Source organism: Mixophyes fleayi, chromosome 2, assembly GCF_038048845.1.
Source record: "Mixophyes fleayi isolate aMixFle1 chromosome 2, aMixFle1.hap1, whole genome shotgun sequence".
In the NCBI taxonomy this organism is placed as follows: domain Eukaryota; kingdom Metazoa; phylum Chordata; class Amphibia; order Anura; family Limnodynastidae; genus Mixophyes; species Mixophyes fleayi.
Genome location: NC_134403.1, coordinates 82468081 through 82540169, shown reverse-complemented (window position 1 = coordinate 82540169; position 72089 = coordinate 82468081). Strand labels below are relative to the sequence as shown.

The 72089-nt window shown below is 39.5% G+C and overlaps 1 protein-coding gene and 1 long non-coding RNA gene across 4 annotated transcripts in view; one reads left to right on the top strand and one right to left on the bottom strand.

Annotated features, from left to right (window-relative positions):
- Window positions 1-14036: 14036 nt before the first annotated feature.
- SHMT2 (serine hydroxymethyltransferase 2) lies at window positions 14037-53110 on the top strand. Of its 2 annotated transcripts, none has more exons than XM_075199405.1 (12): window positions 14037-14193; window positions 21923-22093; window positions 22654-22733; window positions 25204-25404; window positions 26952-27033; window positions 35337-35459; window positions 39121-39260; window positions 44287-44452; window positions 47435-47534; window positions 48229-48384; window positions 51554-51661; window positions 52680-53110. In XM_075199405.1, the coding sequence occupies exons 1-12, from the start codon at window positions 14161-14163 to the stop codon at window positions 52805-52807; spliced, it is 1488 nt and encodes a 495-aa protein (XP_075055506.1). In that variant the 5' UTR covers window positions 14037-14160; the 3' UTR covers window positions 52808-53110. The 2 variants fall into 2 exon arrangements, with proteins under 2 accessions (XP_075055506.1, XP_075055507.1); XM_075199406.1 differs by lacking the exon at window positions 14037-14193 and adding an exon at window positions 17967-18055.
- Window positions 53111-70175: 17065 nt separating this feature from the next.
- LOC142140168 (uncharacterized) overlaps window positions 70176-72089 on the bottom strand; it is a 40682-nt gene continuing 38768 nt past the window's right edge. The window contains exon 4 of one of the 2 annotated variants that reach the window (XR_012688315.1): window positions 70176-71013. This is a non-coding gene — a long non-coding RNA (uncharacterized LOC142140168). The remainder of the gene's footprint in view (window positions 71014-72089) is intronic. The other variant, XR_012688314.1, reaches the window with a different exon arrangement.

The following is a 72089-nucleotide window of genomic DNA, read 5'->3' as shown; positions in this document are numbered from 1 at the left end:
GTCCCCCCTGTTCCCACATCCAGGTTCCAGTCCATCAGACCCAGATTCCATTCATTTATTCCAGTACAGAGTCCAGTCCTACATTCCTCCTTATAACATCCAGTATACGGAATTAGATCAAGCTCAATGAGCAAGACATTCATCCGGCCTCCCAGTTTCTTCTACACTCCAGCCACAGCTAGTCCCAAGGGTCCCGAGACAGATCCCAGAAACACTTACAATCTAGAGGGAGAGGTGGTGAGAGACAGTAGGACAGCCTAGGACAAAATGGACATGGCAGACGAAGGAGAGGAGGTGATGGATAAGATGGTCAGGAGGTGGTAGGATAGGCAAGCGTGAAAAGGTGAGCTTTGAGTGAGCATTTGAAGGACTGAAGGCTGGGGGAGAGTCGAGTGATGTGGGGTAGGGAGTTTCAAAGAATGGGGGCAGCACAGTAGTTAGTTAGGGATAGGTAGGTAGGTACTTAGGTAAGTTAGATAGCCACTGGGTGTTCAGATAGATTAGTTTAGGTAGATCAGATAGATTAGCTGGTATAGATTAGATAGGTATTAGATAGGGTCAGTTAGGTCTCTTCTCTGTCAGAATCTGTCCTCAATTCATGCTCTCATTTCTATATTATGCCTCACCTGGCCAGCCTGTTTCTCCTGGCTTCCTTATTATTACCTGCAGTCTATTGGTTCTGCTCTCCTTAAATAGCTGGCTAATCCTCTGCAGGATTGCCGGTAATACGACTACCTTAGTGATCTGCTTTCTTGTGTTTGCCCTGTTACCTGCTCCTGTTGTTTCCTGCCGGCTTAGTGTATTCCCGTGTACCAGAAGGTTTCCGTTCCTGACTACTCTTCATTGGATTTCCCTGTGTACCGACTCGGCTCTGCTTTGACTCTTCTCCTGTGTTGATATCCCGTGAACCAGACCTGATTCTGTTCCTGACGATTCCACTATTTAATCACCAGTTCCAGTCAGTTTTCTCCTGGACCCTGGTAAAGTCGTGCTCCCAGGCTTGGCTCCGGCATGATTTGCAGCTCCTCTGCTCATCCTACATTATACAGTAGCCCCTGCAGCATCTCTGCGCTAAGATTTCAGCAATCTTCCTTTGGCTCCGGACTCAATCTTGCCACAAGTACTATTGACTATTTACATATGTCACTGTGTGCCTATAATTGTAGTTACCCCTGGCAACCGGCAAGGAACTGTTTCCCTTCAAACTCCGGACTCTCACCGGTACTGTGGTTTGCAGTTACCCCTGGCAACCACCTAAGAACTGTTTCTCTCAAATCTCCGGACTCTCACCTGTACTGTGAGTTGTAGTTACCCCTGGCAACCGCCTAAGAACTGTTACCCCTAAATCTCCGGACTCTCACCGGTACTGTGGGTTGCAGTTACCCCTGGCAACCGCCTAAGAACTGTTTCTCTCAAATCTCCAGGCTCTCACCGGTACTGTCGGTTGTAGTTACCCTGGGCTACTGCCTACGTTCCGTGTCATCATCTTTACATATCACTGCAAGTTCCGTTCCTTTCCGGACAAGCACCGATACAGAGGTTGCTGTGTATCAGGGGACTTCTCTATCAACTGTTCCTTTATTTATTCCAATAGCCACGAGTGATATATCAGTTTTGACACCATCCACTCGGTGTCTCTCCTGGCTCCCCCCTGCACTTCCTACTCTACAGCCTCAATAACTCTATTCCTGGGTTCTCCCCAGCCAGTGCACATCTCGCGACCCTCTGTTTGTCTGCAGCCAAGCCTGTCCCCACCACTAGGGGCAACAGTGAACACCAGACGTTCGGAGCAGACTCCGGGGTTTGCTGTACTGGCTGAGGGGTTCCTAACACATGGGAGGAGGTAATGAGAGGTGAATTGAGGCAGAGGTCAGAGGCAGAGCAGAGTGGACAGGTAGGTATGTACCTCGAGACAAAGTCAGAGATGTAAGGGGGAGAAGTGTTGATAAGGGCTTTGTAAATGAGGGTAAGGAGCTTGAACTGAATTCTGAAATGGATAGGAGCCAATTAAGGGATTTACGCAGAGGATTAGCAGAAGTGGTGTGACAGGAGAGTAAGATGAGCCTAACTGCAGCATTCTGTATGGATTGAAGGTCAGAAAAATGAGAGTCAGGAAGGCTAGTGAGACAGGGGGATTGCAATAGTCGAGACGAGAAATGATGAGTACATGGACCAGGATTTTGGTTGCTTTCTGAGATCGGAATGGACAAATTTTTGTGATGTTACGGAGGAGGAAGTGGCAGAATTTGGCATGGGTCTGGATATGAGGGATAAAGCTGAGGCAGAGTCGAGGGTGGCTCCAATGCATCAGACTTGGGTGACAGGAGAGAGAGTTATGCTGTGAACCAAGAGGGAGATATTGGGAGGGACAGCAACATTGGTGGGAGGAAAGATGAAAAGCTCAGATTTGGAGTTGCTGAGTTTGAGGAAGCGCTGTGACATTCAGGTAGTTACACCCGAGAGACAGCTATATACTTGGGTTAGGAAGGCGGGAGAGAGGTCAGGGGTGGAAAGATAGATTTGTGTGTCTGCAGCATAGAGGTGGTATTGGAGGAAAAATTATTGAATAAGTTCACCGAGAGAGGTGGTGTAAAGAGAGAAGAGCAGAGGGCAAAGGACAGAGCCTTGAGGGACTCCAACAGAAATAAGAAGAGGGGTGAGAAAGAGTTGGAAACAGACACGCTAAAGAGTAGCTAGAGAGGTAGGAGGCAAACCAAGAGAAAGCTGGGTTACGAAGTCCTTTAATATAAAAAAAATGTATTTGCACATTTTTTTTATTCCTTTTTTTTTAAAAATATTTTTTTATTTTGGATAACAGACAAGGCAGGGTGGGGGATGTTCAATTTGGACAAGGGTGCTGGAACCTAGGGCAGGAGTGCGGGAATCCAGGGCAGTGGAGCTGGAAACTGGTGCTGGAGAGCTGGAGAGCTGGAACCCGGTGCTGGGGATCCAGAAACATGTCTGTCTCCTTGAGCTGACAAAAAAAGCAAAAAGATGTATTATATATTACTTTCATGGGTATATTTTGTTTACACATTTGCTGTGCTGAAGTGTTACATAACTTGAAACTCTCTGCAAAGGGTCATGTTATGCTAAACACAGTAGTACTAATACTAATACTTTTTTGTTGCACATGCAGATATCTATATATTTGTGGGGTGGCTGGGGACGGCTGTTGATTGACCACAAACACTTTTTATGCCCAACATGTCAGAAACCTGTGGAATGGCTAATGTTGCCTAGGTCTAGGGTAAATTCCATGTGTGAAATTAAGGTTTTCTGATGACTACACTTTAATAATCGTCTATTTGAATAAATTTGACACATTAGGTATTTTCAAAATTGTATCATTGCTTCACTCTTATATTGAGACAGCCAGATAATGTTTAATATCAAGCACATAGTGAAACAGAAAGATCATTAATACAGGATACCATTGACAGAATAATGGACAGGTGAGTATGTGTGTGTGTCTATATGTAATATATAAATGCTTAGTGGCGTCTGTCTGTCTGTGTGTGAAAAAAAAAACCTAAGTTGCAGCGCCACCTGCTGGGCAGAGTTATACACTGACCTACTAAATTCTTAGTGTGTGTGGGAAAAAAAATTCAAAAAGGGCTGAAATTTGGTAGGGCTCAAACTCATTTTTGTGAGGTAATTTTACCTCATGAACACACATGTGTAGAGGCGTGCGTTAGTGTGTGTGTGTGTGTGTGTGTGTGTGGAAAAACTATTTTCTCAGAAAGGGCTCATCCAATTGACCTGAAATCTGGTATACTGACATTATTTGACAAAAAAATTAGAATAGTCAAGTCAGTTAACTTCCATCATCCCCCCTTCCCCCCGTGGGAGGGGTAGTAAAGGCTAAATTTACGAGTTGAGGGGTCAAACTCATTTTTGTGAGGTAATTTTACCTCATGAACACACATTTAAAAAGGGCGCTTGCGTCGGGAACTAACGCTCTTCCCCTTAGGAGGCCTGGGCTAGGTCCAAATGCATGACAAGAACCTTTTTAAGACATTAAGTAGCTTGATTTGACTAGAATGCATGAGTATCATGCACGGGTTAACTTGTATATATATATATATATCTAATATATAAATGCTTAGTGGCGTCTGTGTGTGTGTGGAAAAAAACAACAAGTTGCAGCGCCACCTGCTGGGCAGAGTTATACACTGACCTACTAAATTCTTAGTGTGTGTGGGAAAAAAAATTCAAAAAGGGCTGAAATTTGGTAGGGCTCAAACTCATTTTCGTGAGGTAATTTTACCTCATGAACACACATGTGTAGAGGCGTGCGTTAGTGTGTGTGTGTGTGTGTGTGTGGAAAAAACTATTTTTTCAGAAAGGGCTCAATTGACCTGAAATTTGGTATACTGACATTATTTGACAAAAAAATTAGAATAGTCAAGTCAGTTAACTTCCATCATCCCCCCTTCCCCCTGTGGGAGGGGTAGTAAAGGCTAAATTTACGAGTTATGGGGTCAAACTCATTTTCGTGAGGTAATTTTACCTCATGAACACACATTAAAAAGGGCGCTTGCGTCGGGAAGTAACGATCTTCCCCTGAGGAGGCCTGGGCTAGGCCCAAATGCATGACAAGAACCTTTTTAAGACCTTAAGTATCTTGATTTGACTAGAATGCATGAGTATCATGCACGGGTTAACTTGTGTGTGTATATATATATATATATATATCACACACACACACACACTCCTTCATTAAGACAGCGCACTGCAGACTTTGGCCAAAATTGGTGAAAATTGGGGTTGCTGTGAAAGGATCATTAGAAAATAAGAAAATAGATTGGAAATTACTGGAAATAAAACCTATAAAAAGTAATATAGGAGAAAAAACAGCTCAAAATGACATTATTTTACCTATTTTTTACAATGTTTAATTAAATCCAGATCCAAAACCAAAACCTTTCACGTTTGTTTGACAAAACCAGTGACAAAGCCAAACAATGAAGTCCGTTTAGAACCGACACTGTTTTTGAAACCAAAACATAAGGGTCAGTTCACATCTCTACCATTTATACATTGTTTCAGAGAATTGCATGTTTTTGATTCTACAAAATAGCCCTCACCCCTATGTTACCAGGTTTATTGTTAAATTTCTAATATACATAACAAATCCTTGCCACTTCTCCTGCAACATAGTCATCCTAGTGTACATTCAGTCCACAGTGTTTAACATAAAGGATTATTTTCTTTAAAAATCATATCAAGGTCCAAATAATCGGAAATGTTAAACCCACAGCGATCTAAATTATGGGATCTGTGTCATCACTAGCAGGGGCGGATTGATAGCTTAAAGTGGCCCTGGAAAAAATTCTTGAAGTGGCCTCATGTGGGCAGGTCCAAATCAACAGAGGGTGGAGCCAACACAATAGTAGTCAGGATTTAGAACTACTGGAATTCGGTTGTAGTAACATTTAGGAAAACCTGGATGTGATGACTTAAGACACAGTGGATCATTTCTAAAGCAAAGCAGGGAAAAAGTTGCCAGTCCTGTGCTATAAAAATACATGAATCCTTTTACATTATCTGTGACTGGTTTATGCCTCTGTGCTCAAACTTGTTTAGTTGCCTACTAACACATCCTTCTAATATTCCCTTCATAGAAACATATCTGACTTTGTTTAATAAGTTTAACTATTACGAAACTTGTTGGCAGAATCCTATTTGATCAGTCTGCCACAGCAGCATATGAGCGAGCACCTCACCGCATTGTTGCATCTTTCCCTGACATCATGAGCTGTAAACTACCAGTCAAATCTCTCTTTAATATATAAAAATGTGTACTGTGTGTTTCAAAAAATTCAATAAAAAAAAATCCTTCTAATAAATGCCTATCCAGTGTGATTACCACAAAGGTAAAATGCTTCAAGCATCTGCAAGAAAACACTTATTTTATAACAATTGTGTATGAGTCCTAAATGTGATCGGTGGTGCTGGTGGTTTGACTTAACAACAGTGCAGGGAGGGTTGCCAGACAATGGTATATGTGAAGGAGAGAGCTATTCCAAGGGTTTGCTGGTGATCTACTAAGAGCAACGAAGGAAGGATTAATGATATTGTCAGTGCAATGGGGACTGGCCATATGTTCAACAAAGTGATCTGAGAATTGGACCAATGCAATGTAGAAGGCAGGCAATGGAATCAATGCAAGAACCATTAAAGTATAGCTAGAGCTGGAATAGGGCTCCGGGTGCCCAGGGCACTTAAGACAGGTGGGTTATCATTTATGACAAATACACAGGCAAAAACTGTGTGCACTACTGTTAGGTACACACAACTCTGCCTTCACGTGCAGCACCATGTGAAGCAGAACATACCTCCCAACTGTCCTTGTAGTCGGACCAAATCTTGACTAAGCAAGACAGTCACCCAAATTCTGGACTTCCCCAACAGATTCAGGACAGTTGGCAGACTGTCCTGCTCTCTCCTACCTGTTCTTGTCACTTTCACCACCTGTGGCTGTTGGATCAGTTGCTGCTTGTCTGGATCCTGGAATGTTGGAGGCCCTATTTGTAAAATAAAATGCGTACGTGAAATTTAGAAAACTCCATTCTTGGTATTTAATCAATAGCACACACATTTAATAATAATTCCTCACTCCAGCCCCAACACTAAATTAATAATATATAAATTTAATAAATATATATTTTCCCTTCAACCAACCCCAACATCAAAGTAATAGTATTCCCATTTAATAAATAAACCTATTTCCCTCCCTCCAAACAGCCCCAACAATAAATTAATAGCATTTACGTTTAATATGACCATTTTCCACAAACATCACGACATTAAATAATTAATATTCACATTTAATAAATAGCTCTACTCCCCAAACTCAGCCCCACATTCAATTAATAGCCCCAAACCACCCCTGCACCCCATATTAATTTAATAGGCCCCAGTATTAAATGAAATTGCCCCACCATCACCCCACAAATAATAGCACCCATTAATTAACCCCAACCTAAACTTCATCATTAAATTAATACCCAACCTCCCACCCATGAACTATTAAGACAGCGCCCCTCCCTTCCCTCATATCACACAATATATCAAGACCCTCCCATTCCACCCTTTAGCAGCCCCCCATCCTATTCTACATTCCCTTTAGCAGCCCCCCTCCTTTCCTACACACCCTTTAGCAGTCACCACTCCTATCCTACACTCCCTTTAGCACCCCCCTCCTATCCTACACACCCTTTAGCAGCCCCCACTCCTATCCTACACACCCTTTAGCAGCCCCCCCCACAGATACACACTTAGCAGAGACACATACATACACACTTTAGCAGTCATACACACACACTTTAGCAGAGACACACACACTTTAGCAGTCACACACACACACACTTTAGCAGTCACACACACACACACACACTTTAGCAATCACACACACACTTTAGCAGCCACACACAGGGCCATCTTTTCCATTGGGCACGATGGGCAGCTGCCCGGGGACCGCACGGGCAAGGGGGCCCCATAGGCACGGCTCTTAATGAGAATAAATAATCCTGCAAAAGAAATAAACCTGCAAAAAACACCTTCAAGGGTCACTGAGCAAGTACATCTATCTATCTCTATCTCTATATATCTATATCTATATCTGTATCTGTATACATCTATATATCTATATCTATATCTAGGGGCCCCGGTGCACTGCTTTGCCCGGGGGCCCATAATGTTGTTAAGATGGCCCTGGCCAAACACACACTTTAGCAGTCACACACTTACCTTGTTCCTGCTGCAGACTCCTCTCACTGCAAACATGGGACGGCAGCTGTCATGTGACACATCCCATGTGACCACTGTACGGAGACTGCAGCCACAGAGATAGGAGGAGCGAGAGACAGATCAGCAGAGGGATCCGCGGCCACATTAAGGTGGGTAGCTGGTCCTAGAGGAGGGGTCAGCCACCTAGCACCACACTGGGGGGGGGGACGGGGGACGCGCTACACATGTTTTTTTTCTTTTTTTCTCTTAAAAACCTCTAAAAAGATTCCAGGTGGCCTCTTGAGGACCCACTGTAACAGAATGGCCTTTCTCTCCCCATCTCCCCCGGTCACGATCCACCTCTGGTTCAACCCTGCTTTTGAACCTCGTCTTTCCTGTCAGATGCATTCTGTCTGGGCTGGAACCACATGACCAGAGCTACCCCTTTTCAGCAGTTCTCTTAGTTAAGTTTATTGGTTTTCTCAAGGGGAGAGTTCCACCAATATCTGCAGATCAGACACTTCAATCACACAGTAAAAATCCAAATGATGACCAGAACAACCACTGTATTTAAGTACCTATGCCTTTCCAGTCCTTCCTCTAAAGGTCTTATCTCTGCATTGTGCAATGCACTGCTCTCACGACAGAGGCAAAAGACAACTTTCAATTACAATGGGAAACAGACCTAGGGGAACCCTTAGACCAGGAAGAATGGTTAGACATCTTTGAGTGGACAACACATTGTCCCACAAATGTTCCCTTCAAAGAAAATGCATGTAAGCTACTTTACAGATGGTATTATGTCCCCTCCAGGCTCAATAGCATCTACCCACAGGTGAGCGATACCTGCTGGAGGAACTGTGATCACTCCGGCAATTTTCTGCATATGTGGTGGAGCTGTTCTGGACCGCTGTTCTCTCTTTCGCTTCTTGGAGTCTCCATACCCTCTGACCACAAGCATGTGCTCCTTCCTCTACCTGTCCCTGACTTTCCCTCCCACACCCACAGGCTGTTCAGACACATCAGTGCAGCAACCTGCCAAATAGCCACCTCTTGGAAGAACCCCACTCCACCAACAGGCCATTCAGTCTGCAATGGAGCACATCACATGCACCTTGAGTGGCTCCTCCGTATCCTTCCACAAAATCTGGGCCCCCGTCTTGCCTGGCTCTACTGCCAAAGGCAGACCTACTCTACGGAGGTCTTGCGCTCTCCTAACACATCTCCCCTCGCATGAACCTAACTTCCCACTTCTCCCCTGGATCACACACCCAATAATTGTTCACCTTTTTCTCTTATACACTTTAACCCTTGTAAAATCACAACAAACAATGGACTGGTTAAATTTGTTACTTCTCAACTGTATATCACTTAAATGCATGAACCTGTATAGGGCTTCCTTCATTTCTAAATTAAAAATAGAAACAAATAATCTGGAGTTTCCTAAGGCCATAAAATATACGTCATACAATCCATATTTTATTTTGGAAACCAAATCAAGTAAACCACTTATATGAATATACTTAGTCCTAAATTAAGTGCATCAAGAGTATGAAGTAGGAAAATAAGTATTGTGAGTGGAAATGTGATCGAAGAATTTGAATGAAAAAAGGGGATTGTCATAAAAGTGAAATTTGGGAGCCCTGTATCTGTAGGTTGTACAAATTAACAATCCAAAATCTGGAAAAGTAATACGTACCATGATATATATCGATTAAAACCACTGACAAGTGTAGTGAATAACATTGATTATGTCGTTACAATGGCATCTGTCAATGGATGGCATATATTAGGCAGCTAGTGAACAGTCAGTTATTGAAGTTGATGTGTTGGTGCAGTAAAAATGGGCAAGAATAAGGATCTGAGTGTTAAAATATAGGAGTTCTCCTGTTTTTTGATGTGTCCAATCACCTACCACATTCATGCAGCTAATCATCCTACAGTTCTGAATGGTGCTGTTGCCTTTATAACCCTCTTCCTGGCAGCATACCAATACTGGTGATAGTTCCTGATTGACCTAGTGTGCCTTGTATCCCGATCTGTTCTGCTATTAGTGTTTGACCCAGATTGTTTATAGGAATTGCTGTCTTCTCCATTCCTGACTCTTGACTTTGTTAAACAGATTTGCGCTCATATCTCCACCTGCCCTGAACTCTGGCTTGTTTTAAGAATGTCTTCTGTCTTTTCTACTCCTGATCCCTACCTGTCTAACTCTTGGTCATCTATGCAGGTCAATGCTCCAGAGGACTGAGGTCTATGGATGCCATGGCTCTACCACCTGTCACGCAGTGTTCTGTCAGTTTGTCCTTAACTCTTGCCACCTGTGTGAAATGTTCAAAGTGAAGAAAGTTGTAATGTATATTGACAAAAACAAGTTTACAATACTGTCACATACATACATATAGATATAAATGTAATATTTTATTGGGCCTAAAGGTAACCAACACAATATTCACAGACAGCTACACAGGTTGCAATGTATGCTGGCAAATATATAAATTGCTATATTTATAAATGGTTTTGATATTCCCATGCTTTGCACAATAGTTTTGTGTTTGACAATATTGAAATATGGTGCAGCCTACCTACCACCAGCTGAACAAGGATATCCACCTCTCATTGGGCAACGTTTGGTTGCCGATGCTTGGTGGAGGAGGATTGGCTTTGCCCATTCGTCTTTTCATAAGAAGACATCTTGTCAAAGCAGATATTATACCAAATAAATATATATATTCTAGGTACATACAAGTAGATACAGCCTGGATCACAAAATGGCAAGGCACTATGATTGCCTCTCCAGCTTTATATAGTGTCTCTAGAGGCATATTCACCCTGCATTAGTTGTGTGTGAACGCTCAGGAGTTCAAACGGCCCTAATTGTTTGGTTATGGCCCACTATTATGATTGAATGAAAGATACTCCATTAAGGACAGGTGAAAGGAAATCCGAAATTTTAGATATGGTATAGAAGGGATCTGCGACTTACTTGTCTATGCCCACACATAGCTTGAGAGCCAATCAGTGAAGAGAATGTTGAAAAGTCTCATTCACTTGCAAATATGAGGGCAAGCAGCTTCACAAGAGTTGAGCTCTGTGCCCTGACAAGTTGTCACTTTTTAATAAATGCATATATATACATATACCGTATATACTCGTGTATAAGCCGAGTTTTTCAGCATACTTTTGTATGCTGAAAAAGGGCACTCGGCTTATACACGGGTGAACTTACCTGGTGTCCGGTCCCTGGCTGTCAACTTCTGCATATGCGTTCCAACAACAGGAAGTTCGGCATTTGGAACGCAAACTTGCGTTCCAAATGCCGAACTTCCTGTTGTTGGAACGCATATGCGTTCCACTGCCGGGTAGGTAACAAAAAATCTCACCCTATGTCCGCTTCCACCTGTAGTCAGGAATAACGGCATAGTGGCATCTTTTGGACACTGCCTTCTCCATTCATCTGTCTTGATCTCAGCAGCGGCAGCTCACTATACTGATGTTCCCTCCCGGCGGCTGACAGGTAAGCAGACATAGGTTTGGAGACACTAGATATTGCTATCATAGAACAACTGTATGCTGGTAAGATATTCTATAAAAACGCACGCATCATATGCACAGTATTCTCTCTCTCTCTCTCTCTCTCTCTCTCTCTCTCTCTCTCTCTCTCTCTCTCTCTCTCTCTCTCTCTCTCTCTCTCTCTCTCTCTCTCTCTCTCTCTCTCTCTCTCTCTCTCTCTCTCTCTCCCTTTATTTAAGTTAGTTTGTACCCAATAATTTCATAATCATTTATGAATGTTCCTTGTCATCTAGCTAGAAATGATTTCATAGATTGAACCTATCATTTTCATTTAGGTTTTTAATTTAGCGCTCTTTTCCACCCTAGGCTTATACTCGAGTCAATAAGTTTTCCCAGTTTTATGTAGTAAAATTAGGTGCCTCGGCTTATATTCGGGTCGACTTATACTCGAGTATATACGGTACTTATTAGGCCCATGTAGGTAAAGAGAAAGCAAATGTGGCTTGTAAAAACCTTCAATGGACACAATACAAGGCCTGCTATGTAAAAGTGACATTTCAGTATGTAATTACATTCACTATAGAATACTGAAATTTTAATAAACCTAGGGAGCCAATCCCAGGCCCCTGAAGAAGAATGTAAGTATCTTGATTTTTAGAATCTATTTTTCTTTCTTCATTTTTTTTGCAGCATAAAAGTGTAGGCCTCAGAAATAATGTATTTAATAAATGTGTCTTTGTTTTCCAGGTGCAGAGGAAATACTGCCTGCACACAAACTAATTCAGGAAACAGAAAACAAAAAGGCGGAAAATCACAAAATAGATTCATTAAAAAAGCATTACAGTCAATATTTGGTTAAGTTGGTTAAACTTTTTGTTAGGTTAAAGTTTTTGTTATGTAAGTTAAATGATTGAATTTTTATTTTTATTATTGATATTTGATAAAAAAGAAAAGTTTGTTTTCTAAAACAACCTTTGTGTGTGTGTTTTATTTTTTCAAAGCAAATGTGTAATAATGTGATTAAGGTCAGTTCTAAAGAGTTTTTCAGTATCATGGAGTAGTGCAACAAAAAAAGAGAATAAGATAATACAAATGAGAATGGTCAGGCAGCTGTGCCAAGTTATAAAGCCACAAATATGCAATTTTCAACTGGATGATCAGGTATAATGGCAACTATCTCATACTTGCCAACTTTGGCCTCTGGGAGATCCGGAGGGAAGTGAGAGTGTGGGGGCTGGGCTTGGTGAATGGCATCATTTGGTCCCACCCCTAAACTGGCTTCACCATTTCTAGCCTATTATAGCATGATGCGGGGCCATGATGACATGTCCTAAGCCCCGTTCCCGCCACTTGACTAATGCAGTGGCCAGGAAATGGGAGGTTGCTCTGCTCTCCCGAGAGTCGGGGAGGAATCCCAGAAATCCGGGATTCTCCTGGACATTCCAAGAGAGTAAGCAACTATGAACTATCTTCCAGTCTGATGCTAGTACCCAGGTCTGCTATTAACACTCTAATGACGATATATTGTCAATCTTACATTCCACAAGTAAAATCCAAATATGCCATTGATAATAACCAGTGAGATTATTATGCTAGTTATAATTTACAGCGATTTGTAATGTACCAGTAAACTTTTAATATATCAGTGATAATTTCCTACATTTGTCCTACCCCGGGCGATTTTAGGGGGGCGATTTAGGCCCCGCCCCCTTTCTGTGTTCTAAGGCTGCCGGCGGCTGCACAGTATGTGCAGGTCCGTTCAGCAGTGAAAGTGTGCTGTCCCGCTGCTCTGATTGTGTTTAAAACACAAAAACACAATCACCCCCCCCCCCCGCCCCTGGATCCGCCACTGATATGAAATGCAACATACAAACCTCCCAATATGTCTGTCTCTAGTAGCGGGGCAGGGGTAGTGACAGGGAGGGCTGGCAAATTTTAGACCATGGGGCAATACTCGACAGAACAGCCTGTTAAGAACATTTTAAAAGAAAAAAATGCAGGTTTCCCAGTGACCCAGCCCAAGGTAGCCCACTGTGAGACTGGCCCGTGGGGCAGATGCCCACCTGTCCCTGGGTAGTGACCACAGCAATATGGGGGATTGGCCACTCCCCCAGAGGGCTGCCTAGTGCTGTAAATACAGATGTGTGTATGCACGAATTATGTACATTTTTAAACAGCGCACATTGTTAGATTTGCGTTTCTTAGTTAATCGGGCCCAATATGTCTGTATGTCTGGTGACCAATCAAACAATACGTGGAAAGCACACACCCTTATCCTTATCTTTATATTTGAATATTTGCCTTTTTAGAAAATAGTACACTTGCTTTCTGATTATAATGTATAAAAAATAAAGTTAATAATTTTTAATCACTTGTTGTTGTTTCCTAAGTGTACAAGTAGAAGATAAACTTTCTTTTCGTGTTTGGATACTGAAAAAAGAAAACATTTCAGGAATAAAAAATTCCAGTGACAAACCTTAAAAACTTACGACTGTCCCTGGAATTTAGGAGGGGGGGGGGGGGTGTTAGCAGCTATGCAGGTTGTCCTGCTATACTCTATTGAAGGAGAGAAGCTGCAGAAATATTGGCATCAAATTAACGTACTCCTGAGAGTATGAGACTGATAATACAATGTGATTGCGATTCACAAATCTTGTTTCTTACTTTACAGTGTACAGTATCAGTGTACAGTATCAGTGTACAGTATAAGTCTGCCAGACGTGAAATGGTTCAGGTAGGGTACTGCACTACATTTCCCAGCATACATTGCGGGGCCGCGCATGCGCGGAGTACACAGCTGATAGAAGCAGCGTGGCAGGACTGGAGTGCGCATCCTCTCTCACACGTGCTGCTCTGTGGGTGATCATTGCTGGACTGGAGGCCCGGGTCCTAGCTGCATTGTAGCCATAGGATATGTTGCCTTTTTCTTTAAGGCGTTTGGCCCAGGTAAGTGGCGGGGGAAAGGTCTATTCATAGTCGTCACACCGCTGAGACAGGCGGCTTCCTGGCTTGTAGCTTAGTGGATCATTAACTAGTTGCACGGACTTGTGAGTGGCACAGCTGTCATGAGTGCTGTCAGTCACAAAGTAGTCAGTGCACTGAGACATGGCTTTGTGGATCTAAATGAGACATCTCATTTTCTTAACTATATATGCTTGCTTTTATTTGTATAGTGTGCAAACCCATTTCTCTGAGGCTTAAATTGCAAATTATTTATCTGAGAGTGATTAATCCGCACCGCTTCTATGCAGAACTTTGCATATTAATTTTTAATCAGCATCACGTGCTCTGGATTTTCTGTTCCGGTAATAATTTGTATACATACAGTTGTATAAAACCTCCAGTAATAATTGCAGTATCTGAAGTGGCTGCTTTACTGCACGGCTTTTGTATTCTATAGTGGTATTGGCCTATCTAGTTGCTCTGTTATGTAGAGCAATACACACCAGTGCATTGTATTAAATCATGATACAAGCAGAAGTTTGCTAACTGAACTCTGAGTTACCATTTCAGTCTTGTAAATCATGATGCAGAAAGTATACGGCTCAGTGACTTCATGGAATTTAATTCACATGTAGGATGGTTACTTACAGCATTACCAATATTCTGTTAAAATACTTATTCTTCCATGAGGCCTATTTTCTCAGGATATGATTATTATTATAATTCTCTTTTTTTTTGTTTTGTTTCTATACATCTGCACCTTAAGATGTTTTCATTCAGATTGGTCCCTGCCCCAGCAATGTCGTTTCCCTACCACAAGCACACGAACATACACACACCAAGGTCAATTTCATAGGAAGCCAATTAACGGACAGAATGTTTTTGGACTGTGGGAGGAAACCGGACCACAATCAGAAAATGCTAATTTCATGGTCCGAATGTAACACAAGACTGCAGAGTAACAATGCTGTATGTTTATAGGTGTTCTGAATAATGCCATTAGCCAGACCTCCCTATGTTATATATTCACATTTGTTAACATTGAATAATATGACTTAAGCCCATTTTAATGTCTTATGCTTTACAATCCTGAAAGCATTATACACTGGAAATTTGTGTCTTCATCACCTTGTAGTTGCAAAGAAAAGCTGCATTATTAGTGTTACTATAAATATTTATTGCTCTGTAAATTAAAATTTTGCTAAGTAAAAATGTCAGTGTAAAAGTTGCCGCAGTCATGGTAATTGTTTCCATAGAGTCTGGTACACATGGATTTGTTAGAAGCATCCATGGTGTCTTGAATGAAACTTGGGTATTGCAAAGATCAATTCTTTCAAACACCTAGGGGTAACTTTATAAAGCTGCGAATTTCTGGCAGGTTTAAAAAGTGAAGATGTTGCCTATAGCAACCAATCAGATTCTAGCTATCATTTTGTAGAATGTACTAAATAAACTAGAATCTGATTGGTTGCTATAGGCAACATCTCCACTTTTCAAACCTGCCAGAAGCTTGCAGCTTGATAAATTTACCCCCCCTAGTCTGCTGCTGTGTTTATAGTAAATTCTAAATGAGTCCAGCATATCTTGCATCCATGGTACATCCAACGTTCACGGTGACATTACATGTTGAAATAGTGTATGTTCTACATAAGAAGTCATATAGTTCCTATAAAAAAATTTCCCCATGTCTAGCCCAGTAGAATTAATTACTGTCAGTATTGGCCACAGTCCTGGTTAAACATTGCCCAGTTTTATAAAATGTGTGTATTAAAGAAGGTATTTGTATTTTAGTATTTTTTATTTTACGTGCATATTCAATAATAGCCATGTATCATATACTGGAACTAAATAGAATACATTTTGACATGAATCTGTGTCGCTGTAGTGGCTCATAAGCACAATATCCTTTTCAATGAATAATAGAATTCATATGCTTGATCTTTTATACGTCTATCAATAAACAAAGTACTTAAATAGGAGCGTTTTAATGAACATATCCTACACATCGTACATATGTTGTATAGTGTGCTCTGCAGTTGCACATACCCCTTCCTTGACATAGGGGTTAATAATATTCATAATACATCAGTGGGATGCACAGCAGAATTGGTATAGTGTTGTGTGTTAAAGTAAATGGCTGGAAATAGGTTTATTATGATCTCTTAAGGGACATGCCATGCTCTGCTGACTTTATAGCCCAATTTTGTTGGCTTTTTACCTTGCAGCTGTGTGTGTGTGTCTGCACATCTCCTGCCTAAAGTCATTTTCTAGCAGCCACAGCTGGCTGGCCCCAGTGTAACTGGATTGAGTGTGTTTTTCTTATTATCTGGAAGCACTGGACCTTGATTGTAAGTACATGGTGTCTGTTTGGGAGGGGGGTAGCAGAGCAGACATTGAGCTGAGGAAGTAAACACAGGACTTGCCATTATTCTTTGGACTTGAACTCTGTTAAGGATCAAGTAAAAGTGCGCACAGATTGTGAAACGTGCTGTGTTTACAGAAACAGTCTGTCAATAAATAGCCATCAATACTACTGTCTGTAACATGCCTACAGCATGTGACTCAGTAACATCAGGATGTGTTGCATGTTTCATATGTTTGTTGCTATGTATTATTTTATGGCTGAACACTTAATTTAGTTGTGGTGGGCAAAGCAGAAAATATATCTTCCCTGGTACTGAAATACAGGAAAATCTTTCTTTAGGAAGTCATAGATACATATTGTTTCATCACATACAAAACCACAAATGTGAAAAAGTCCTATCGGCTCTTACTTTGCACTGCATGGATGGCCACATCCCGTTCATTATGGCAACTGCAAACACAATCTTCTGACTGGACCATGTGACCAGTGAATTATAGCCCCTTGCATTGTTCCTGCTGGGAACCATTGTAAGTGGTTCCTGGTGATCATAGGTCCCATGAACCACATTATAACATGCTGGGCTGTCCCATCCAAAACCTCATTGATGTCATGGACAGAGTTTCACTACAGGAGAGGGAGAACCATTTTCACTGCTGTTTTAATACTATGCATAGAAGCTTTTCATCATCATCATCGCCATTTATTTATATAGCGCCACTGATTCTGCAGCGTGGTACAGAGAACTCACTCACATCAGTCCCTGCCCCATTGGAGCTTAGTGGGTGGTGGTCCATGATTCACAATTACAGCCCATTGGGTATCACTAGTTATGATGCGGTGACCTGTCATGTGCATCTGCGCACTCCTACAAATCAGCAGCCACATTTATTAATATAGTACCAGGAAATTCTGTAGTACTTTACAATTGAGAACAAACAATGTAATTAAACAATACTGTTAATACAGAGAGGTAAAAATCAATTCTTGGAAATGTATTGCTCCCCTATTGTTTGCATATTTTAAAGCAGATGTAGTCTGCTCTAAATATTAAGTCAAATCTATCTATTCTATTCATTGTACTTTAAAATCCCCATTTATAAAAGACAGACAGGACCAGACATCTCAACATCTAGACATTTTATACCCTACCTAGTTTTGCTTGTTTCAGTAAAATAACTTGTTTTCCTCCATAGTTACAGCAGGCACACATTAGATCTTTTTTAATGTCTGTCTGCTCTTCTTGTGTTCCTGATTGCTAGTAATGATCGTATATAGAGAGGGCAATTTGAACACTGCTTCCTTCGCTCCCCCGCAAGCATAAGCACCGATGCAGTTAATCAGCTGGGACTTTGTCAGTGCTGTGTTGCTTCAAGGGGGCAGTAGAATTGGCATTCAAACTGCCTGGCACTTGTTATTAGCGGCCAGCAACGATAGGAGTCTTCCTAAAAGCTTTCTCTTCTCATCAGCTGCTGTAACCATGGAAGAGTAACAGACACGCAAGTAGTTATATTTTAGAATTAAACTTCTATTAATGTGACTTTGCTATTTATATTTTGATAAAACTGGACTTACTCTTAAACCAAAACGTGATAAATGCTTATTACATTTCATATTGTCATTCTTTATAGCAGTTCACGAAATTCTGAGAGTCAAGAAAGGCAATAGACTACAGCTCATTATCCTCTGCAATGCTGCATAATATTTAGTGGATGGGGTTATTTTTACTTTTTTTTTTTTTTTAAAAGAAGGAAAATATCTTTATTTTCACACTTTGTTCAACAGACAACATTGTAGAACAAGTACAATGAGAACGATATGACCTAAATATTGGTTCCACGTTATAGCTATCAAAGGGGTGTAAATATAATGAAGTGGGTTTTCCATTAATATTGTAAAAGAGAGAGAGACTAGAAGGAGAGCCTGGAAGAAAGGGAAAGGAAAGGGTACAACTGGAGGGGGGGGGTTGAGATGGGGAGAGCTAAGAGCTCTCATTTACATACTGGCCAGAACAGGCTATTTTTACTTTAAAGTACTAGACCTGTGGCCGTACACATTTTTGTTTTGTTACAAAATTCCTTGCCAAATTGGTTACTGATTGATCAACCTTTTTTTCTTTTACTGATACCTATTGTTTAAGTGGAAATAAGTTAATAGATGTCCCACTGAGCTGTGTGTGTCTATTGTATTTTGTTTCCCCATTAAACCAGCTTTGAAGTTGAACGGTCGAATAAGCATGTGACTAGACAGTGTCGTCAATATTTCATGGGTTAAGGACAGTTTGTGGCCCATCAGTGGCTGAAATCTCTTAACTTTTCAAACACGGTGTCTGACTTGATTTTTATTATAAGTACAAAGTATACAAACGCATGCAAAAATAAAACCCATTCATCTCGTTTGTTCTTGTGTTTTCATACATTGCTGTAGATTTAGATTTTTTTTGTTTTTTGGGGGGGGGGATGGTGCTTGCACCGTTTCCGTGCTGTCAAAGCATGTCATTGTACTTAGTCCATTGATCTGTATGGAGTGCACACCAGGGTTAATATGAGCTGTTTAACCAATTTTGTGGTTATTTTGTCCATCTGTGTGAACAACATTGTTAGAAGCATAATAGCTTTATAGAATCTCATTGAAACTTGTATTTGTGTATTAAAAAACAAAACACAAAGCACACAATGCCAGTGGGTAACTAGTCTAACAATGCCAACTTTCCACTGCAGTAAAACCCACAGCAAATGGTGTTAAATTCTCCTTTTATATGAAATGAAGTTCATACATACTGATTATATTTATTCCCATGATTCCTTAGATTAAAAAATATATACACACACATTATATATACTTTTATAAAATGCCACAGTAAGGATATGAATATAATCCTTCCTTTTCCCAGCCATTTCATCAGGAGTTGGATGGAACTATGTAGATATTAGTAAGAAATAGCTATGATGTGATTGGCTTGTTCTCTCACTTCTCACTTCAAAACTGAGGACATTCTTGATCTGCAGGAGATGAAAAGTGAATACAGTAAGGTGCTCAGGCCCCAGTCAAATGCAACTTAATATAAAGATGTAGGTATTATTGGAGCTTGAAACAGAAAAGTGACCCAAATTCCCGAATCTCTTCTCTTTAAAAATGCATCAAATTTGTGTTACAATTATGTACAGCTGACCCTACTTGTACTTTCTTGCTGATATGTTTGTGTGTTTCTAAGTGGGAACATTGCTTGCATGATGTTTTGATTGCTTTAACTTTTTTTTTAAAAAAAAATATTTAATGTTCAAAGTTTAATTATGTAATAATGTAGCAACTTCTATTTTGGGTATTGTTACTGTTAGAAATCAAATATTGGTGTAAAGTCCTTCTGGAGTTTAGTGAACCAGTTCTTTCTTATCAGTATATTTTCTGGTGCCTACATTTTTACTGATCAGCAAAAAGGTGACTGTACAAGAATTGCATTGGATACGTTTGTGAAACCAGTTTTAAGTGTTTTATTTTGTCATTCTATGGTGAGTTCGGCAAGGCTTCTTGTGCAGCTGAGGCAACATAGGAATGAGGATTTCATCATTTGAAAAGCTCCTTGGGCTGAACAAGGAAGCTGAAGCGATTGCTGAGCTGGCATAGCAGGAGTCAGGACCAAACTTGCTGCTAAATCCTCTGACAGCACGCCATGAATGGTTCCACTTTATAATGTATTCTCTTTTGGTTGAGCTTTCAGTAAATTCAAAGGCATTTCTAGGCAAATAAGTTTTATATATTTTCAGAGATTAATACTATAAATGTAATGTAGAATATATTTTTTGTTATATAGAGAGCAGGATTGCAAACAGTTAACTTTGTTTATGAATTTTGATAGATTATCTTCTCTTCTGTGTATGAGTTGTAGACTTATTTATGTAAACAGAGAAGACTATGGCTTCAATCCAGGTATTTCATTGAACAGATGCTCTGTTATTGGTTACATAAAGCACCTGCTTATACAACCTTACATTAACATGTGAAATATACATGAATAGTTCCTGTAACCCTTCATTGTCATTATGGTGATTATTGCATGTGGGTTTCTTTCTAGTTTAAGTGTGAAGAAAAAGTTTGACTTTTTCTGAGTATTGTCCTGTGCCAGTGGTTCCCAAACTTTTGCAATTCACAGCACCCTTAGTCTCCATAATTTTTTCAAGGCACCCCTCCAAAATAATTACTGAGCAGTCCTATTTTAGAAGTAGTTGGGTCAAAAATTTTTAATAAGTATTTAGGTCAGGACAGAAATACTTATTTAGTTGTATGCAAAAATGCCCCCTCTGCCTCCAGACACCCTGCCCCCTCTGCCTCCAGACACCCTGCCCCCTCTGCCGCGTGCCAGCCATAGAAAAAAACAGAACACAAAAACTTACCAATCTGCGTGGCGCCAGGACCCAGCATCCTCCTCTCTCACGCAGCTTGTCACTGATTTGACAAGCTGCGTGAGAGAGGAGGATGCTGGGTTCTGGCGCCGCATGGATTGGTAAGTTTTTGTGTTCTGTTTTTTTCTATGGCTTGCCCGCGGCACCCCTGTGACAGCTCCGCGGCACCCCAGGGAGCCGCGGCGCACAGTTTGGGAACCACCGTCCTGTGCCAAGGAGAGCTTGCCTACTTGCGGCGAGTTCTTAGCCCGTGTTTTCAGGGAATGAATTCACTGAAGCCACTGCCTAGAGTTGTCCTCATTAAAACAATCTGTGTCGTAGTAATAAGTTAAAATTTTTGTTGATCGTGTTCTCCCTGGTTCTCTGTACAGCAGTTTTACACTCACTTGCTTCTGTACTATGATTGGTGATGCAGCCCATTTGTACTTCCTGCAGTGAACAGACTCGGAGCACCAATAGTAATGCGGAGCTGAAGGACAGGTGATGGTTTATGGATTGGGGGCTTCTTTCTGCCTAGCCACTAGGTCTGGGAGTCTACAGTCTGAAATATATAAAGGTTTCAATCTATAAAAAAAAATATATATTTTTTTTTATGTGTTCTCATGCACAAAGTATATATGTCGGTCTGACTTGTGCGGCTTAATAATATGCTGTTGTATTTGAACATTTGTGGGTGAGTTACACAGACATGTCCCTGGTTTTGATTTGAAGACACTGGCTCCTTAGTGTACACATGCCTGTAACTTATAAGGTGTGCCATGTGTGATGATACCTTCCATACTGTGCTCCTCTGTTTCTTATATTGGGAACTTCTATATAACTTTCTGTGATAGGTTGAATGGCTGCATAGAATATATTTGTTAAAACAGTCACATGTGAATAGCTCATGAGTAGACCAGGGTGCAAGTGCAGTCACCTAACCACTGGTCATTACTAGATTTCCAATTGCCTGTGTAATTATCTATTCCAGCCTCTACGGAGATGCTGCCATGTTCGGGCCCAGCACACTCGGCCAGCATCCCAGGCTGGGAACCAGTGGAATGGACAAGAAAGCCTGGCAGAAAATGACCCTGAGATGTGGAATCTTGTACAGCAGGAGAAGGACAGGCAGTGTCGTGGTCTGGAGATGATTGCCTCTGAGGTGAGGGTTTTGACAGCACATCCTTTTATTTCACTTATCTGAAAGATGATATTCCACCTAACAAACTATATATTTCAGAACAAAACTTTAAAAAATAAATGATCTCTTAAATTTGGATAATCTTTGTATTGTGGGTCTGGTACCTGATTGCCCGCCTTTGGCACAGTGCAGTTTTCAGAGGCACTGCTGTGACTGTCGCTTTAAAGGTGGACCACAATATGTTCTCCCTGCTTATGCTTCATTTTTCAATTCCAAAAAAGGATGCTGCAGGTGACTTATTTTTGACAATTGTTTGGGTAATAAATTAAGTCATAATCTATTTTTTTTTTTTTCTTGATGGTTTTCCCATTTACATCCATGTCTATATAGCTGTTTCCTCTGCATGAGAGTCAAAACTGGAGTACAGTTGCTTGTAACAAATGATGGGACCAAGTGATTACAGATCTGTGTGTATTCTGTACTTACCCCTTCCTCAGTGCACCATGTGACACCTGCTCGATTGTGTCCAAATCAAAATGTGTGTAAGTTTTGTACAGAATGTTTCTTTTTGTTTTTAATAGAATTTCTGCAGTCGAGCAGCCCTGGAAGCCCTTGGTTCCTGTCTTAATAATAAATATTCTGAGGGTTATCCTGGAAAAAGGTGAGAATCAGCGCGCCGTGAATAGTTGACTGTTTTTTTTAATTGAACTATTTAATTTTCTTTCAGTAGTATTGGAATTAGGTGCTGCCAATCACTATATCTAGCTAGATCCTCTGCTGTTCACCTTTTGGCATTGTTTTGTCTCTTTGTAGTAGATGAGACCTGACATAGTGTTATAGGTGATCTAAATATGTACTGGCTATGTGCAGGGGCCGGGACCATGCAAAATAGAGCAAATGGTGGTGTTTTGGGGCTTAGAACCCTGTCAAAGTACTATTGTAAGGAATGGATTATTTTTAGTAAAATTCATATTGGTGTAAAATTCTTAAGAAGAATTTTTTTTTTTTTTTTTTTTTTTTTTTTTTTTTGGTGAGGGGGGGGGAAATATCATAGATTAGATTTAGCCACTATTTGGCATATAAATCGTTCTCCAGTTTTCAAATGATGCAGCTATAACTATATCAGTGTCCGATATACTGGGCCAAAAAAGTCTACACACCGTTATTGAAATGTCAGGTGTTTGTAATATAAATCATGTCTGACCTTGTTAATGTGACATTGCAACCAATAAAATTCAAGTGAAAAACAAATTGAACTTCTTTATTAGGAAACTGCAAACAAACTACAATCCCCATTTGTATAAGTGTGCACATCAATTCATAGTGGAGCTGTAACTGTGTTCAGAGTTTATCAATCGCATTTAAAATCATGTTCAAAAGTAATTGGCATACATCTTCCAGCAAAGACAGGGATTGTGTGTAACCCCAAGTAAAGATCAGCTGGTCCTGTAGGATTTCCTTGCAGTTATCTTGATTGCATCCTACTGAAATCGCCATGGTCAGCAAGGTGCTTTCAAAACCTCTTGTCCAGTGATGGTCAACCTGAAACACTTCAGAGGGGGCGCACGGTGCGGCCCTCTAACCTTCAAATGGGGCTCACATTACTCTTAATCTCAGTGTTAAGTTAAAAAAAAAAATATGAAAGACACCTATCTGTAATAACATCAACAGGCATTTTAAACAAGTGTTACAAGCTATGACAAAACAAATCTGACAATAAACACAGCAGGAGCTGGGGGCCACAGGTGAAGGCTTGGAGAGCTGCTTGTTGCTTATCACTACTCTACGGGATCTGGTTGTTAAAAGGTACCAATCGGGAGTGGGGAATAAACAAATTTTAGAGGTTTTTTTTGTACCATGGAACACTGTAAAACCATAATCAATAATTTGAGAAACTGCCACTCCCTTCAAAGATGATGGGATAAGGAGAAAGCTCCTCAGTGCAGTTACCAAGAATTTCTGGCAGGACCTGGTAACTCCCTGCATATGACAACAATCTTCCACATCCTGCACATATCTGGGCTATGATGTATGGTGGCAGGGTAGAAGCCATGTCTTACAAAAAAAGAACATTCAGGCCGGTGTATATTTTGCACAAAAACAATTACATTCAAGCACCCCAAATCAGTGGGAAATGTCATGGTATGTTAGATCAAGATGAACTGTTTGGTATTACTCAGCTAATCATCCAAAGAACACCGCACCTACTCTGAAACATGGTGGTGGCAGTATCATGTGTTGGGAATAATTAATACTTCCAATTGATATTTTGACACACAACCTTCTGCCTTGTCAGAAAGCTGAATAGGAACTTCACCCTCTGATATAATGATCCAAAGCAAACATCCAGGTCAAATAGTGATTGGCTTCAGCACAGAGAGAGCAAAGTCTTGGATTGGCCAAGTCAGAGCACACACCTCCTATCCATCAAAAACGCATGGAATGACGTCGAGAGAGGGCTGTGCACAGGGGATGCTCGCAGTATGAGGGAGCTTGAACTTTTTTATTTTTGTTTAGAGAAAAGTGGGATAGAATTTCAAAGTGCAGGTGTGCAAAATTGATAGGGACATATTCAAAAAGAGTCCCTGCTATAATAAAAGCAAAAGGTGCTATCACAAAGTATTTGTTTAGGAATGTGCACTTCCGCAAGCTTGTTTTGTTTTTTTTCCATAAAATTGTCCGTTTGTTTTTTTTTTTCCACTTGCATTGTGTTGGTTGCAAGGTCACATTAAATGTGGAAAAAGGTCTGACATTATTTATCTTTATTTCAGTCTTTACATCGCAAATACCTGCAATTTTTAAATATGGGTGTGAGGCCTTTTTATAACTACTGTTTATATCCATCCTACTTATAAAACCTGGGACCTGCAATCAGTGTGTGTAACTTATGACTACAGGTGATGTAGAGATTCTATAAAAACATTTTTTTTTCCATAGAATTTGAAAGCCCATGTCTGGTTACTATCAGTAACCGCACATGTTTAGCCAAATTGTCAGTGCACCATTTTTCATAAATGTCCCTTACTGTGTTGTCAAGTTTTAAACCTTATTTTCTGTAATGTATAGGTCTTAAGGATATGGTGGCTTTTCCGATGCTCATCAGGGCAACGTTTCTGATTCTTTCTGTTCAGGTATTATGGAGGGGCTGAGGTGGTGGATAAAATAGAGTTGCTCTGCGAGCAGAGAGCATTGGATGCATTCAGGTTGGACCCAGAAAAATGGGGTGTAAATGTTCAGCCCTATTCAGGCTCTCCTGCCAACTTTGCTGCGTACACAGCCCTGTTGCAACCACATGACCGTCTTATGGGGCTTGATCTTCCGGATGGAGGACAGTAAGTATGCACTAAGTCTGTTTGTTATCTGACTAATGATTAGACATAAGTGAGAAAGCATTGTATAATGTCTTATCTACATCTGATTCCTGAGGGTCCTCACATGCTGTCATTTGTAATATCTGTTGTTTGCATATTTCTGTATTCGAGCATCGAAAACCAACTTCATAATGTTGAAAAGACAGACTCCAGACACTTGTGTAGTAGAACCAGACTGTTATCAGCTGTTTCCCTGGATCAGTAGTAGTTGAATCCTATCAATACTGGTGTCTTGTTTGCTGCCAACATTGACTTTATACGCTAAGCTTAAATCCCGGATAAATTGTATGTTTTCCATCCAAAAGTTTCCTCTTATGTTACTAAGTTTGTATTTTATATAATTATTTATTGTAATTTAGTGAAGTGTTTACAAAAAAAGATGGTCACTGACCTTAAGTAGATGGCTATTTGTGTGTGGTTTTTAATTCAGTCCCACAATTATAGATTTCTCTTTTTAAATCGGGTGTTTTTTATTGAAATTATTTTTATTTTTTATTTCTATCAAACATAAACAGAGAGTACACCAAGCTTACAAACGGAGAGGTGTCTCCCAAATACTTAAATCTACACATTCTCAAAATAAAACCGTCCAGTAGGTATGGAATACAAACAAACAAAAAAATTACTCATTATAAAATTTAAATAATCCGCTTAATAAATGTGCTGTTTTATCAGCTATAATCAGGAGCAGCCCTAGACTATTTTATTTATTTATTTTTGTGGGAGGCCGGGGGCATTTAGTGCCCGCCCCCTTTATCTTTTCTAGTAGGTGCGCCTGTCCCCCCCTCTCCTTATTCGCCACTGACTATAATATGCATATCGCATGCTCCCAGGTAATACAAAGAAGGATCTACTGCTCAACTATTTAGCTTCCTCTTCCAAAGACCACATGGCAAATTTATAGTTATACCAGTGACTCCTAATTTTGTGATATTTATTAATGGCCTTCATATTTGTATACACCAATCTTTCATGATTCATGTTCTCATTTACCAGAGCCAACCACTTCTTAGTTATAGTGACCTTGGCTAGGAAAGTTAGAGAGAAAAATTTAAACTTATTTCAAGGAGGTCCCAAAAATGCACACATTGGGACATAGTGAGGGATCCCCGGCAAGGTCGATTGGATGCCGTTCCAGACCCGGAAAAAAAAATTGTTTATCCATCAGATACGACCTTATGCCTTCATGGCTTGAACGCCTACCCATGCTATATAGATCTGTTAGTGTAAGGTGAGTCCTTTAGGGAAATATAAAACTGTGTTTCCTGGTATCCGAAGCAGGCAGTGACTTTCCTCAATCCTTTTAGCATCAATATTCACTCTTCCTCCCTTAAAGCACCCAGATCCTCCACCAATGTATCTGAGACCCTCAAGTGCATCAGATTATTGTATTGCTATTTTTTGATGAGCGCTTTGGAGTGTATTTGTGACGCCCGCTCTTTCCTCCTCAGAGCCTAGTGCATTATAATCATTTTATTTTTAACTTCACAATGTCTTTCCTTTCTAAGCCTGACACACGGATACATGTCTGATGTGAAGCGAATATCAGCTACCTCCATTTACTTTGAATCCATGCCTTACAAGCTTAATGTAAGTACAAATAAAGGGATGTCTACTATGAACACCCATGTTTGAGTTCTATTCTTACAAAGAATGTCTTTCTGTTGTAAATGGAGAATTTGTTTTTACATTTTTTCCCTGTATGTAACTGCTATTGACATGAGAGGGATTTACTAGTAGTATATTATTCATACAAGAATCACACATGGCCCCAAATGTCTAATTCAACTTTATGCCATAATGTTGTTTATCCATTTCCGTGTCCTTTATTTATAAAATGGTGTGGTCCAGTGGTGTCCGGACTGCAGACAGCACCGCCCACAGGGTGAGAAAGTATGGCTGGATATTTGGGGATCATAGAGGGAAATGAGCAGAATAATTTTAAGTGAGCAAAGGAAAAAAGTGGATGAGGGTGGCAAGGCCAGGAAGAAGTACGGATTGTGGCAGCTGCCACAAGTTCTGTCTATAATGGGTATATGATCTGTTCTGTGTGACTATAGTTCCCATTATCCTCCAAAACATTCGAGGTGTAAAGTGTTGTAAGGTATAGGAGAAGTCGAATTAGATGGAAACAGAAGAGTTGTTGAACAGACTATACATTGGGTTTCTACTAAATGAAAGTCAGATATAAAACTTGTAGAGCAGATTAAAGAGCAAAAGTGTTCAAGTGTTTATCATCTGAGTTGTACTTTTGTTTACAGTGTGGATGTAATATGTGTATGACATGTGTATAATTATTCATTACATATGTGCTGTCGGAAGTGTGAAAAAACACTGTGTATCTGATATATAAATAAAATATATGCTTTGTGATGCCACTTGTTACCCAGTGATCACTTGTGTCCCTACTATGTGTTTTCTGAACACAATGTCCTCTTGTAACAGTATGCACTGTATAGCATATACCATGCTGTACAAGTCTTCCAGGGCTCAGATGGGCACTTTATATTATTCTGATATCATGCACTACTCTGAACTACAGTGTGAGATTTGTATAAGGCTGCTTTACACAGTAATCGCTTTAATGGATTGGTTTAGGATCTGGCAGGATGGGATTCAAATTTTTGTTATTAAGTTAACTACATCTTCTAGTAGTGCTACTGATTTGTGTATTTTTTTTATCGGAAATAACTTGAGTCTTTATTATATACACAATAGAGAGATTGTATTCTGCAGCATCCAGCGCTGTTTAACAGGACTGTCATTTAGATCATCAGTCTCAGTGGAGAATGCACTTTTGTACTCCTTTGATGGGTTTTATTTCAGGAAGAGCCAAAAGCTGTTTTTAAGCTGCATAACTTCTGGGGCTAGATTTACTAAACTGCGGGTTTGAAAAAGTGGACATGTTGCCTATAGCAACCATTCAGATTCTATTTATCATTCATTTAGTACATTCTACAAATTGACATTTAGAATCTGATTGGTTGCTATAGGCAACATCTCCACTTTTTCAAACCTGCCATTTAGTAAATATACCCCCTGGTGTGTTCTGACCTTTACAGTATGTAGTCCATTGTTGCTATAAAAGATGTGATAGTTGATAGTAGCAGCCACTTGTTGCCAGATACAAATGGGACAAATAGCATACAGCACACATTAAGGATGCGTACATATTTTTCACATCAGTGTTCTGAAATTTGCTGTTCTTAGAAAGCTGATTAGGAGGGCATTAAACACTAAACCAGAAAAATGGTAAAGTCTGAATGCTTATTTAGCAGAAATACTCTACTTACTGGCAGATGTACACACAGGACCGTTTGGAGGATAACTGATGTGCCTGCTATTGGGATTGTTGTCTATATACCAGCACCATTTTCAACAATGTCCCGAGTTGTGGATGTCTCTGTTTAGTAGGGAGCAAGATAAAGTAAATGGCACGTTTTTACCTTCGGGACTTGTATGAAAGTTTTACATTTTTGCGATTACTTGAAGTTAGTTTTTGAGGTTCTGTGGTTGAATGTTTTAAAGCTTGTGGCATCAATGCAAAGGAGAGAAGATGAAAAACCGAGAAGGGAAAGCGATGAGAATACTTTATAAAAGATAAGATGAAAGAAGAGTCAATAAAGCAGACATATGAAAAATGTGCCATAAAGCAGAGTAATTGTCTGAATAGGGAGGAACACTGTTGTGTGAAACAATATAATTTTCAATAAAAGCAGAGGATCTACACACTCTCAATGTAAGAAAGCAAAAACAAAGTAAACACATTCCCAGATCAATAAAAAATAAAACACCAGAAAGAGAGAAAATCATTTATAGTTGTGATTTCTATTTCTAGAACATACACAAGAATATAAGTTTCAACTTGTGGACTATAATGGAATATGAATAGGACAAGCCTGCAATAATGATGTTACATTGTTTACATTACGCAATCTGAATAACATAATAACAATAATAAATAACCTAAAAGACTTCTTACACATTATCACTGTTCTTCCATGTCTGCTTTACATGTTTTATTTGCTCTCTAGTTTTTCTCTGCTTTCCTTGCCCATGAACGCATCTGGGAAGTCATGTTAAAACGACTTTTATAGAGCACAAGCGACGCAAATATTTAATAATCAATTTCGTGTACGTGGGCTATTCAAACTGTATATCGGAGCTCCCTGTGTACCTTATTTACAGACCTCTCTCTTCCGTTCAGAGATCCAGATCACTAATAAGCAGTGTGAATGGGTCAGCTCCATGGCAGCATGGGAAATATTTTAGGGCACCTCCATTAAAAGAGAAAATTCTCTACTGATAAAAGGAAGGACGAGGATTCGTTGGGGACATTTATACTTGCTTTAGGTCTATTAAACTCGTTTCTAGCCAGAAGGGTTGTTGATAGGTTTTACATTTGGGATGATTGCCATAGTTCCCTCTCCCATATTAATGTTAAGAGGATAGTGATTTTTCTACCTCTTTTCTGCCCATCCTCTTTGTAACACTTCCTTTGTGCTCGTTGTGTCTTCTAATGTATTTGTTTTCTCTGATGTTTCCTTGTATTGATTTTTACTGATTCTATAGTTTTACCCTCACCTATCTGTATATTGTCTATATTTTGATTATGCGGCTCTGTGATGTCTTTAGGGATGATCGTGCGGGCTATAAAGCGTAGGTCAGAACGTAATGTAAAGTTAGAGGACTAGTAGGAAGATGTTTGAGTATATGAGATTCAAAGTGTGTGAGGTAAATTCTAGTAATTCTTCATGACGGAAACTATTGATAGGCGCTTGTCAGTTTGTAGGTGACAAACGGTGCAATTTTCAAATGTGTTCTTTAAGGAAATTGTTGTCCGTCCACCACATGCATTTATGGCCCCCTATAACAATAGTGGTAATTTATATATATTATTTATACTTCACTGCTGATCCGGTGCTGATTGAGATGTTGAACAGACGCTGCATAGCAATCTGGTCTTGCCATGCTTGGTGACAAATTTGGCAGGTGTGTAGGCCTGAGTTTCTATGCATCATCATTTATTTATATAGCGCCACTAATTCCGCAGCGTTGTACAGAGAGCTCATCCACATCTCTACTATCTCTGATACACTAATGTGCTTTATTTGATAACCTATTCTAGTGAAATCTTAGCATTTTGTAGCCCCTAAGCCTTCTATTGAAAGGAACCTTTGGCTGGTAGTACCTGGTGGATAGGCCAGGTTTCCATTTATATGGGTCATGTGACAAGGTTTGGAGCCTGGTGGCATCAAACTTAGTATAGATTATACTCGGATTGTATGGCTAATCTAGGACAGAACAGATAGTGTGGCCTATTCTAGTTGGCTTTAACCTAGGATTTTACTAGAACGTGTGTACAGAATGCCAAGCTGTTTCGGAATCTTAAAAGAATGTTGAAACCACTATAAGACACAGGTGAGATGCACGTTTAGTACATGTGCTTTTTGTTGAAATACAGAATTTACTATTTGAAGTGTGCAGATTTATGAAAAACAAATTTGCTGCATAAAAGCTGAATTGAATCTTTCCCAAAACCCAGTGTTTGCAGTATAACAGACAAATACACACAAAAAACTCCAGACAATAAAATAGGATTATGGAAGTAGTAGTAGTTCTAGTTGTTTAGATTAAATCCATTTGAAAAGTGTATTGTTGCTGTTTTGTCTTCACACTTTAATCTTTTCTCAGTGGTAAAATTGATTTCTAGCTCTGTAAACGCTGCTCATCATTCTTTCAGTTGTGGAATGCTGATCATTGAATTGGTCAGTACCTGGAATATGCCTGTCTTCGCTAGGCCAGTTTGTTAGCTAGTAGCTTTGTGGCTTGGAAACGATCTGTTACAAAGTCTTAAAATTCTGAATTGACCACTTGCCGTTTGCTAACTGTTTAAACAGGACCTGTCGAGTGACACGCTCACCTGGCAGGACTTGTATAAATATCCTGCCTAATCTATTGGCATGTAGCGTGTAAATACGTTGCTGCTGGAGCTAGGCTGTCACTGATGGCCTCTAGTTCAATCACCCTCTGTCTGAGCACTGTTTCTGTGTGGGGTTTTTATTGTCTTTTTGGGGTTTTTTTTTAACACACACTGGAATTCTGTTCCATCTTTTCTGCATTCTGATGCACTAATGTCACACCCAAACCTCCTGCAAAATATCCAGCCCAATCATATCTACCCTTTTGTCAAAGACATTTTAATTTAGTTTGGGGGGGTACATTTAAAGCTAAAATTAGTACTTCTGTTTTTGACCCTATAACTATATGAAACCATGAATAAAATATACATAATTGGCATTACTGTGTTCGGAAGTACATGTTACTTAGAGTGGGTAAATTTCAGGGCTGCACTGATAACAATAGCGTAAATAGGGAGCACAGTCATGTCATATTATGTGCCTGCTTTCTTCTAGAGAATGCTTCTGATTTTTTTCCTATTCACTATAAAAAGAAAGCAGTCAGTCCAGCGGAAAAAACCTGCACACATTTCCCAACAGCTTATTGTGTTTTTTTCCTTTTTCCCTTTTTCCCTTTTTCCCTTTTTCCCTTTTTCCCTTTTTCCCTTTTTCCCTTTTTCCCTTTTTCCCTTTTTCCCTTTTTCCCTTTTTCCCTTTTTCCCTTTTTCCCTTTTTCCCTTTTTCCCTTTTTCCCTTTTTCCTTTTCCTAAAAAAAAAAATCTTCATTGACACATTCTGAGTGTCGGTTATAGTACGAAGTTGCCACTCTCCCTGACTATCTCAGTATATTAGGAGCGCGAGCTCTACAGAAAATGCGCATGGGAAATTGGGCGTTAAACACGCCCACTGTTACATCTTGTATCTTCATTTACAATCTAAACTCTTTGGTACAATGTACTACTTTTCCCTTGTGGTACAGATAAATTTTTAACACTGGACTATACATGGCACATTATCTACTATATAAAAGCCTAGTGGCGTGTGTGTGGAAAAAAAACCACCAAGATGCAGCGCCACCTGCTGGGCGGAGTTATACACTGACCTACTAAATTCTTAGTGTGTGGGGGGAAAAAAAACTCAAAGGGCTAAAATTTGGTATACTAAGATGTTTTTAATTTGTTAATTGTTAAAAGTGTTTATAAAGATTTAAAAAAAATGTGTATATATATTTCTTGAAGGAAAAGTGACAGTTGGGAGTGGTTGGGGGTTGCCAGGGGTGACCGTGGGGAGTGGATGGTGGTTGCCGGGGGTGACAGAGCGAGAGGAGTGTGATACTCAGGACCGCTGAGAGAAATCCCTGTGTCTGGATAGACATCTGGATAGATGTGGCGATAAAGATGAAGGATGAGGTGATGGAGAAAAATGATGAGGTGGTGACATGTGGACAAAACCACATTAAAAAAGGGCGCTTGCGTCGGGAAGTAACGCTCTTCCCCTGAGGAGGCCTGGCCTAGTCCCAAATGCATGACAAGAACCTTTTTAACACCTTAAGTAGCTTGATTTGACTAGAATGCATGAGTATCATGCACGGGTTAACTTGTATTAATATAATGTGCCATCTTTTTAGTGACCTGAGAGTGCAGTACAAAACCGCCTGTTCTCTTGTACAGAAAATGCATCTGTTTGGCTGAAATGGTCTTTCTGGTTGTATGCATTTTATTGTAGCATATGCCATCCCAGGATTGAATCTGGTCCTCCTCACTATGCCACCTTTTATTGTTCTCTGTGCTACATACTCATCTCCTATATTCGTCTTTCTTTCTCTCTGACACAACAGCACATCTATTGCGCTCTCAAAGAAATACTTTATTTGTTATTGTAAGTAGGATTTTGTGTAGCTTTTATGTTCCTTTGGTTGTTATGAAGGTCGTCTTGTGTTTTAATCTACCTTGGGAAGTAGTTCCACCTTCCTTCTCGGCTTACACTCCATATGTAAGGCAATTAAACTATTCTACTCGTTCGTGCTGCAAGTTAAAAGAAAAGTAAGAAAAGCCGAGTAAATGGTTAAACACTTTTTTTCTTGTGTAGTGTGGCTGCTTCCCAAGAAAAAATGACAATGCAAGTCTTTTCTGTATCTACACCTTCTGATGCTTGACAAATGACTTCATCTTTCTGTGTCCCAAGCCAAGACTGTAAGCTCAACTGGAAACTCTTTACAATTATCTTTTTTAAACAAAGTAATGGTCGTTTGTGGAATTTGCCAAATTAACATGCCAAACTTATCTATGGCTTTAATTTTGTCTGCATGGTTTCAAAGGATTCTGTGTAAGAAAGACATATAGGGCCTGACTGGGCATACGCGCGTCCATAATCGACTGCAAGTGGATCTAAATAAATCTCTCTTGCTGAATCCGGGTCTAGGTACGCTCTGCACTACTTCTGCAGAAACAATACAAAGTAGGATGCATAAAATAGATATGTGGGATGTAAAGTCCCAGGTGAACAAACAAGAAAAAAAACATTAAATTATTGACAAAACATAAATTAAAAAAATTACCCAACCCCTCCCATGAAGTACATGATTGCAAACATGTTCTAGCATGCATACCCAGCCGTCATCCCCATCACTCTACACAGACTCCTGACCTGTAGCTGGCTCTACTTCCATGTAAGTGTAGACTGTCAGAAGTGTCCTTTGCAATCGAAGATGAATTGCGTTCACTTGTGTTCGCTGGCGTTTAGTTAGTTTCTCCAAGCACAGTGCAATTTAGTGAAATATACGGGATGTATCTGCATTTACATTCCTTAATGAATCGGACCCATAATGTGTAAATATTCTAGCTCTAATACTTCATTTATTCAGTATATCCAATACTTTCAACTTGTTTCCTTTTATCTGTCTTCTCTAGCTGCTAGGGTCATAGGCTAGATTAAGCCTGAAGAGAAATAAAGGTACATGAAAACAGAGTAAAAATAAACTACGTTATACATAAATGGTTCCACAATTAGATCACCTGCTCACTAGCTATAGAGAATGATATCCTGACCCCATGTAATACCGATTGTGATTATCTCTGAATCTCTGTTGCTACATGTTGCAGGATGCCCTTTGTTACATTGATACAAAATGGAATATTTGTGTACCCATCTGTAACCTTTTTCTCGCCTCTAATTATATGACCGTGTAATTTATTTTGTAGTGTGCAGAGGATCTATTGTATGTCATGTGTTTAAGTGTAATCCTTACATGCTTATTGTATGTATTTATTCAATCATACCTAATAAATGTTTTGCTGCATTATTAGTTTTGCTTTGCACCCTTTTCCCCTCACAATTTGTTCCATAATTGTCTGGAATATTCTTTATACTGGTTTAAAAAAGGCAAAAACACACAAGACAAAGTGTTGGTTTGTATTCCCAGGTGGAGAATATAATGTCAAGTGTAAGCCCATTAAATCAATTTTGTTACATGATGTCATTCACGGGTAGTTCTGATATTATGTGCGACTTACAACATTCCAGCCACGATGTTTACCTCTCTGCTTGATTTGTGCCTCTGTAAAATAAAAGCCGTTTTTCTTGCTTGTAGCTGACACATGGCACCTGTCCCTGGGTTAATTAGCTCAGTTGAACTGCTGGAGATGGGCCGCTGGGGGCCAGCACAGCACTATCTTGTAACTTAATAATGCAGCCTAGATACGCTATTTGCCTCACCTGTCTTGCCCAATGTTGATCATATTCTTGTTTGTTGTCATGTCCAGTCCAACGTTTATAACGACTGGTTAGGCAGTGTAAGTATCCCAGCTGCGGATCTCGGCCTTCACTGTGAAATGTTTCTAGGGGGAAAACTTTGCCAAGAAGATATTTTGATGGATCCTAAACACTCAATTCTACCAGGCTACTTTCATAAGCTTATATTCCGTATGTGAGACCTGTATGATGAGCAAGAATGTGAACTGTACCGTTTTGAACCTGTCTTATTATTTTTTTAAGCCAGCGACTGGGTTAATCGACTACGACCAGCTGGAGGTGACTGCCCGCCTCTTCCGTCCCAAGCTCATCATTGCCGGGACTAGTGCCTACGCACGATTGATTGATTATGCCAGGATGAGGAAGGTATGCAGAATCTTTCTACTATATTCCATTTTTACTATCTTACAATGTCCTTTTTGACCAAAGTACTATTATGCTTGTTGTCTTCTATTGTAGGCCATTTTATATTTTAATGTATAGCATTGTATTAACCCATCCGCATCTCTGACTGGCCCACCAGGAATTGTCTCATTGTTTTTATAACCCGCACACCACATATGTGTCAGGCTTTTCTTCCGCATATGTTTTATGCATTGTATGACCTTTCCAATATCTCCATTCTGCTAACATTTTATTAAAGTTTTCTGTGGTGGAAATTATTAATATCCTGAGACCTAAAACAAACACTGATATATATCACTCAGGTCAACACAACCAAAATATGTTGCTCTGCCCAGAATGCATAAATAGATGTAAAAGATAATGTAGATGTCTCTATCTTCTGTTTTTATATATGGGATTATGATATTTTTTTGGAATCAATACTTCAACTGTGACTTCTAGGGCTCATATCTCTTGCCATTTTAAATGTGTTTTTTAATGCATGTTAAGTGTGTGTGTGTGTGTGTGTGTGTGTGTGTGTGTGTGTGTGTGTGTGTGTGTGTGTGTGGATATACAGCGTATACATAGATATATATGTGAATAATATGTAATTCTCAAAACTTTTGGCCATGGCTGTACACCGCTGTAAGCATGTCTAGACCATGTATTGGAATCTGCTCAAAACGTCTTTGAAGCTGGGATGTTTAACCTTTCAAAAGGTTAAGGGGGGTATTCAATTGTCCGCGGGTTCGAGCACGGAAAAACGAATACCGTTAATACGGTAATCTCTCGCTGGATTTCAGCTCGCAGCTACCTGAGCTGCGAGCTGAAATCCAGCGAGTAAATTACCGTATTAACGTTTTTTTCCGGAGAGGATTACCGTAATAACGGTAATCCTATGCGGACCGCGGGATTTTCGGCAATCCCGCGGACAATTGAATATGCCCCTAAATATCCTTTGGGTTATGCAACTCCTTTAATTAAAATAGCATTGCATTTTGAGTATCTTAAATTTTGATGTCCTTTTTTTTCATTTTAGTATTTAGTTTTAAATGATGAGTAAAGTTATTGACAATATGGAGTGTTCTGTTATTGTTTACTGCTACCTTCATACACGGGGGGTGTCTGTGTGTGGTGTCAGGTAGGATCTTTTGACGGTGTCTATGATGAAACGCTTTGATATAAACCATTTTCCCCCTTTCTACACCATGCCCCTTGTCAAAACAAAAGATGGTATGGAGGAGATTTGGGTTGAAGGACCCCTCTGCACATAACCACAGGAATACCATTTCTAATTTCTTCTATAATCTAGCTTTCTAGAACACCCAGAAATCCAGACTATATTTAAATTGTGAATGCATTATATTTTTCACTATGTGATTTTAAGCAAAATTTTATTTATTTTTATTTCCTGGTTAAATTTATTATAGAATATACCACATCTCGTGTGTGTGTTTTTTTTTTTTTTTTTTTTTTTTTTTTAACTAAATCTGATTTTAGCATAGCGGTAAAATGTGCACAGTGCTAATGGTAGAGTGTTTGTCTGCCTTGAGTACCTGAGGGACCTGATCCATGCTTGAATACTGTTGCACAGTCTATGCAGAATTTCTGCTCTGAATAAGACAACAGACGGTGCAGCTTCTTGGCTGGGTTAGCCTCTCACTGTCTTGTGACCCTTTGGGTATAAATCATAGACTGAAATAAGGATGTTTAGCTATTTTAAGCAAAATATTGCCAGTCTGAGCACAAAACACAGGGGTTTTACTAGGAACACCAGATAAGTCTAAAATCTTTCTAGGCTGAATAAGGACTAAATTTACAGCTGATGTATAGAAGTAGAATTGATCTGAACTCTGTTCTTTAGTAGAAACAAATGTTCTCATTTACGATTTCAAATTGCTTTTACATGATTGAACACTTATACCACTTTCACATTGCCACCCCTGCAATTTCCCGGGTTTTTCAAGCTGGGTTTTTGCCGTATCACAGAGCACCCCAGCTCAGAGACCCTGTTCACGCTGCACCTTGGGCCCAGGAATTGCCCTGGTCGACCCTATTCATACTGAACTCTGGTCTGCCTGGGTCTCCCTGGCAACATCAAAGAGGAGCTCTGATTGGCTCCTCTGGTGGTTTTTACTTTTCAAAGGTGTTCTGTGAGACTTGGGTTGTTAACACGGAAATAACACTGGAAAAGTCCCACTTCTATGTCATCAGACCCTGGATTTTGCACTCGCCCACTTTCACACTGAGCCTTGACCCAGGTTGTCTGAGCTTGCCCCTGCAAAAACCCTGTTTTTTTTAGTCTGTGTGAATGGAGTATAAGTAATGTTCAGAAAAACATAGCGCAATGTTTCAAGTTTTGTGCTCGTAATAAACTGCAAATATCTACAGTTCATTCAAACTGCTGTTGATACATTATTGGTTAATCATTGGCTTTGTGTCCACAGTGTGAAAGTGTATTACAACTAAAGGGGTACATCCCTCACGGTTGGTGGTAAAAGTTTGAAAGACGGAGCCTTGATAGGTGGCATATAATTGTTAGTTGCTGGTTCCTGTCTTGTATATAGTAGAAGAGTAGTTGGTAACTTACAGTAAACTGCATAACTAAGAGAGTTATGAGAATAGTGTTCTAAGAGCGTTCTGCACAAGGAAGGAGTGGGAGTCCTATAGTCTGTTGCATACTCATGAACGTTAAAGAAGATCTGCTAGAGTGAGGAAACCATACAATAGGTACAAAAAAATAGAAGCAGTAAATCTTTTATTTTAGATTTTGCACTTATCAAACTATTTTAGTTTAAATATAAATATAGTGTTGTCTTCTAACCATGTTATACGCACCAAGAAAATGCAGAACTTTCACTGTGATATTTTTTTAAAACCCAGAATGCTCAGCACAGTTGATGGGTCATCATTTATTTATTTATTTTTTCATTCTTATTTCTCTGTCCCTAGCTAACTGTTGGGGAAGAACACTGCGGATGTAAATAAAAATGCATTGCTTACAGATGTGCCCTCTAACGATTCTTTAACTTAACAAAAGCAATTTGTGTCAAACGTCATGTGGTGCTTATGTAAAACTGCATTGCACATATGTACCATTTTTATATACATATCTCTATATAGTATGAATGATATACTGTAATAATAAAATATTTTTAAAATGGGCAGTGTAGCCCAAATCCTTAACCAGCCAAGGTACTGGACAGCCTGGGGGTGGTTTGCACTATAACATGACTACAAACATAGGGGCATATTCAATTGTTTGATTGTCCCGCGGCGTTAAAAGTATTACCATTATTACTGTAATAAGCCGGATTTCAGCTCGCAGCTCCCTGAACTGCGAGCTGATATCCAACGTTAAAGATACCGTAATAACTGTATTTACGCGCAGTATTACCGTAATGACGGTAATAGTGCACATGTAACGCCAACAATTGAATATGCCCCATAGGGTCCCCTGTTATAGTGGAAAATTCCCCCATGCTGGTCAGTGCAGCGCCGCTGAGTATTAAACAAGATTGAGACCCCTGGAGTGGCATCTTTAAAAGAGGGATCAGTTTGTGTCCTCATGGCAGCCACAAGTTGGCTTCGATATGCATTTAGTCCAAATGTTTGATGGTCTCTCTCTCTCTCTCTCCTGTAGGTGTGTGATGATGTGAAGGCCTACCTACTGGCCGATATGGCTCACATCAGCGGTCTTGTAGCTGCGGGTGTTATCCCATCTCCTTTTGATTATTCTGATGTTGTAACCACCACAACTCATAAGACTTTACGGGGAGCCAGGTAAATCTGTTGCCGTTTCCAGTGCCTAAAATGTTTTATGTGTAAAATCATGATACAGAGCAAGTATGCTTATGTGTCTGGAATAAAACATGGTTATTTTTACTAATGAAATAAAAACCACACGAAAATTGATGTGATCACTATAAGGCAATTGAATTTTATGGGAACGCAGTGCTCTGATCTAGATTTTGGAATTTACTCCCCATCCTAAAAGGTTAATAACCTGTGGTGTTCACAAGGTCTGGCTGGTCCACCGACATCTGGCGCCTCTACTGCTGGCTCCTTCTTGCTCCCACTGGCAACTTGTCGCCTTTCTGAAAGAAGACATTGGTATGCAGGGACAAGGAGTGTGGCAGTTCTGGGTGCAGTTATCCTTTTAATGACATATTTATACATTTTACTGGGGGTTAGCTAAGCACAGGAAGCAGCCTGTTTTACTACAGAATTTTGTACATTATTAGCAAGAGAACTGGTTTCTTGAGGTTCTGTTCTATTCCAACATAGCAGTAGAGTTTATCCAAAATTCGGGATGAGGACTAGGAAATTTTACTTAATGGAAAATGCTCCCAAAATAATTCCCCCAAAATCCTGTATAGAAATTGATTCCTAATTCTACACACACAGAGGAAACATTTTGTTGTCATATCTAATTCTGATTGCTAAAACCTTGCTGAGGAAGGGAATGCCCCGGGGTATAGTGTCGTAAAAATGGGGGTCCTTTTTTTAATAAAATAAAAAATGCTTTAGACTTCAAGGTTTTTTCGGATAATAGATCCTATTCCTGGTTAGCTGTAGATCAAGTTTAAATGATTACCAAGATAATACTGGCTTGGATTAATTTATACTGATTAAAAACATCTCATGACACAGAGCACATGACCAGTTATTCTGCTGGGAGTATTACTGTAGCAGTCATTTTGGAACCTTGCATATTTTAACATTAAACTAAAATCTCTAACAACTAAACACATAGTAGCCTTGGTCCCTTGAACAGTACTCTTTTGCAATCCATTCAGATATTTTTCTTCAATAGTAAACAGTAAATCTTTTCTCTGCTAGATTATGCCAGATGTAGGTTCTAATAATAAAACCTAGCAGTATTTGTCCTTTAGCTGTATGCTGCTCTGTGGTTTCTTATGTTATCCTGACGGAGTGGTGATAACTCTGCAGCATTTTTATGTACCACTCTCTTCTCCTTCCAATCAAGGCAATTAGCAAACCGGTCTCAGCACACCCATGCTTCTGCCCTCACCTCCCCTGTTTTTACCTGATCTCTGGAGTGTTTTTTGCGCCTTTCTTGCTTCCGTCGGCTTCACACCCTGGAGTGGAGCGTGAAGTAGGAAACTGTGTGAAACTGAGCAGCAGGACTCCTCAGTCCTCATGCTGGGTTTAATTCACCCTTTCCCTGCTCTACAGATCTGCAAGATGAAAGCCACTGTTCTTAAAACGTGTTTCGTTTTTTTTTTTCTGTGCATTATGGCAAAAAAAGAACAGTCCGATCCTACTATACAGTTCTGTCGCTGTTCTGTTTACAGGCTCTAATCAAAGTATACATTGTTCTACATTGTAACGCTTCCAGTAAAGTCACTTAATGGTAAACTGGCCCTCTCCCCTACATGAAACTTCCCATTAAAGAGCTACCTGAACAGACAACACATATCTAAACCTATGTTGCAGTAACTGCGTGATACAGCAGCTTAGTTTCTTTTATATTCACCTTTTTACATGTCTTCTTAAAGTTAGCCATTTTTTTTTTTTGAGCTCTAAATATGTAGCATGTGAACATCCTATGTACTCTCCGGAGCATGCTGAGTACATCCTGTAACCTCTACAAACTGCCAGCTTTCAGTACATTGGCTGTGAATGATCACATGAGCTCGGTGTTTCAAGAACTTATGCGCTCACCAACCTCTAACATAGATAATGTGTAAGGCACGGATAGGGAGGTGCACAGTTTTATAGCTGATTTTTTTTTTTTTTTTTTTTTTTTTTTTTCTCCTTTTTTAGTCCTCAGTAATGTTAAGCATTATAATAGTTTGACATTAGGCTTTCTGTGTTAACGGCAAGGGAACACGCATGGTAGGTTAAGATTTTCCCCTAGGTAGGTGGGCCACAAAAAGGTAACCAGTACTATTCCAGCAATGGATAATAGGGAAAACAGCACATGCATAAAACAGGCACATAAAGGGTAAACAAAAGCCAAATGGTAGGAAGGCCTGTACTCGTGAGAGCTTACCACATGCTCTGGCTCTATTTCAAAGGTGTAGGTGACAAGACTGGGAAACGGAGCGGAATCAATTATGACTGCAATTGTGGCGGTGTTGACAGTGTAATATTGCTGCCAGAACGGCCTGGTGGTGGTATGCGTCTGCGCCTCAAGAATGGGGACTGGAAAGTGGTAGTACCAGATGGGTTGCAATAAATCTGGAGCGTCTGTTGCCTTTTGGGAGTTCCAAAAGGCAATATGTCGCACCTAAGCTTATAGAGTTCCATATCTCAATGTTGCAGGACTGCACCCTGGGGTCTGGATCCAAACCTGTTGGAGACATATTTGGCTCAGAGGACAAAGCTCTGGAAGTCAGTTTGAGCTGGGGGACCTTCTCACTAGATTTACTACCCAAACTGACACCAGTGCCGAAAGTGTACAGAGTCCTACTGTTTTTCTGTCCCCAACAGATTAAAGTGCACACTTTTTTTTTTTTTCCATCCCCCTCTGCCAGTTTCCCAGCATTCCTGATGTATAGCAAGCGTCGGGAAGGATTTCTCCAGAATAACAAAGCAGAGGTGCTGCAGCAGCTACATTTTAGCAAAGAAGCGTAAGCTGTTGCAATAAAAGAACCTGGTGATATCCTAATCCTGAGGTCCTCACATTTTATGTGCTGGTTTATTGAAGTGAACAAAGTAGGAGTATTAGGAAACTAATTGCTGAACACGAGCATCTTGTCTGTTCTTTGTATTTCAAAGATTATGGAGCTTGTGGAAGTGTTAGTGACCATTTGGACATACAGAATATTTTTTGGACTCCATCATAACCTCTTTTTTAATCTGTCTTGGAAGACCTAGGGAACAGAAGTACTTTTAAATTTACTATTCAAAGGGTGCTGGGTGTTGCTGTTATCTAATCTGTGATGGAACTTCAAACGGGTCAGGACTTATGCGCCAAGTTTTTCTGGAGCCCTTCCCACTTATAGATTTATCGGCCCTCAACAAATTCCTGCCAAAGGAACAATGCAAGTTAGAGTTGCTTCAGTCGGTGACTCAGGCCATTAGGAAAGGAACATTTCTGGTGTCCCTGGATATGATACTGCTTCCTCTGTGCTTTTCCAGAAACTCTTTCAGTTTCATTTGGTCCCTGGGCCTTCACCAAGGTCAGCCTCAATGGTGGCGTTTCTGCATCATCACCAGTGTCTTATTTGTTCCATATGTAGACAGTCCAGGGAGATGGATCTTCTACTTCTCCAGCTTATGATCCACTACTGGTAATTGCACTTCTGGATCATTGACAGGCTTGAGTAATCCCTGACCATTAATGTTTGTGGTGTTCCCAGGTTTCTTGAGAAACACATGAGGCAATCTCCCAAGTTGCTTTCCTCCCTAAAGGTGGTGAATGGACATATCGCATCTGACTGCAGGGAAACCCTTTTTGGTTCCCGTGTGGCAAGTAAGTCACGTGCTACCAGCTTAGGATAATGATGGATTGGTTTTCCTTCACCAACATGCTGAGGTTAAATGGGCAGCTCAGGAGTCCATCTTGCTAGTCAATATTTTGGTTTTCAGAGCTATTTACCAGGTCCTGAGCACCTTGACATTACTTGTCTTTAAGGATTGAGCAGACATTCTAGGCAGACCGTTTCACAGTGATGGTTTATCTGAACCATCAGTAGGGCATTTGCAGCACCAGTCCATGAATGAAACCTCTTGTACCCTGCAATGTATTGAGATGATAATGCATAGTCCAAGCAGCAATGACTTTGATGCATTACAAAGTTTCACAATGTTTTGTGGGACCTTGTACAGAGCTGGGGGTCCATGGAAGCTGTTAGCAATTTTGCCAATTGAATATTAAAAAGCAGATCCTACAGGCAGCTGCTCCCCTCCTTCTCTATGGCTTTGGGACATACAGCCTTCTGCGTTCCCTACTTCTATTTTTATACTTGCCACTTAAATCCCAATATCCTAAATCGGGCCTGTCCAACCTGCGGACCTCCAGATGTTGTGAAACTACAAGCCCCAGCATGCTTTGCCAGTAGACAACCTGTTGATAGCTGGAAGGGTATGCTGGGACTTGTAGTTTCACAACATCTGGAGGGCCGCAGGTTGGACAGGCCTGTCCTAAATGGTACTAATCCATAGCAGGAATAAGTAGGGTCTGTTCATCTCTGCTCCTTTTTCTTGTCTTAAGTGGGCTTCTTGTAAACAAAGGTGGAGTAGTAGGATTAAGGGGCGAGTCATCTGTTTTTCCAGTGCTCTGCGTCCGTGGGATGAAACCTAACCCTACGTTGTGTCCCATTACAACCTCGGAGAAAGTGATTTTAATATTGGGTACATAATCCCCTTTTACTTAAGATGTACTGTTAATATTGAATTCTAGGGAACTGCATGTCAATGTGTCCTTTTTATAGCGAGGTTGACACTAGGTTCTCTAAGCAATTTTATTTCTTTCCTACATGGATATATTGACCTGCATCATAAGTAACCTGACTCAGCCCCTGTGTCCAGCCACATACTGTTAGTTCATTCCTGGGCGGCATACTTTGCACAGCTGTGAATTAAAGGGGTGCGAATAACATTGTATGAGGCCTGACTCTGAAGCCAAATGTCTACATACGCCAACTGATGGCATGCTTTGCTCTCTCCCCAGTATATGAACTTTTTACTGTCTTTTGTTGTTGCGTGTAGTTGGTTTGTTTTTTTTCTTATGCTTACTACATTTACATGGAGGTGACAAGTTATCTTCTGTGTGGAACTTCAGTTTTAGGTTTTGGTCTCTTAACTTTTTTTTTTTTTTTCTTGTTTTCTAAATCAGGTCTGGGCTTATATTTTACCGGAAAGGAGTAAAATCAGTGGATAAGAAAACTGGGAAAGAAATTCATTATAACTTTGAAGATAAAATTAATTTCTCAGTATTTCCTTCAATCCAAGGAGGACCTCACAATCATGCAATTGCAGCCGTGGCAGTTGCATTAAAACAGGTAAGTTCTGACTGTTACATTGTATGTACAGCCTGTTGGTCACTCTCCTGCTCTTCACCAGCATTTTAAACGTTTTCTCATTCAACGCTCCCATAACTTTATATTTATTAAATCCTTTTTTATAATTTTTCACAATGATACAACTGATATAACCCACAGAGTGTTTGACTTTGTGCAATCTGTCCAGCCAACCTGTAATGAATCAGTCTGCTTAAGAGAGTCCATGCTTTAGAATGGTAAAGGTGCTAGTTGCATACAATGGGGCTGCTTTTACAAAACGCCAAAAACTGAAAGTTTCTTAATTCTCTTTAAAACTCTGAAGTCTTTTTAGATAATCAGTTTTCCAAGCATGACAAGACATGCTGTGATTTGTAGTTTGCCAGTTGGAGATCCATGAGAGGGTGGTCATCTGATCATGCCCCACATGTGTTTGAAATGCCCATTTTGTCATTTGAGCTGGGTGCCAGCATTCAGTGCCCATGTGTGGTTACCATTAGTGTTCAGATTTAACATGTAAAACCAATATAGCCAGATGTTAAAAGCAGCGTGACTCAATTTTGACCCACCTGATAGAATACAAAGGTCTCATTTTTTTATTTTTTATCATTTACTTGAGTAACATAATTTTATCTGAATTTGCTTGGGTTTTCTTTCCCCATTAAATTGATGGAATAGTTTGAAGGTTACTGAGTTGTGTTTTTTTTTATTTTTTTATTTTTTATTTTTTTAATTGAAGCCTGAAGTGCGTGCTCCAAATCACCCAGTGCTGTCTGCGACTGTGCTAGAGGCTTGGATATTTGTACCCTTCCCAAAAGGAAAAGGGCCCTGTTCCTCCCCATTCCTCAGGAAGCAAAAGGCCCAGGAAAATGAAAAGGAGATCTTTGGGCCCTCCCGCCCTCCAGAGCCAAAAGGCCTCTTAGGTGGCTAGAGTCTTCAGGACCACCTCCGCCTGCAAGGCTCGGGTGGGGCCCCTTTACCCCAAGGTCAGCCGAAGATTCCCCCAGTGGACTGGTTGCTTTAGCGCTCCTGAAGAAGGGAGCCTCAGATGACTTGGTGAGAGAGGATCGCTCATAAGGGTCTGTGCCCAGACCCCATCCAAAACGCTGAAGGTCACTGATATAAGATCAGTGGTTCCACTCACTCTGTTTCTGTTGGAATAATATGAAGTTAATCAAGAGGGTGGGGTGGGGTAGTCTCCAGCAGACAAAGTGACAGAGGAAGACCAGCCAATAGAATGTGAGGGGTAGAAGAGCTGTGCCTGCACTCTTGTACCATGATACAGGGATTGATCGCAGTGCAAAGTTCCCTATTTTTTTGTATTCTGTCCTTACAATGCATTAAATTCAGAAATTGCTAGTAACTTATCACTAGTGTCCAGCTTTTACTCCTAGTATGCTGTTGAAGATTCCTCTGCCCTCCTATGGTATAAGAATTTTTTTGAAACGGCCTCTTTTGTGTACATACTCGCTCAATTACAGCTTTACGATGTAGAGACAGACGGTGGTAATCGGTATACCGTACCCAAACCAAGACAGAAGTATCATTATTTTTTTATTTATTTTTATAAACTTTTTGTATGTGAAATGGTTAGTTTTGTTGTGTATGGAACACGTGCTGACCAATAACTGTAGAGCAGTGATTTTTATATAATGTCAATTAAATTGTGACTGCTCAGCAATATAGTTGCAAATCAACCACCGTACCCAATGAATCTATTAACATTACTAGAAATCTCTTGTATTGCTTGCATATAGTCTAATTCTCTCATCTCCCGCCCTGTCTAATGCAACATCCTATTCCTCACACCAATCTGTCCTTGCTTCAGTCTGTCGCAAGACATAAATTCCTGTCTTTTCATCCACTGCACCACTCTCTCCCCCGTATTTTTGAGCGCCAAATTCAAATTGTTCTCCCTCAATGCTCCTTCATACATCTTAAGCCTCATAAGAAAACAAACAAAAGAAAGAACACCTTCTTCCTTTAAAGCTACCTCTGACCTGCACCTCTATCTCCCGCCTGCAAAACTGCTCCCATGCTGATGTCCGCCTATGGAATTGGGTGGGGTACGGCATATCTATGCCGACAAGACTTAGCCCGACATCAGGATTCCGAAGGGCTGCTTCCCCCACCTTCACCGATGATGACTCCTCTTCACACAGACCAGCCAATGACGATGAAGTAAGAAGGCGGCTGCACTTGGCGTCATTGACCATGCCGACGGGATTATTGCTGTAAAGGAAGTATGCAGCCATGTACAATGTAGTTTACAATGGCTTCTACATGGCTGCATACTTCCATTACCCCCTTAACAGTGATAATCGCATCGGCATGGTCAGTGACGTCAAGTGCAGCCGCCTTCTTACTTCGTCATTGGCTGAAGTCTGTGTGAAGAGTAGTCGTCATCGGTGAAGGTTGAGAAGCAGCCCTTCGGAATCCTGATGTCGGGGTAGTCAGCATCAATACGCTGACTACCACCAATGGAATTCACAACCTAATCAGTCTTCCGCAACCTTCAAAACTTTTTAAATGCTCACTGAGAATTGATTGGAACTTGCCCTACTCCATCCTCTATAGCTTGCACTGGTACATTCTTGATTGATGTCCCAAATCTCCACTGTGAGTCACATTTGCCCCTCTTCCACTAGATTGTAAGCTCTCATGAATATAGCTCTCTCTACCCTTTTTGTCTTCAATTTGGCATTTATTTATTTTTATTCATTGGTGGACAAAATAATGTAGAATTCGGGAACCAGGATACTGTGCAACAATTTAAATCAAATTAAGTGTAGTAATTACTCTGTTTTTTACAGGTACATTAGCAACCTGGCTTCTAGGATCAGTCTAGCCTCAATCTATGATATATATGTATATCTGTTCATTCACAATGCATTGGTCTGGGTACTCCGTACCTAAAAATCTACTTACATACACTTAAATAATAAGGATAACAGAGATGTACTAAAATATCTTCTGATTCCACAGGCCAATACTTCAATGTTCCATGAATATGCTGTGCAGGTCCTAAAAAATGCCAAGTCTATGGCAAGCGCCTTACTGAAGAAGGGCTACACACTTGTATCAGGTATTGTAATCATATAAGTTAGATCCCCACCCCCCCCCCCCCCCAGTCATGTCTAACATTTCAAAAAAAGAGCAAATTGCTGCATGTTTATTACGCTCTGTAACAGCTCAACATTACCACTTGTAGGATACTGTGTGTATTTTTTTTGTTTGTTTTTCCTCTTATCTCCTACAGTTGGGTTTGTATGATGGTTTAGAATATTGGGCCAATATAATTGATTCTTGACAAATTAATATGTAAATCATTTACTAATTCAACCAAAACAGTAATGGTAAAAAAATATTTTAAAAAGGTAGTTTATAATATATATACATATAGTGTGTGTGTGTGTGTGTGTGTGTATATGTGTATATATGTATATATGTATGTATGTATATGTATGTATATATATATATATATATATATATATATATATATATATATATATATATATATATATCTATATATATATCTATATATATATATATCTTCTATCTGCAATTTTTGTTCTATTGCCTGAAGTTCATAGAAACCTGATATTTGATGAAATGTTTCATTCACCTCCGAAAGATTGTTAAAAATATTCAGTAACTATATAAAGAGGGGACCCCCCCAAAAAAAAAAAAAAAAATTATTTCCTGTAATGACCATATATAGTGTTAACTAATAATTGTTTCGTTTAGTTTGAATCATGCATGAAGTCTTCTTCTTTCAGGTGGAACTGATAACCACCTGGTGTTAGTAGACCTGAGACCCAAGGGTATAGATGGAGCACGAGCTGAGAGGGTGCTAGAACTTGTGTCTATTACCGCCAACAAGAACACATGTCCTGGAGATAAGAGTGCCCTGACGCCTGGAGGCCTGCGGCTGGGTAAGTCCTGGTTTTACTTATCCTTGGGTCCTTTGATCATTCCTATAAACCACATAGAAAGCACAACCTATTGTAAGGTGATATGAGCATTGTTCATTTTTTTTACTGTTCTGGTTGGAGATGACATTTAAGCAAATTATCTTTTCTGTGGCACTAAGAGTTAACTTTGTAAATAAGAAACATTGTTTTGACAAGGTAAAAAGCTGAAATCTCCTGCTCAAGTAAGTTGTTCGACTTATCTTAATGTACATAGTTTTTCCACAAAAACGCTATTGAAACATTAATTGCAGATCGTCCTATAAATCTAAAAGTGTTGTAAGGTCTGTTTAATGTATGTCCTGTTCCTTTTATTTTCTGGCAGCACTATTCTTCTATGGGGTTCACTAGATTGTATATGGCTGTTGTCTTGTCTGAGCTCAAGTGCAGAGAATTTTTTAAGAACATCAAAAAGTACGAGCTTAACTTGAATGTAGAGTAGACAAAATCCAGGAACTGGACAAGGTGTCATGGGACAGGTAGTTCTTTGAGAGCGGATTTAAAAACATGCCCACCCTGTTTCTGTTTAATAAAAACAAAATTAATAAATGTCACCACTAATAATATGGAATACAGATCCCTGTAAAAGCGGTTAGGGAATGAAAACACACCAATAATTTTCTTGAATTTGTTTCTTTAAGGAGAGTTTACACACAAAATGGATTAAAAAATACAGTATATAGATCTGGCTGAATTCTGTTGTGTATAACTAATGGCTGGAAATTAGAAGGAACTTTGAGTTGCCTCTGTGGATTTATGTGAAATAAGCATATTCTTAAAATAGTTGTAATTGTTCCCAGGACCGGATTAAGGGAATTGGAGGCCCCTGGTCTAAGGGGGCCCCCATTCCCCCGTGAGCATCTCCCCCACACCCCCGGGTAAGCCACCCACCTCCCCTTCCTCCCAGTGCTTGCCTCCTTCTCATGTCACTGTAGTCCTTCCACGGCACGCTGTAAGCTCCTTACTGAGGAGATCTCGTACAGTGCGCCGCGGATGGACTACAGTGACAGGCTCAGCAGCATTGATAGGGCCGGGAACGCCCCCGCACTGATCCATAATGCTGCTGAGAACTTTCAAGGGCCCCGTGGATGTCCGAGGCCCCTAGGCTGTAGCCCAGTTAGACCTCTGGTTAATCTGGCCCTGATTGTTCCGTAAGGTATTGTTGAGTTCATCCAAATAGCATTTACAGTCTCCCACAGCTAACCGGTAGATTGGTCTTTAAATTTAAAGCATGTACAGTCACCAACAGAATGTGGACACTGAGTCAGGCATTCTGGATGTAGTAAACGGTGCATCAAGCACCAGTTTACTTTCGTTTTATATATTGTGTTGTCTTTAGACGATCTATACATATTAAAGCACCTGGAGATCGCTGTGGACAGACTCCATAGAGACAGAGACCATATGAAAAGGTGACTTAATAAGCTGGTGAACTTGATACCAGGTTTTTGGTAGGGATGTCATACCCTTTGCATTTTGTTATACAATGGACTCATCAGGGTCATTGTTACTGTAAGGGTGTGTTACATCTCTTACCTTTTATAGGCATGTTGTTTTAGATGAGCTAATGCTTATTTACTACAAGCAGAAACATGAAGATGTAAACAAACTTCATAGTTAAATAATTTGATATGTAGAGTAAACGCTCACATTTCACAAGTGGGGAGCAATGGTTGTGCATGCAACATATTCACTCTAAGTATATTAGTATTGTACACTAATTGCTATGTAAGCTTAATGCAGATGTGATTTCTATGGGCTTTTTAAGCCCTACATTGCTTTGGACAACTGTTTCAATTAAATGGATCTTTGTTATCCATTCACATCCACTTGTTCTCCACTTAATGTAGGCCAACAAACAGGGCACTGATCTTTATTTTTTCCCTTGGAGACTTCCTAAAGTGTGTGAAGTCTCTTGCTTGGCTGATTTATCCAATGTCCTCTTCCACCCATCTAATTGAGTGACTCTGTCTAGACCCAAAGTTTTCAATCTGCAGTGTGATTACTGCAAAGGGTACCTCTGCCTATTAAATAGAGCTCCAAAATGTAATTTAATTTATTAGCAAATAAAACGAACACAGTGAATCGGACGGGAGAATTTTAAAGCTTTTAAATGCATAAGGGATAGCTTGGTGTACATTTACTCAGATTTGGGAGCAGGGGGTAATTTAAATATATGTGCATATATTAGTCATCTTCCGTCTGCTGAATTAGTGAGTAGGTGATAAACCTATACTATCACGTGGGTACATTTTAAAAAAAAGAAGTCGTGAAACTCTGGACATATTTGCACTGTTTTCTCATTTCTCCCGAAAGGTGGCAACTCATCCTCTGGGTTGGGAAAAACATTTTGTGGATTCTATTTGTATTCCATTCTAGAATGGTTAGCAAACTGCAAATGCATGTATCAAGAATGTATCAAGTTTGTTCCCCTAGACTTGGATATTTGCCTATTGTTTTGTTTAACTTTATGTTGTAAACAAATTGTATTAGTGATAGAAGCTAAACAAAGTGCATATAGTAAGGGAATATTGTTTTTAAAGATGAAACATATTATGGCACTATATCAAAATGTAAAAAATATCTTGTGATGTTGACCTTGAAAATGAAGTGAAGATCAGGTCAGTAGAAGAATTGATCTAGCATTAGGTTGTGTAGATGCAGGAAGCATCCACAAGGGCCTTGTTCAATCAATAAACAATGAAAGAAAGTCCTGCAGCGAATTGGTATAATGTTCCAGCAGTATCGTTCAGAGCCCGCGATGGATGAGGGCAGCAGTCTGGACCTCTCAAAGTCTTTCCAAATTCTGTTTTCATTTCCATATATTCATTTTTAACAGAGCGAAGAGATTAGAAAGTCAGTCACAAGGTTCAGAAACGACAGCAAGTCCCACACAAAAGTAAAAGTGTGATATTTCATTATGCTTTTTATTACAGATTATAGATGCACATTTATTCTTCTGGTGGCGCAAATATAGCAAATGCGGTGTACCAGATAGTTGACATTTTAAGTTATGTAGGACATCCCTTCTCTATTTATGCCAGTATTTTTATTTTTATCTGTGTAAAATTGTCATGTTGTTTTTTGTTTTTTTTTTTTTTGTTTATTTCTTTTTTTTGTTTTTTTCTTGCAGGTGCCCCTGCTCTCACATCCCGCAATTTCAGAGAGGCGGACTTTGAAAAAGTGGTTGATTTTATTGATGAAGGTATCCAAATTGGGCTTGATGTGAAGAACAAGACAGGTGAGTGCGGATCCCAGATCTGTAAACTACGTTTTAGTGAATCCAGTTTAGCAATAAGGGGAAACTTGTTGGTTAGATTCTGATCTCTTTATGGAAATACGTGGCTCTCTAGATCAACCTACCAACAAACTTTGGCTACACATAACCCCAGTCTACAGATTTTGATTAAAACTTACAAAAAGGAGATTCTTTAAAAGCTCGGTGCATTTTATAAAAACAGTTCAGGGTCCCATTTAAGTTGCCACAAAAATGTTGTAAAAAAAAAAATCCCATTCTAAAGATGTTGCCAAAATATAATGCAGAACTCTTTGTTGGGGCTATAGAGATTGTACATTGATAGTCGGAACTTGCATTGTGCAGTAACTTGCTCTTCCCATGATTCTGATTGCAAAATCAATCATTCAGAATTGTCCGAGGCCGGTGTCCTCATACAGCCCTGATGGTCCCAGTATTCATACTCTCCGCCCTTACTGGTTTGCGAGCAACAACTTCCCATTCCCTATGTATTTTTAAATTTGTTTAGCGCTTTTGCTATCGGTTTTATTTGTATATGTTCTGGGGTTGCCTGGGGCTTGTCTGAGAATGATTTTTAAAATGTACAATGTAAATGGATGCTTCTCGAGGCAAACTAAACAAATCTGTGCAGCCAGTGGTCTGTGTTTCTGCATTTCACTGGAAGCTACTTCCTCATATAAAATAACATTCTTCTGTGGGAAGCAAAACCTTCATTGACGCAGAGTCTGAATCCAGTTTCACGTGTGATCTGGAGATTATTAAAATGGTTTAAATGTTCTTAATCCCATTAATTTAATAATGCAAAAGAAAATTCCACAATATATATTTTTTTTTTTTTTTTTTTTTTTCCCCCTGACGCTTTAACCCTGAAAATATATGTAGTTAATGTGTGTAATGGACTAGTTTAGTTTGATGTTTAATTAAAGTAAGCTATGAATCTTTCTGTACATACGACACATTTTGTACGGTTGGAAATCATTTTTTTTTTATTTATTTTGTTTAGCCAAGCTCCAAGACTTCAAGAATTTCCTCCTAGAAGACCAGGACACAGTGCAGCGAATTGCAGCTCTCCGTCAGCGTGTAGAGAAATTTGCCCGTGTCTTCCCTATGCCAGGATTCGAGGAACGTTAGATACTTGTCTAGCTCATGAGAAGAAGTCTGCTCCATACTGCACTCTGTCATCTCCTGTCCTTTCTCTTTACTTTAAACATGCTTTCCATTTAGTTACTAATTCTTCAGAAGACTTTCCATTCATTAGACTTTCCACTCCTTTATGCTCTGTGGTGCAGCCTCTTCCACCATGATTGTAGACTGTCGCTTTGCCATATGAGAGCCAGGTTAAGGAATCTGAGGACTGTATATATAGCATCAGCAGTCAATGTGTTGGTGATATCTGTAGACTCTAGTGACTGTCAATAAAAGCAATAACATCCAGTGCGTTGCTGCGTTCCCATCTTCCCTTCTACTGTTCAATTACAACATGATAAAATGTGCCAAATTTTGGATACAACCAAACTTTTTGCTACCTTTTCGTTGGCGAAAGTGGCAAGGCATCTTTGCTTATTTTTCACGTTTTCTATTCAAGAACAATTATTGAACGTACGTTTTGTGTATTGTGTAAATATACTGTATCAGATCTGCGCTGTTCAATTTTGTTGAGGCGCATAGGACATGATATTCAGGTTTGATATCTACTATCTGTAATGTGTTGGGCTTGGAGTATTCTGAATAATAGATTTCTCCTCAATTTGCAGCACTGTGTTTAAAATCTGCTAAGTTACACTTCAAAAATCCCCTCTGTGTTTTCTCACATTTCCTCCAAAATTGTCTTTCCTCGTTACCTTGTATGATAGCAGTGCTCCTCACAGTGACCTGTAGGTGGAGACACTTGGTGATTGTCTGTGTTTTACATTATTGCTAAGCAGCAGAAATTGTTTATTTTTTTTGGTTGTCTGTAATTTCTAAGTGGTAGGTTTCCGTGTAGGGGATCCCATACCTGCAGTTATATAATCGGCCTTGAAGACTGATACAAAAAGAATAAATGTAATGGATCTTAGTGAAGTTGGAGAAATAACTGCTGCATTCCAGATTATATGCAAGGCTTATATCATGAAGACTGACTATATAGACTCAATATGCACATACTGTGTATTGTAATGCAATCTAGGGTATTTACATGTTTTCAAATGCAATTTGGTGCAGACTGCCTGCAATGCCCATCTTCTGTAAAATCAGAATGAACATTCTTTAAAACGCCATAGACCTCGCTAACAAATCAGTTGATTCACACTACACAGTGGTGCTGTTTTGCATCAGTTGTAATTAATGGTTCTCGCAGCACATTTGAAGACGAATGTCTACTCTGTACACCTAGACGTACTTCTATTTTACAGAGGCTATTCTCAAGATCACAGACTGGCAAAAATAAGAAAGGCGCACTGTCCAAAGGTGTAAATGTCACATCAAAGTCCAGTCACCTTCCCCTTCAGAATCACCCGTGTCCTTATGTTAAACTTTCATTTTTTATTTTATTTTTATTTGAGTAAAGTGCATCTATTAATGCACTTCTCCACCAAGTGCAGCTGGAAAGTGCAAAATGTGAAATGCAGTAGTCCATACAGCATTCAATTTCCAAAAGCCGTTACAAACGTCTGCTCCTTTGCAAACCCATGTGCTTTGGCACCACAAAAGATGAATTTGCACTTCATAGAGTATTTATCACAGACTGGGCAGCATGCGCTTTGGAAGGTGTGTTTTAGGTGGTGGTTCTGTTTGGTGTCACAGCTTGTGACAATGTCTGTCTCCCTCACACAGGGCTCACAGCCTTAACTTCCCATCACAGCCAGAGAACTATTATCACAAAGCAAATTCAATTTGTTAGATGAAATTGTATTTGCCCTGCGGCAGTGGCTGTGTTTCGTCCATGGAAGGAGCAGGCAACAGCTTGGGAACTAGACTCCTCGCGTTTTTGTTTTTTTAAACGATCCCGGCGGTCAAATTAGAATCGATTAACAAACAAACGGAGTAAATGTAATGAAATGAGACTGGGTATTGGCGTAATATTCCCATCTGCTCACTGCCTGGGGTGACATACACAATTCTGTGTTTATTAACCCCTTTTGCTGAAGGAGTACGGCAGTATTTTGCTTGGCCCAGCTTAATGGGTGTTTGCCCAAGGAAAGATTAGTCCACATTGTAATGTTGAACTGTGGTATCTCCTTGCTTCCAGTGGGAAATAATACTCTTATGACGATATGAATTTATATTTGTTAATTTAGTCCAAGGTTTTGTTTTCCTTCCTGTCGTGTTGCACAGCTGTGTCTGAGCTACAATTTCTTAATTACATGCTGGGTCTCTTAATTCTGACTGAAGTCTTCCTGTATAGTTCAGGTATATTAACAGAAGCTGTGTGTAATTTCCAGACCTCACTGGAGCAGCTCTATTAGATCCTAGATCTTAGTGTTGGATGAGTTCTCTTTAACCCATTAAAACCATTTCCAATACAAATGCAGGGAGTCAATGAATCCTGTCCTCCCCTTTTTACATATTTTTGTGTAGTATGTGAATGAAATAATACTGTTCGTAGACTGTAGTGTAAGTATTGATATTTCTGTTGTGTTCTTGTATTAAATTATTACGGTCTACGAATCGGTGATGTCACAGGAGGCATTCAGTGGATAACGGCGTATGGAATGAGGAGCTTGTCCGTGGAAATAGAGGTTTTCAGGGTGCTCTGCGAGTGAAGGGGTCCAGGCTGATGCCTGTCTTCATAGAAGGCAGTGTTCAGTGGTTTGCTGCTAAAGCCTATACATTAAGGGCAAATTTTACACCTGTGTGCACCATGTTGTAATGCATGTTTTGCATATAGGAAAAGCTGCTTTATAGTGTGCAAATATTGTGCAGCTTTACTTTAACACTGAAAGGGTCTCCTTTTGTTAAAAAAAAAAAAAAAAAAATGTTTGAAATGTTTTTGTTGAAACATACAAAGGAAACCCAAAGTACAAAATCTTACATATGGTAACTAAAAGAAACATGACAGAAATGTATCTCTGAGTCAGAACATCCTAATATAGAATCCAATATAAACAGATAGATATAGATATAGATAGATATATAGATATAGATAGATATATATATTCCAAATCATCGATAGAACAATTTTCAGAAAGGTAAAATATGGGTATTGAAGGTGTTTTCTTATACGCGCCCTCTTATTAATCTATTCGACATCTTCCATCTCCTCTCGCCCACTGTGTACAAGGCAGCATAATTTTGCCCCGGTAAAAAAGAATCGCACCATCTTGCTAGATTTACTACTATGTCTAAAAGAGGACCTATAGCCGTAATGATTTTACTTGTGAGACACTGACGGGGTTCCTAAATCTAAAAAAAAAATCGTAATACTAAGGGGCAGATTCAATTCCCTAAATATCTGCAGGAGCTGCCTCCGGCACGGCTGTGAGAAACTTTGCATGGAAATTTTTTGACGGAAGTTACTGTTAAAAAAAAAAAAAAAGCGTCCAGGAAGCTCTTAGGGACATCGAAGACCATTTAATATTGGTATGCAAAGATAGCTAATATTACTCCGAAGAAAGGCCAAACTTCACATTGAGATCTAATGTTGCAATCTAGAACGCCCTCATTTTTGAAGACCAGGCATCTCTGCATTTATGTGGACACACAAAATGTCACAAACTGAATTAAAATAGGAAGTGATAATTGTAGCCTGTATCTAGCTCTCAATTTAGAATTAATCCCAGCATTATCGCTGCTTTGTTTTGAGCAATGGATCAGGCAGTGGGCACCTGTGGGGTACATTTTGTGACCAAAGGAAACTTGGCTGACAATTTATTCTTGTAATTTTTCTGAAAACTCTTGATAACTTGTACATCATAGGTATTCTATGTGGAGAAAGGTATGGATCGCTTATGGCAGAAATGTTCAGCTGAGGAGAGCGTTATACAATGTTCCCCTTAACTCGTTGGCCTGTATAGTATGACTCATTAGCCAGCATCTTTACAGCACTAGCCTAAAAGGAAACAATGCTAAATATAATGAGACATTATTAAAGTCTGAATTAGCTCTTAAGACTTTGTCAAATCTTATAGAGTACAACTTTTTTCTATTATGTACATATAATTTGAGCAGTTATATACGGTCTGTAAATTGAGCACAATTGCTGTACAAAGGGTCAGGAAAAAATGTGATGCCTATAGTACATACCTGCCCCTTGTACTTGTGTAGGAATGGACAAAATTTCCACTGTTAAATATGTTCAGAAACTCAGAATTTTTCCAAAATGGGTTTGAGCTGTGAATCCTACATTTACAATCCACATAGTGTTAGTACACCCAGGTAGAGAGAAAATATAATGCAAAAAAAAAAATGGGTTTTACTAAGATTGTAAAAAGGTTTTCAAAAGTTACGGATGACAGGCATTAGAGTTGGAGCCAGGTCCACAATATGCTACGTATCTTCTGGTTGGGTGGTAGGATAGAAGTTGGCTCCTATTATAGCCAGTTTACACTGAATATAATATTGCCGGAAATAGGGAGACTTATGGGAGTGTCTTGTGGTAAAACAAAACTTAACTTAATGGAGTTACTACAACATATACACGTACACATTTATTTATGCCACTGTAAAACACACCTGTTGTGGGGGAAAAAAGTATATGCCTTTTATTTTTGTAAATAAGTTTTTACATCTTGGGAAAAACATCACAATTATCTAGTTGGCGGTCCTAAAATTTTATAAAAATCCTGTGGTGGTAATCTGTAAGTGATTTTACCATTACTACTACCATATTGGTAAAGATAATTTGAGCCAGGTGCTGCTAATGGAGTGCACTTCATTATTGAATGATGGATGACAAAAAAAAAAAAAGCAGTATCTTTGGTGGTTTAGTCTGGAATTTTCAGGTCTGTGTTGACACCATGCCAAGGAAAGTAGACATCCACACTGACCTTAGAGAAGCAATTGTTGCTGCTAGTCCGTCTGGGAAGGGTTTTTAGGGCATTTCCAAATGCTTAAGTCTACAAATTGAAACTGCTGGAAGACAGTTATAGGTCTTCCCAGGAGAGGGCATCCATCCCAGCAATGATGATACTCTGGAAAAACCCTCAAGGTTATAGTACATGTTAGGGTTTAAAGACCATATGGTTTTTATGGAAGGATGGCTAGGGGGGAAACTTTTCTCCAAACAACATTACAGTGTGGCTTAGATTTGTAAAGTTGCATCAGAATGAAATGTCTGGATCAATGTCCTCAGGACAAAACAACTCCACTATCATCTTTTCTGTCCAAACTCACAATGCCATGTTTGGTGAAGTGTAGATCTCCATAAGAACTTCATACCAAATGTTAAGCAAGGTGGAGGAATGATATGTACTTGTTATGCAGCTGTGAGACCTAGGCACCTTGCAAACCTTTGAATCTACCATAAACCCCTGTTTATACCAAAATAGTCTACAGAAAAAGCTGAGCCCCTGTAACAGTGCTTATAAGCACACCAACAAATCTACAACTAAATGGCTCAAAAGAAAAGAATCAAGGATTTGGAATGGCCGAGTAAAAGTCCAGGGAGTAAATGCTATGAAGCTGCGAGTTTCCAGTGGGTTTGAAAAGTGAAGGTGTTGACTATAGCAATGAATCAGATTCTAGTTATTTTGTATATTCTACAAAATGATAGCTAGAATCTGATTGGTTGCTATAGGCAACATGTCTACATTTAAAACTCACAGCTTGATACCTTTACCCCCAGCTTTCAGCTCCATTAAGATGCTGGAGTGGGACCTTAAGAGCTGTATAACATGTGCCCGTTGTAGAAACCAGTTTACCCAACCATTGGCCAACTGTCCTATTTAAGGTTGGACAGACCTGATTATAGGGGACTGTCTCAGGACTTTAGTGGTGGGCACAGGATTACCACTGAATTTAAGGGGAAGGGTTTGGAGGGCAACCTAGCTGTCTAAATGCCCCTCCCATACGAGACACACCCTCCCTAGCAATGCACATGCATGACCTGCCTCATACTAATTTGACCCTGCCTACTGACAATTTGTACTTGCCTAAAACATAATGCCACTTTCACAATATAGTCCCAATCCATCCCTGGTAGACGCTCTATAGATTACTGTGGCTTTGAGTGTTAATAGTGAATACACAGCACTTTAGGAAGTAGCAGGTAACGGAAGGGTAAATACTGGAATAGTCTGTGTGGTTTTAGTTGCTGTAATGTGCTGCGAATGCCATACAGCTATGCAGTGCTTGCAAGCTGTCCCTCAACTTCTCTGTAGCAAATGATTCCTTTGTAGTCAGGATCATGATGAAGAAGGCTGAAACGTTCCTACAAAGGAAAATATAGTCCAGTGCTCTGAAACAACAAAAATATAAATCACTATGTGTCAGCATATACATAAGTAGTAGAATTTTGTGCACAATATTGCTATATTGGGATAACCTCGCCTGCCAACATCAAGGCATCTCCTGTAGGTGAGTACCTATGTCACAATTTGTGTACTCTGGGTGTCCCATTTAAAACCTTCCTGATCTTTCCCGAGCAAAGCAAGCAGCAACCTGTGAGGGTTAATTTAAAGGAGCGCACTTTTGTTTCACTGAAACTTTCCTATAAATGATAGCTGCTGTTCAGTCATGGCCAAAAGTTTTAAGAATGACACAAATATTGGTTTTCACAAAGCTTGTTTCTTCAGTGTTTTTAAACCTTTTTGTCAGATGTTGCTATGGTATACTGAAGTAAAATTGCAAGCATTTCATAAGTGTCATAGGCTTTTATTGACAATTACATTAAGTTTATGCAAAGAGTCAATATTTGCAATGTTGATCCTTCTTTTTGAAGACCCCTACAATTTGCCCTGGCATGCTGTCAATCAACTTCTGGGCCACACACTGACTGATGGCTGCCCATTCTTGCCTAATGTTTGGAGTTTGTCAGAATCTGTGGGTTTTTGTTTGTCCACCCGCCTCTTGAGGATTAACCACATGTTCTCATTGGGATAAAGGTCTGGGTTGTTTCCTGGCCATGGACCCAAAACTTTGATGTTTTGATCCCCGAGACACTTGCTTATCATTTTTGCCTTATGACAAGGTGCTCCATCATGCTGGAAAATGCATTGTTCATCACCCAACTGTTCTTGGATGGTTGGGAAACGTTGCTCTTGGAGGATGTTTTGGTACCATTCTTTACTCATGAACACAGCCATGAATAAAGAATGGTACCAAAACATCCAAGAGCAACTTCTTCTAACCATTCAAGAACAGTTTGGTGATGAACAATGCCTTTTCCAGCATGATGGAGCACCTTGCCAAGAAAAAAATAAGTGTCTCGGGATCAAAACATCGAAGTTTTGGGTCCATGGCCAGGAAACTCCCCAGACCTTCATCTCAATGAGAACATGTGGTTAATCCTCAAGAGGCGGGTGGACAAACAAAAACCCATAGATTCTGACAAACCCCAAACATTGATTAGGCAAGAATGGGCGGCCATCAGTCAGTATGTGACTCAGAAGTTGAGTGACAGCATGCCAGGGCGAATTGCAGAGGTCTTCAAAAAGAAGAGTCAACATTGCAAATAGTGACTTTTTGCATGAACTTCATGTAATTGTTAATAAAAGCCTTTGACACTTATGAAATGTTTGCAATTTTAGTTCAGTATACCATAGCATCATCTGACAAAAAGGTACTAGGGTCACTTTGGCTGTTAGTGCCTCATTACATGCTTCATGCGCCTTCTGTGCTCCAAATGTATTAGCACAGGGTTGCTAACCCATCCTCTTGATTACTGATACTGTATATGTAAATGATAAAGGCTTTGCGGCTAATTAAAATGTACAAACTTCTCCAATCAGTCACAGAACATGTTTAATTTATATGTAAGTAATTAAAAGGATGAGTTGACCAATTTTCCAAGGTGGTGGTGAGTTCTGTATGACAGCTTGTAGGTGGTGCTGAGGTAAGTATGTGAGGTAGATGAGAGCTTGCGATGACTAGTGCTGATTTGTGGAGGTAACATCCAAACTCGTATATGCTTCCATGTCACAACCCAAGAACGTCTAGCAGTATTGCTGCTGAACAGCCAGAGAAGGGTCAGGATCAGGGCTGTCCCTAGTCAGCAGTAGCATGCAAGGAGGCACGTTTCAAGGATCTTCACCATCTGCTCAGTGTCACAAGCCTCTCCTGTGCTGTGAGTGTATTTAGCTCTCCTCCTGGCGTGAGCTTTGTGCTCCAGACATGGACAGCTGCTCAGAGGTCTATAAGGTCCCTGGAATTCCAGAGACATTTCACAGTATTTCTTTAACCCTGTCCATGTCAAATACAAGAATAGTTTTTATAACAAGCATTGTGGCTATTAGTTGAGTTTGTATTCACACATTCTGTATGTACAAAGATAAATATCATCAATAACCAGTGGAACATGGCAACAGTGCAAGTTACATATGTAATAAATTGTCCTGTGTACACCATAATACTGTGAAATAATTAACAATTATTACTCACAATAAGGAAATTAGTAATAATAAAATTGAACAATGACATGAGTTAAGGTTCCAGTACCATTTAATATGTGTGTATGCAGTTTCATTGTGTCGGTTGTGTTACACACGTCACATAGGTTCTCTAGTATTTACATATTTGCTTTTAATTAAACAGTATTGTATTATATTGATCAGTCTGAAATTGTTTTGATCTTTCCTGGGAAGTACACTGTGTACTCCAAAGTCTTATCATAGGGGAATACTGTATAATGTCTTCTGCTTAGTGACGGATAGTGTATAAAGGGTATTTATTCACTGGAATGAATACTCTGCTGATAGAGCTACCATATGGTGCCTGGAGCAGACTGGGCCTATTCCATACTGCAAGTCACTTATGCTTATACATTATTAGGATTTTGCTGTGCAAGGTTCACAATTGGTTAACCTTACTCACTCTTTCTTACTGTTGTAATACAGATTTTTGCTGAAGCCCCCTTAAAGCAGCTCAGGAATATACCAGAGTGTTTTAATTTGTTTACAGTGTTAATAAATAGCATATTTTTTTAAAGACATCAGTAGATACATTTTATGATTAACAGTTATTATCCTGGTCCCTCTTGTAGTCTTCAAGCAGGCATAATTCTCAAAAGTAAGTCATTAAGCCATATAACAGAGAATGGGATGTAAAAGAAATTGAAAGCGACCTTGTTCCATCTACATAATGTTATTATAGAGTCAGAATTCAGAAATATTACTTTGGTTAAAGAGTGAATGGATACCACAGAGCTGTCCCTACAATAAGTGTAACGTAGGTTTGTTTAGGTGCCACTAGGGAGTTAGTGGTGTTCCCCACCACTAACGGTCTATATTTAATTGTATGTACAGTCCCTGGCGCTTAGCTACTAATTATACTTATTAAAGAGATTGTTATTTTTATTTATATATATATATATATATATATATATATATATATATATAAAAATAACAAATATATATGCACATATAAAATAATCACTGTGTTTTACTGATGCAACATTTCAAAGAAAAAAAAAACAGCATTGTTTTAAAGACAATTGTTCTGGACAAAACATGCACTTAATGAAACATACCAAATCATGCATTCAAAATTACATACTCTGTGGCTATATGTTGTGTCTCAGACGATATTATAGCATAGATGGTCAAGGCATTTAGTTTTATGATCTGGGATGTAAACTCCAAAAAGTCCTTTAGATGTCAATAGATTTTGAATTAGTATAGATCCCATATAAAAGTGATTTCCAAACTAGTTCCATAGTCTCCAAATAATGGATAATTAACCAGTCTATTTCACAATTAATAATATTGTCTGACTCACGTTTTGTAGTGTTTGTACATATGTACACTTCTAATCTCAGCCTTCTCCTAGATCTAATTATACACTGATAGATTAATCAAAGAGCATTTTGTACTTAGAAAATAGGAACCGGTCCAAAACTGGACTTAGTTTGATCCTGAGCATAAGCAATTCTTAAGTGGGAGCTCTGTTGCTGGGAGTAATTTCTTACAAGAGCTGTCATCTTGTTTCATTACACCACTGCCTAGGAGACTGAACTCATTCAATGACATGGGAAATTATGTTATACATGAAATTACAACCTAACCGAGTAGATTGTAGTTTTCTGATCAGGTCAGCTCTCCATAGGACCCAGACTCCTGTTTTAATTTCTTTTACTCATGTTTGTGTTCTTTAAAACATAGATCACTCTCTCCACGTTTTATTTATCTTTCACCTATTCCACGGACAACATGAACGGTAGCCACCATATTTAGTCTATCCGTCATACAATGGTGAGGTTAATGATTGAGAGGAATTTATATCATGAGAATTGTGTTTGGTAAGGAGGGCATTAGCTGTGTTGTAGGGTACCTGGGGCTAAATTTTCACAAAACTAATTTCTGCACAACTCCTAGAAAAAATAATATATGTAATAATGTAAAATATGAGAATATTATAAGTCAAAGAGAAGTACAATATAATGGCACAAAGCTGCAGGACAAGGGCTTTTATGCAAGTCCCGTCTCTTCAAGGTGACTTTTTTTTATGTGTAATGATTTACAGTAAGGTAGCCGCTAATCCTTATAAAACACACATTTTCCTGAAGTGTTGAAGTGACAATATCAGTACTCACCATTTTATATAAATATTCTAAAGTGACATACCTTGTGTATTATATTAATATATGGCCTATCAGAATACCATAACATGAATGCCATTTTTTTGTGAGTGGTTACAGAAAATATGCTATCCTTCACCAAGATCTGGTACACTGTGTTATATTAAGAACCGTGACAACCGATTAAGCTGAAAGCTGGATATAATTCTAGGCACAAAACACACAAACAAGTCTTCATACAAGAATATGTACATTTTTCATAGAGGTGATTTAGAGTAACATATGTAGAAGTTGCTGTGCTAGAGTACTCCTCCATTTACTGGATACCATAGAAACATGTGTTTTTGGTGCTTGTGTGTCCCAAATATTTGGGCTGCATGGTCATATGGGGCAGATAGCCAGCCTCACTGCCAGACAACTCATAACTTCATGAGCACCCTACTCTCAACAGCTAAAATATGAGCCTATAATATACCTGATATATAATAGTCTTATCTTGTCTATTTCCATACAGAGGGCCTGATTCATTAAGGATCTTAACTTAAGAAACGTCTTATTTAAGTGTCCTGGACAAAACCATGTTACAGTGCAAGGGGTGCAAAAGGTATTCTATTTTGCACATAAGTTAAATACTGACTGTTTTTTCATGTAGCACACAAATACTTGATAGCTTATTTGTACAGTCAGTATTTAACTTATGTGCAAAACAGAATACATTGCAACATGGTTTCCATGAAACTTAAATAAGAAGTTTCTTAAGTTAAGATCCTTAATGAATCAGGCTCAGTGTTCTTACCTCAGTTATTTAATTCAGCCAAGTTACTTGGAAATTAAGTGGCAAGAATTGAGTAGACAATGTGGTATGTGAATGATGATATATGATGTATGACTCTTAGTAGGGTTATGTTTAATGTAAAGGATACATTGACACATGCCTAGGCCTGCACTCATCAGAGACCATCAAATAAATAACTAATGATGACTGTATACACTTTTTCACTTTTAATTTCCCCCCATAAAAATAACAACTAAAGTAATGGAGAATAGCAGGGCGTGAGCAAATTGGGTTTACAGCCATTTTTTTTTACTTTCACTGGGCAGAATCATCTGTGTATATATATATATATATATATATATATATATATATATATATAGCGCCATTAAACGGATGCCCTGTCTTGGTTTAGAAGTGAGTGAAGATTTGGCCATTTTCCAGATGAATCAGAATTCAGGGAAATATGTTTGGTTGCTGATCCCATGAAACTCCTCTTTCACCCACTGTTTTCTACCATGGCAATGTAGATTACAGACAGAGAGATATTGTACTGTAGTATATTTTTAGGTAGCGATAGTATACTAGAATTGAATAATGAAAATTGAACACCAGTACATTATATCTGCACGATAATGGAGAGGTGATCCCTTGGTGTGGAGTGAACAGTGTGGTGGAGTCCATACTCGGGGGGCTTATTGATTTCAGTTTTGTTATCTCTGTGCCATACAGTGGGCAGAGGAAAGCTGGGGTTACACTAAGATGTAGGGTGGGATAGTGAATCCCATATGGTGCCATAATCAACCATTATTTAGCATTATCAAGCTGCTTAGAAAATCCTTCCCATCATCCTCCACATCTTTCACAGCAGCATTCGTTTCAAATACGGGGAATCCATTTAGAAATACTCTTTTTATTTGAGGTTTTATTTGTTTTCTTAATAAATATACTCTGCTGCATAGTGCTATACTTGTGTCTGTGACCCAGATTCACCCCAGTTAAAGCTGCGCAATTATCCAATATAAAGCAAACCATTCCCCACTGTGTCCCCACCCGAGATGCTTCAAATTCGGGTGCATCTATCACAGCAGGGCCCAGATAACAAAGCCAGTCCTATGGTTCTCAGAGCTGGAGATGCAGTGAAATGTGCAAGGGAGAGGATTGTTATCTGTGCAAGTCTTAAACCAATTAGTGGAGCTAATAAGAAAACAGATGATATAGTCTGGCAGCTGATCATCATGGCAGATTGTTCATCTTTGATACTGTCCGTTTTTACAGCACCAGTCTTAAAATAAGAGAAACTATACTGCAGAATCTTCACTGGCAGCTAATGAGCGCAGTGTATATTATTATACTTTAGAGTCACCCAGCATCACACTTGATATGCTGAGTAGTCATGGAAAGCAGGAAGTAGTGACCTCTCACACTAACAGATGTATGAAAATCTTCCATTGCATCAAAGACCTTGAGAAAATTAACCCTTTTTCACCTATAGGAACTGGATTCTTGGCATCCAATTGGGTGTGCTGAAATAAAGAGAAGGAGAAAAAAAATTGTTTTAAAATAAATTATTTTATTCTTTCTTTCAAGATGTTGGATATCAGCACTTTCTACATCGTATATTCAGTTTTACTAGATTCTTATTTTTAACTTTTTTACTTCTGTGCATGGCTACAACTTGCATCTATCAGCTGTTGCAACCAGGGCCGGATTAACCATAGGGCTAACTGGGCTACAGCCCAGGGGCCTATGGCATCCAGGGGGCCCTTGAAAGTGCTCAGCAGCAGTATTGATCGGTCGGGGCGGGGGCAATCAGTGCGATTAGTGCTGCTGAGCACTTTCACTGCGGTCCTTCCCCGGTGAGCTTTAGTCTCCTTACTGAGGAGATCTCGTGAGTCTCACTCTCACGAGATCTCCTCAGTAAAGAGCAAACAGCGCGCCGGGGAAGGAGGTAAGTGCCGGGGGGGGGGCGGGCCGGGCCTCCATTTCCTTAATCCAGCACTGATTGCAACCCCTTTGCTAGCCTATCCTCTGCATGTTTCATGCGCTAACGGAAAAGTCATGTTCAAGCACTGTCTACCTGGTTAACTGATCAACAGCTCTCGTTAAAGCAACTTTGACAAACTGCCTGTTTTAATCACTATTTTCTAGTTTAGCAACACGGGGAAGTAAGAGGACAAATCTTATGTGTATATAGTTTAGTCAGGGCCTTTATGTCCATGAGGTACGAACCTAGTCTCATGTGATGTCATCATAGGGATGGAGAGACAAGTTTTTCACTACACCTCCTACCTGCTTCTTCCCATCCTCTTACACTCCAGTCAGGCTCTGTATTAACTGATGACAAAAGTAACCTGATCCTCTTCCTGCAATCAGTGTATTGGGACCACAGTGATGGATTGTGGGAGTGGAGATAGATAAAAAGTATTTCTCCTCTCTGCCTCTCATTTTCATTCCCTCTTTTAAAAATCAGAATCGTGGTCACCATATTATTTTTGTGAGCTTGCGCTGTGAGCAAAGCGTGAACTAAGCTAATTACACTTACAGACTTGTCACCAGACTTCTTCAGCTGTCCATTAATCACAAGGCTGCCATATTCCCACGCATATACAGCACATCATCTTGGTAGGTGAGACTGGAAAGAGCAGGCTATGACATAACCAATGTGTTTATTGGAGTTAGGCCCTCAGTGTAAATAACCCACAGTATCTACAGCAATAGTCATTATAATTGGACTTATTTATTGGACTGTAAAAAATAAATTGAGTTGAAGAGACGAAAAATACCTTCCTAGGTAATTTTAACATTTCCTCTTTAAATTGTCTTATTAATGTTATTTATGGAGTTATTTAGACTGTTTTGGGAAACAACCATTATTACCATGTAAATGTATCAATTTTACTCTTATCAATGAGTAATATAGTATTTTAGTAAATTAATTGGTATATTAAAATATATATATATTTATATATATATATATATATAATATATATATATATTCTGAAGGCTTATAAATTTTATTAAAACTAGCGAGCAGCTTATGCATATAATAATGCTAAAAAGAGCACTTATAACAGAAGAAAGACATTTTGATGAAAAGGAACTAAATATTATGTACAAATACATTTGTTACATGTGAAGGCAGAACAGTACATGTCTGGCCCTAAAGCACAAATTAGGATAGCAGTGAGTCTATTCTAGCTTTCCCATCCTCAATCTGTGCTCTCAATAGAGCAGATAGGAGGCCTCTTGAGAATGGTTGATATCGAGGGGGCTCAGAAGTAACTTCAGGGGGAAATGGAGAACTTAGATGTGGAAGCGATCTGGCATTATTGGGCACCCCTCACCCCCAGTGCTGTATATAGTCTTCCTCCATATTCAGAGGGATCCCCAGTTGATAACTTTTTTCATTTTACAGTGCTCCCAATGTCCATGTGCAGTACTTATACGGATATGTATATTTGTACCTAAGTTGCTTTGGAATTGCGAATCCTGATAAAAAAAAAGGGTGAAATGCAAACATTACCTCTGGTAACAGTTCTGATTTCACTGGTAGCCATCACCCACTGTTGTAATGTACAAGTACTGTCCTATGTTTTACGTTTTGGCTGTGGAAAATGTTGACAGTTTCACCAACTGCACATTGTCATCTCCTTTCTTGCACATCCTGAATACAATTTATATTTATCTGAGGTTAACGATTATTGAAATACAACAATAATTATGCTTTTTTTTTTTCTTCTGGCACAAACAGGAGGCTGGCGCCTGGGCTTGTTTTTAAGACCCACCCAAAAATCACAGTACTAATCTGGTGTAAGAAAGGCCTGGAGACCTTTTGCATTGGGAAACATGGTGCACATATAGAACAGTAGGACATTATTCCTGCAGGATCCTGTCTGCCCAATTTCTCTCTTGCTCCAGTGTTCATAAATGCAAAACACCCCTGTAAATTGTGTTCAGATAATGGTGAGATAATGCACTCTCAATACATGCTTTTATCCCCACTTCAGACTTTGCCAACTTTGTTGAATTCCCTCCCTTGCACAAAGACTTTCTTCTTTCTTCAAACCTTCACGTGTTATCTGAAATTCTACCTCTTCAGACAAGCTTATAGAATTCCTCAATCACCCACTTAACCTCCCTTGGTTACCCTATTGCCACCCTTTACACAGACAAAATCCTTTGACCACATTGCTATGTGACTGGATCATATAGCCCACTAAGCACTTTCTACCGGTGCATTCTGGCTGCACCAATATGCAATATGTAGCACTTAACCCAGTGGTTCCCAAACTTTTTCAGTTCGCGGGACCCTTAGAGTCTACATAATTTTTTCAAGGCACTTCTCCAAAATTATTACAGAGCAGTCCCGTTTTTTAAGTATTTGAGTCAAAATAACGTAATAAGTATTTAGGCCAGGACAGAAATACTTATTAAGTTGTTTGCAAAAATAATATATATAAATCCAAGGGAAAAGAATATTTTTATATATTGTTTTAAATTATATTTCTGTCAAAAAATAATTTACAGCTAATAATTGGAGGAATAAGATCAAGCAAAATAAAACAACAACATGTCCAAAAATCATTAGACTGTGCCCCTTCATCCACAAACTCTGCGCCCGACATTCAGTGAGGAGGGAGGAGGATGCTGGGTCCCGGGTGCAGCCAGATTGGTAAGTTGTTTTTTTTGCCCCCTAACCGTGGCACCCCTGTGACAGCGCCGCGGCACCCTTGGGAGCCGCAACGCACACTTTGGGAACCACTGACTTAACCTAATATATCACACTCCCACTCCCATTGTCCCATAGATTGTAAGCTTGCGAGCAGGATCCTTTTACCTCTCTGGTGGGGCCCTATGAAGCTACCGTGGACTATTCTATAGAACTCTAGAGGAATTATTGAAACTCAGCTGTTTTAATTTACAAGTGTTTTCTTTTAAGTGAACTCACCAATGGTCAGCATTATTTAATCTATAGACATGTAAAGGCTCAGTACATAAATGGAAATTACATTTAATTTTACATTACTGAGCCTGCATAATACACATTGGATTATGTGAGCATACATTTTTCTGCAGTGCTTTATGACTTCAGGTTTCAGGATGAATTCAACGGTACAGAAAATGTAAATGGATCCTGGAAACTTCATTTTTGATGAGAGGTAGCCGGAATGAACATACGACAATCAGAATGTCGACATATTATAAAATCGACTATCAGAATGTCGACATAAAGCATTACATTTAAACCAGCAATACCGCCGCTGGCAATACAGTAAGAAAAAAAAAATGTGTGTCCCCTGCCCCAAATAGCTTAGCCAACTCTACTGCTGCCAGCCTAGGGTTGGTTTACATTTTTCTTTGGTGCACTACAGGTGCCAGTGCCAGCGTGCCATGGCAGTAGCACTACAAGCGTCAGCATGCCAAGACACTTAATATCAGCCTAGCGATGCTGGGACCTGTAGTGCACCAGGGACAAATTGTTTTTTACTATTAAATCTTTATTATTACCCCACACCTACTGCCCAGGGGTGGGAGACCCAATTTTTTTCTTGCAGACTCCATCCAGCCTGTGCTGACCAGCCTGGGGCTGGTTTGGTATTATGGCAGTGTGACTCCTCGCTGCTGGTTTCCCTGCAATAGTGCCACCAGCCCCGGCTGGCAAAGCCTTGTGCTGGTAATAGTAATATCGGGCAGGACTCCAAGCTTTTTGCTCCTCCCCCCCAATTTTGCTAGTAGCAGCCAAGGCTGGCAGCACTAAGGTTGTTGGGAGGGACACTTTTTTTTTTTTTACATTTAATTTCTGTTTTATCTTTCTTTGTTGTACTGTATTGCTGGCTTAAATGCTTCATGTTGACATTGTGACTTTACAACCTGTCAACATTCACAATGTCGACATTATAACCATGTTGAACGATAGAACATGTCGACATTCTGAATGTCGACCTTTTAATGGTGTTGCCATTCGAACTGTCAACCTATGGTGTTGACATTCTGAATATCGTCATGCTCATTGTCAACATTTCATACCCAAACTTTTTTGATATGGTATCCAAGCTTATTTTGTAAAAGTAGTTTTATCACAAAGTTACAGCTGCAGGATTTGACATTTATTTATGAAATTGTACACATTGCTACAATTAGCATTTTGCACACTTTATTCAATAAAAATATTTAAGAAAAGTGTAATTATTCATGTTTTGCCAGAAACACATACCATATAACACTCTATGGGCATTCAGGGCATGTTTGGATGATAATTTAATTGCTGCTTCTGTCTATACAGACTTAATAACTAAAATGACCTGGGTGACAATATTTTGGAATAGGTCATTGGGAATGACACTACCTAGGATATGGGTTGTACTGAGTGACATCATAGCATTTAATAGCATGTGAAGTACTTCATTGTATGTTAGCAGGTGAACAAAGATTTGTTTAGTGTACTGCAACTTGCCCTACAAGTGAACATACACATTATATTAGTAATCCTAGCAAAGTGCTGAGCCTGGTGCTGGGCATATATTCCAGAAACAGAACTGCATATTTTAATGAAAAACATCTCACAGAAATCAATACAGTGAAAAATAAAATGAGATGTTGTTATACATTGTCTAATTCAAAATTATTGTGTGCAACATGTAATATCCTAAAAATAACATGCCTAATTGTGTCCCTTCAAACTGCTGGAGGCTGTGTGTGACTGCTTAGTGGGAGCACTGCTCTATATATGACAAGTGAATAAATTAAAGATTTTACTGCTGGACCGTCCACAACAACATTATAATTCCCCCAGAGCAAGAAGAGATAACAGTGATTTTATGTAGTATGTAGGTGATTGGTCACTGAGATGGAAATAATATCATCCTATGCAGTGGCAGTCCATCATTTTCTGCAGGCGTTATTGTTTAGAACCTGAATAAAAGAAGGAATAAAACATTACAATGTATATAAAGTTTACATGATAAATATAGGTTGTTTTCTTCCACAGCTCCCCTCTTAGTAGTTACAGAAATACATTTTCAAGACAAAAACATTTATACAGGTCATGTTTCACTTTGCTGAATATATTAGTTATATATGTCACCATGATGTTTCAGTTAAATAATTCCAGAATTGTAACACTTTTACTGTAAAGAATTCTTTATTTTGCAGAAGAAGTAATGTATTTTCTAAGCAAGGATTAATGACAAGAGAACTGGTGTGCTGTCAGCAGTGCATTTTGGAATGTAAAATCCTTTCTCTAAGGTAGATCTTCTGTTTTTTTTTTTTAAGTGTTCCTAAAGGAGCGTTTTGTAGTTAAATAAATTAAATCTTTAATCTCTGACCATTATAATCTATGTAGATTTGGGTTTTCTGTCACATGAGAACTCACAGTGTATGAAATTGTAACTTGGAATTTCTATAGATTAAACTAGGCAGAGATGTCATATGTAATGGATTAGGTATTACAGAGGTTTAAAGACCTGTTTAGTGACAGGCGCATAGCAATTAATTTGTATTTGTCAAAAGGATTACACACATTACACACCGTAAATTAACCTTACTCGTGATAACACGTGAGAAGCCTACTGAACCCATTCTCTGCTTACTTTACACAGCTGCTATGACATGATGCATAAGGGCTGAGTATTGTCAATGAGTTAGCTTCGCATCATTCTATTCTTTCTCTATCCTCTTTCCTATAACTTTTGCTTTTCTGCTCCACCGTCCCTCCCTCTGTCACGAGCCGCCGCGGTACTCAGAGCCGCCGCGGCTCGCTTTCTGCGCCCACTGGCGCCCGGCCGTCACCTTGACGACCGGGATGTCACTTCCGCCCAGCACCCGACCTGCACTGTAGCGCCGCATCCTGTCAACAGGGGACAGCCGGGCATGTGCACAAAGTTAGTTAATAGCCTGGAGGCTATTAAGGTTAATTAATTAACTAGTTGGGACCTGTGTGTATATCAGAGCTAGGCTCCGATTGGCTGTCTGGAGTATTTAGGGCAGTG

Excerpts from the sequence above, each read along its gene's own strand:
- SHMT2 (XM_075199405.1), top strand. The coding sequence starts at position 14,161 with ATGTTGCCTTTTTCTTTAAGGCGTTTGGCCCAG. Across the intron at positions 39,261-44,286 it reads AAGACTTTACGGGGAGCCAG|GTCTGGGCTTATATTTTACC; the intron begins GTAAATCTGTTG and ends TTTCTAAATCAG. Across the intron at positions 48,385-51,553 it reads GCCTGGAGGCCTGCGGCTGG|GTGCCCCTGCTCTCACATCC; the intron begins GTAAGTCCTGGT and ends TTTTTCTTGCAG.